We start from the raw sequence: 72,089 nt of genomic DNA, 5'->3' as shown, positions 1-72,089 counted from the left end.
ATTAGCCACATGTCATCGTCAGGGTCCTCACCTCTTTGAGACTCAATCTGCTCATATGTAGCATATATGGGTATTAGCATCTATTTCACAAAATTCCTGTAGTACTTAAATATGGAAACATAAATAAAAAATTCTTTGCCAGAGGAAAATTCCAAGAGATTTTCAACAGTCATTTCCTGTTTTCATCCCGCCATGTTTGATTCAACTTGGATCTCCTTGCCGATCCCAAGGTTCCTCTCCCCAGGCTCTCCCAGATCTTCTCTATCGCTCCCTACATCTAGTATGACATTAGTGACCAGGAAACCCCAACATCCACGCTGCCCAGCCAATCCATGTATTCCTCACACTTTCCCTGAGCTTTCATGACCTGTATGGATTCATTTTTGCATAAGACCCTTGTCACTGGGAAATGACCCCTGCACACACACACACACACACATGCACACACACGCACACAAGGTCAAATGTTCCTTTTGGAACCGGAAGATAATTTAGAGGTAATTCTATCCACTCCCTTAGACAGATGGGGGGAAATGAGACATAGGGAGGGGATGCGAGCTGTTGAAGGGTTTGAGGGAGCAAACTCAGGTCCCAGACTTCCTGTGTATTGTCCTCAGAGCATGGACTTTGTATTCAGAAAGGCCAAGGTTCTAAATCCAGTTCTGCTGTTTACTACGTGGTGGTCACCAAGCTGTGTGTATCCCTCAGCCTGTTTTCCCGTCTATGAAATCAGCATAACCTTCTTTGATGTGGGTACAAAATATGATTATGCTCTTTGGAATACTCCCAAATGATTAGGAGAATGTTGTTCTCTGTCTTCATCATCCTTCCTGCTATGATAACTTCAGGGCATCAAAGTGAGTTTACTCAGTCCAAGAAGTCACTTCTGGTTATCATCACTTCCAAGGGAGGGAATGTAGATGGTAGGCCACGTACAGTCTTTTTGCCTATTGCAATGACCACATGGTGTCTAACCCAGTAAGTCTGGTTGCCCACACTTTCTTGCCTGTCCCTGTTGAATCACCACTGAAACTTGATCCTGAAAAGTTGGGCACTGTCCCCATCTCCTACAGATGAGACTTGGGAATCTACAGATGCTTTTGGAGCTTAGATCTGAAGGAAGCGTCTCTTTTCTGCAGTGTTAGGTTATTCATGCAGTGGCACTCTGCCATGGATCTTAGCTTCAAAGTTACAGCTCTTTAGTGGCACATTTTCCCTGATTTTTGTGCTCCTATGTGATTCATCTTCCGAAGGCATGGCTATAGTCTCAGGATGGCTGGGTTTGGAGGGTTTCTAATCACAAAAACATCTAGGACCCTGAACCATTTCTAACTCCTGACCTCCTAGCACCAAATGTTGAAGAGATGTGGTGTGTATTCTTCTTTATCATTCCAATATAAATGGCATATTCCCAAGTAAAAATCCCATTATCTCAAACTGAGATGATACCTTCTTTCTAGTGAAACTGTGGAAGTGAATGATGTGGGCATCTGATGAATGTAGGAGCTTGTTTTTAACTTCTGCCACTCAAGATGAAGGGAGACTTATGTAAAGAGATTTATTTAGATGAAATGTAGGGAAATAAATTAAAAGACAAGTTTGTTACCTATAAGAAGACAAAGTGAGAGGGCTGGGTTGAAGGATACATGAGAAAGTACAATTTTCTGAGTATAGCTTTGTCATGTTTTGACATTCTAAAGCCTTTCAGTGGTTTATATATTTTAAAAAAAGAAATCAAATCAATAAGAGTGGAAAGAAGACAACAAAGAAAATGGAAACTAATGAAATTAATTATATTTCAGATGCAGACCCTAGACATACTTAATGGTAAACAGAAAAGCATTTATTCTAATTACTAATGGTGACAGTATTTAGTTTTATACCTATAATCTGGGATAGGATGGAATATGTTTTGGTGTGTGTGTATGGGGGGGCAGTATACAATCATAATTCTTGCTTGTAAATACGTCTTTGATATGTAGTCAACCCATTTCAAACTTCCACCTGCCTCACATTGTCAGGCTCCTGCAACGAAGAGCACTGCTTTCCCGTCCCTCTATCATTCCAGGGTCAGCTATTAAACCAGACAAGTAGGAACTGCCCGCATAACCAAGCTGCTGCCGCCAAGTCGCTTCAGTTATGTCCGACTCTTAGCGACCCCATGGACTGCAGCCCACCAGGCTTCTCTGTCCATGGGATTCTCCAGGCAAGAGTACTGGAGTGGGGTGCCATCGCCTTCTCTCACATAACCAAGAGTTCAGTGCAATTATTCAAACTATCCAATCCTAAGCCTACTCAGCTGCTGACCGTGTTTCACTTGTTTTTCCTGTGAAAACCACAGTAAAGACTCTGCTCATGTTCTTCTCTCATTCTTTTTGTCTCCTGACCAATCCTGGTGCTTCTCCATGTGGTCCTGCATTGGTGTGATGTGACATTTTCCTTTGGAATTATTAATATAATTAACAAGTTACTGTTTCAATGGTAGTCATTTCCTGATCTGTCATATTCATCATATCTGAAATAAAAACAAATTTCTGAGTACCTTTAAAAACAGTGTCCTGAAGGCAAAACAGAGGCATTAAAGTAAATATAGCTTATGATTTCTTTCATAGGAAGATAACTAGTAACAGTTGAGCATCAGCTGGAGTGAAGGAAGACTCAGGCAAGACGCGATTAAGAAAATGTTGTAATCATCAAAGAGAATAATAGGGGCGCTGGGAGAGAAGTAGGGTGGAAGAGCTTCTGAACAGCGACACTGTGTTGCTATAAATTTTTGCTTTCTTGTGTGTTACTTTTACAGTTCTTCAGTCTTCTTTGCTGTCAGCTACCTTTTCTTGTTGTTGAAGGGCATGCCTCTAGGAAGATTACTATCTTCTCTAGTTTGATATTTCTAATTGGGCATGGGCTGAGATGCCCAGAACAGGAGCAGGCTTGCCAATTTCCTGTTCGAGCCATGTTGCAGACTTTTCACTTCTTTAAAAAACCATGTGAATTGATCCACCACATGTGGTGCAGAACCTCATTAAGAACTTACTAACAGAAGCCCAAGTATAATGATAAAAATTAGCCTTGGACAAAAATAATAGCCTACCTGCTGAGTCCAAAGACATTCTAGCATCAGTTTCCAGTAGAGAAAAGGAGAGAAACGGGAGATGGAGAAGTTAAAAGAGGCATGTATTTGACAGGGAGATGACCTTCTGTAAAGCAAACTGAATGCTTCAGTTCACATAATTCTACCTGCTGTTTGAGCTTCAATTTCCTTTCCTAAGGTGAGATTTGGAAAACTTTTATTGTGATGTCAGATGTAACTTAAGGATACTTAGGGGCTCAAAGCCCCTTTTGTGATATGCACTGATTCCATTGTGAGCACTCTCTTCAGTTATGTTCAGCTAGAAAGTTTTCCCTAGTAGACTGAACCCAACTGGGAGGCAAGACATCAGAGATGGCCCACCTAAGAATCTATTTACAGAATAAGGAAGAAATTCACATGAGAAATAGCCAAGAAAAAGACAAAAGTATATATGATAGACCAGGCAGATGCATAATGAAAGTGATAAATTGTGAGGTAGGACAAGAAAGTTAGGATAAAATGTGAAATATACACTGGACTGTGCCAGTGAGCAGCGAGCCTGTAAACAAAGCATGCATCATATGTTTGTCTTTTAATAAGGATAAAAATCATTCTGTTTATTTTGTTCTACTATTTAGAAGCCTTGGTATCAGGCCTTTTCTGTACATTATGTCTGATTCTGAAAGCAATTGTTGTCCTCTTTCCAACAGAAGAGGATACTAAATGGCAGAGAATTAGATTAAATTGCCTGAGTTCACACCAGTAATTGAAGGAATGAAAGATTCAGGGCACAGTTGCTTTTAACTTTGCTCTTGATTTCTAGAAGTTTTGTGTGGTGCCTCTTTTTCACTGCAGAAATGGATGTGGCTACTCAAAGACAGTACATTGGCCTGGAATGGAGGAAATCAATAGAAAAATAGTTCCATTGTACTCCTAGAGGCATTTGCATATAGCTTTGTTGGCTAGTCAGATTTTCTACCTTAAAAACATGATGGAACAGCACAGAATTAAATATTCAAAAGAGTTAGGAAAGAGTCAAGTGAGATTTGAATAGAGTTGGTGAGCTGCGCTGGACACAAAGCAAGCGGAACTTAAATTGGGCCATAATGGAAAGTGAGATCCAGTTTAGAAGTATACGGAGGTAATCCTGGAGACAGAGCCCTTTATAACAGGAAGGAAAACTTTTCTCTCAAGGTCAGGAAATGTTTTCTCCTTCTTATGCTAAATCTATTCTGTATATTTCCTTTCTAACTAACACTGATTTACCTGCTGCCCGCTGGCACACAAAAGGAGGCCCTAATCTGATTGATTCAAGTTCCAGACTGCACTTGACAACTTTTTATGACTGGCAAAGCTAACACTGTAGCTGTGTTACAGTCCTTCACTCTTCACCCATTCCCTTCTACTTTTTGTGATCCCATACAACATCGTGGGATAGTGGCCTTGTGGGCCTTAGTAGGCCCACAGATCCCTCTGGCCCCAACTCACACAACTAAAATTCTTGCTCTGGCCTCTGATGTCTTCCTATCATATTGCAACGTAACACTGGCCATTCAGGCCCAATGGCCAGGCCAGTTCCATGAATATGAACAGTGGCAGGACTTGTTTATTGCTTCCCTAATAACATTCAATCCCCATTTTCATTTTCAATGAGGACACAGACTATAGGCAGAGATGTATCCTCCACCTTAAATCCACAGGGCCTCCAAGGGCCACCAAGGAGGAAAGCCCTATCTCCAGGTCCAGGGAGTAAAAAATGTTTTTTTTAAACCCTGGATAGACTAAACTAGTCTTTCTTAGACTGTGGTGCATAGACAAGCTGCCTTATTATTGCCTGGGAACCAGAAAATCTGGAGCCTTACCAGTTCATGTTTTAGTAGTTTCTTTAGAAGATCCTGATACATGCATGGTTTAAGAACTACTAGTCTAAATGGATGATGTTGACCACATTATTCTCACAGGTAATTGGATCAAGTTGGTGGTTTTCAGCTAGGTGTGATAGTCTCCCCTGCCTCCCTGGGGACGTCTGGAACGTGTGGACAAGTTGGATAGTCACGTTATTTCCTGAGTAACATCTGCTTTATTCCCAGGCTGACTGCTCTGCTGGTCCTGCTGATCAGTGGTTCCCAGTGAACTGTTGTTGACCCAGCAATATCGGCATCGCCTGTGGTCTTGGCAGAAATATATTTTCCAGCCCTGCCTGGACCCGGTGAAACAGAAACTCTGGAGCGGGGCCCAGAAAGCTGTGTTTTCACAAGCCCCCTGAGTGTTTCTGGTCAGCGGCTGATTTTGCATGTTCTGTGACATTTTGCTTTTTGAACTTATTGTGGCAAATCTTCATGTTTCTGCATGTTTTGGTTATTAGAGTCAATGCTATATTAGCAGTTAAATATTTTTTCATCTTTAACTTTCTTGCAATGTTTGGTGACTGAGGTTGTCTTTTCATAATTTTAAATAAAGAGCTGGGTGAACTGGCAAAGGCAGCTGACACTAGCCATCTTTGGGATGTGTAGGTCTGTTTTCCTCAATAGATAACTGTGGGCTGTTTGTCAGGTATTGGGGCAGATGGACAGTCAGGACTCACCTCAGGTTGTGGGCCAAGAGGTGGCAGAGTGGGGACTTGGCGAGAAAGCTATGTGGTCTTGAGTTTATTTCCTCCTGGGAAGGACAGCTTTTCTTGGGTTCCCCTCTCTGTCTGTTGTGGAAGGCCACAGACATCATAACAATGTCCTGTTTCCCTCCCAGGTTCAAACCCTGTCCAGCCAGGCACTCAGCTTCCTTGGGGAAAGTGCGGACTTGCAGCACAGAAGCAAAGGCCACTGCCTCGCTGTCTTGCTTTCACGTGTGCTCAGCCATGTCTGACTCTTTGCAACCCCATGGACTGTAGCCTGCCAGGCTTCTCTGTCCTTGGATTTTCCAAGCAACAATATTCTTGTTGTTCAGTCGCTCAGTCGTGTCTGACTCTTTTTGACCCACTAGACTGCAGCACACCAGGCTTCCCTGTCCCTCACCATCTCCTGGAGCTTGCTGAAACTCACGTCCGCTGAGTCGGTGATGCCATCCAACCATCTCATCCTCTGTCATCCCCTTCTCCTCCTGCCTTCAATCTCTCCCAGCATCAGGGTCTTTTCTCATGAGTTGGCTTTTCGCATGAGGTGGCCAAAGTATTGGAGTTTCAACTTCAGCATCAGTCCCTCCAATGAACACCCAGGACTGATCTCCTTTAGGATGGACTGGTTGGATCTCCTTGCAGTCCAAGGGATTCTCAAGAGTCTTCTCCAACACCACAGTTCAAAAGCATCAATTCTTCTGTGCTCAGCCTTCTTTATGATTCAACTCTCACATCCATACATGACCACTGGAAAAACCATAGCTTGGAGTATATGGACCTTTGTTGGCAAAGTAATGGATCTCCTTTTTAATATGCTGTCCAGTTTTGTCATAGACTCTCTTTCAAGGAGTAATCATCTTTTAATTTCATGACTGTAGTCAACATCTGCAGTGATTTTGGAGCCCAAGAAAATAAAATGTCACTGTTTTCATTGTTTCCCCATCTATTTGTCAAGAAGTGATGGGGCCAGATGCCATGATCTTTGTTTTTTGAATGTGGACCTTTAAGCCAGCTTTTTCACTCTCCTCTTTCATGTTCATCAGGAGGCTCTTTAATTCCTCTTCGTTTTCTACCATTAGGATGGTGCCATCTGCATATCTGAGGTTATTGATATTTCTGCTGGCAATCTTATTTCCAGCTTGTGCTTCATCCAGCCCAGCACTTCACATTATATATTCTGCATGTAAGTTAAGTTAAGCAAGGTGACAGTATACAATCTTGACATATTCCTTTCCCTATTTTTGGACCAGTCCATTGTTCTATGCCTGGCTCTAACTGTTTTTTCTTGACCTGCATGCAGGTTTTGCAGGAGGCAAGTGAGGTGGGCTGGCCTTCCCATCTCTTGAAGAATTTCCCACAGTTTTTTGTGGTCCACACAGTCAAAGACTTCAGCATAGTCAATGAAGCAGAAGTAGATGTTTTTCTGGAGTTCTCTTGCTTTTTCTAAGATCTAATGAATGTTGGCAGTTTTGATCTCTGTTTCCTCTGCCTTGTCTAAATCCAGCTTGTCCACCTGGGGGGTTTTACTTTTAATTGGATAGGAATATTAGTAGATAATTTTTCATTCCACAATGTCTGGCTCTAGGTGAGTGATCACACTATCATGGTTATCTGGCTCATTAATATCTTTCTACACAGTTTTCCTGTGTGTTCTTGCCACGTCTTCTTTGTCTCTTCTGCTTCTGTTAGGTCCATACTGTTTCTGTCCTTTATTGTGCCCATCTTGCATGAAATGGTCCCTTGGTATCTCTGACTTTCTTGAAGACATCTCTAGTCTTTCCCAGGCTATTGTTTTCCTCTATTTCTTTGCATTGTTTACTTAGGGAGGCTTTTTTATTTCTCCTTGCTCTTCTTTGAAACTCTGCATTCAGAAGGGTATATCTTTCCTTTTTTCCCTTGCTGTACACTTCTCTTATTTTCTCAGCTATTTGTAAGGTCTCCACAGACAACCATTTTGCTTTTTTGCATTTCTTTTTCTTGGGGAGTGGGTTGCTATTTCCTACTCCAGAGTATCTTCCTGACCCAGGGATCAAACCCATGTCTTGTGCATCTTCTAGATTGGTAGGCAGATTCTTTATCACTGAGCTACCTGTGACTCCCTTTCCTCAAGTATTTACAGGGGCTGCTGTGAGGTCAGACTGGTTTTGCTGTTTCTGATGCAAATCTTCAAAGTGATATTTCCAAACCTTACATGCATTCAAATCATCTTGTTAAAATGTAGAATCTGATTTAGGAGGTAGGGTGGGGCCCACGTTTCTGCATTTTCATCAAGCTCCCACGTGTTGCAGATGAAAGTGAACCCCACTTTCAGTAGCGAGGCTTTAGCTTTAATTTAGTGCTTTGACTACTGTACCAGTGCATCTTTATGTTTGAATCTATTCATTTTAAGCTTCTAACTCCTCCACGTCTGCTTCTAATGACTAAGCATGTAGTTTTCCCTCTCTGTGTGCATTCAGCTTGGGTTTCTTCTGTTCTTATCAACGTGATGGCTTTTCCTTTCTCTCATCAGTTGTTCTTGTCAATCTCCCACACGCTGATGAGCAAAGCTTTCTTGTTTCCCAGGACTGTTTTCACGCTAGTACTGAAAGCATACACTGTATAGGAGATGTTCAATACAATTAATTCTGACTTCCTTATAAAAAATTGGATTTTGATGCACTCCTCCCTTTATGGATTTGATGTGCACTATTGCCTAACCTGCTAAGGCATGCTCTGGTCTTCTCAAGAATTATTCTCTTGATTTACCTTAATTAAGTCTCTGTTTGATATCTGGGTTAACTATCTTTATTCTGTCCCAGTTTTCAGGGCTTCATGATATTGAATCAGTTCTCTGGACCTATCAACACCCTCACCTTGGTCCCTTGAATAACTTGCCACTTCACACAATATCAGTTGAGAAAAAGGTAGTTAAATATAGCCATCATCCTAGGAGTAATTACTGAGTACCAGCTATACTGCTCAGAATCTGGATCCTGTGACATGTCCCAGTTCTAAGTGTTGGCCTCCAAGAAAGATCCTGTCCCCAAAGGGCAGCATCGAAGTTACAGTTTGATGAAACTAGCAGAGCATGAGTAGCTCTCTTCTTTGCACTGGAACTACTTTGATATTTTCTTTCCTGAGGATGCTTTATGAATGCAGACATGTGAATATTAAAAAAAAAAAAAAAAAAGCCTGAAGGCTGATGGTGGAAAATTAGCAAGGCTCTAAGGAAGAAAGTGAAGAAAGAATTTTCAAAACTTTGTAGGCTGAGATCTCAGCAAGTAGCAAATCCCCTTGAGGAAGGACTTCATCTTCAAGCCATATCTAATTGCCTCTTTGTCATCCTCTGATTAAAGCCAGCAGTAACTGGACCATATAGGGGTTTTATATATAAACAAGGTTTAGATACTGGCTTGGCAGAACTGTGTGGTTTTTCAAAGGCTAATAAGGTTGAACTTGGCATCATTTATCACTAATCTGTAGCTTTGTTTTTGGCTCCCATTTCATGTTCTGCCACGTTTGATTTATTGTTCTCTTGCTCCAGATGACACTGATGATGTTGAAAGAGGCAGGTGGGGGAGGGGGGGTGGAGGACTGTGGTTAATAAATGTGGTTCTAGCAGTCTGGTGTGTATCTGACCTTTATCTTTCAAACAACCTGTGTAAATCCAGACCAGTCAATGAACCCAGATAGATGACTGTGTTAAGGGAGACAATTAAATGAGGTGAGCAAATTCCAATACAAGGAAAAATTGATGTGGTGGTCCAGTCCATAGCAACAAGTTCTGAGGTTTGTCCTAAGTGGCTTCCTTGGATGATATTGAGTGACTAGGATTGGTTGCTAATGATAATGGATGACCAATTTTCTCATAGGAAAGGATGATGACTATTGGATCTCAGAGGTTATTTTCAGAAGAAAGGACATAGTGTTATTGCCACGAACATAAAAAAAATATGTTATGGACATCCTCTACCTAAAATGGGGTGCTGAATACAAATCCACCTATGTGCCATGCGCCAGATGGCTCGTGGAGAAAAATTTAATTCTTATTTTTTTCCCAAGGAAATTGCTCCCCCCACTACTGCATTTATCTTTGCTTGCTCTTGTCTGTTTTTCCTAGAACTTCTTCCTTGCATTGCTTTTGGCAGCTCTCTGTTTCAGCTTTAGCATGTTCTGTGGATTGAATACAGATGACACATTCTGTCTCAGGTCGTAAAGAAACCATCCCTGCCAGAGCCAGTTACCCTTTTTATGACAGAGATAGGTTTAGACAAGGCACAAATGGACATGTAGAAGACAGCACCTACTGATTATAGCTTTGTCTGCACCCATTTGCCCACTGGCCTCTGTTCTTAGCCTATTAAAATATGTCTCAGATTATTATTTTACAAAAGGTATAGACCTTTATTAATTAAGGCAGCACTCACTGCTGGATCCTTAAATCTCAGTGACACTATAGCTGTATATTTCTCTCATGCAAAGTCTAAATAGAGGTGGTAGAGGAAGAGGAAGATCCTTACAATGATGCAGGACCCAGACTAACAGAAGATCTTCAATTTCAGTGTGTGGTTTCTAGGATTATCTGGTCTTTCATAGGTGTCAACAGTGAGGGGAGCAGAAAGAATAGAGCCTGCTGTAGGAGGACTTAACAAGACTGAAGGACAGATGAAGTTACCTAAATTCAGGTGAAGCTAGAGATTTAGTTGAATTCTGTGCTCAGAAAGAGTAAGAAATCATTTAGAGAACAGTTAGCCAGCTGTTGGCATATGCCTGCTCAAGTAAAAGTGATCTGGATTGAAATGCAGAAGGATTGAGTCCCACCTAGTTCTAGTTTTGCCACTAATTTAATTCATAATCTCCTCATTTAGTTAACCTTCCCAGATACTGAATTTCATATCAACAGTAAGCTAAAACATATGATCACTAAGAAAGCTTCTAGTGTTAATGGATTATAAATTGGTATTAACAGTGAAAAGAAAGGAAGATTTATGAATAGAAATAGACCATTTATTTTTAGTTGCTGTTGGTTACTCTATCTTTATCTTATATTTAAAATTGATCCTGATTGCTGCTTTATACCTACTACAGCATTTCAAAACTCCATGTATGTATTAGTCATGCCTATGACTTCGGGTTCTATAGGGTCTAAGCACAGCTTAGTTTATCTACGTTTGCTCGTCTATTTCTTTCCATCTGGGCTAAGCTCCTGAATTACATCTACAAAAACTGAAAATGGTCTTCAGAATGTGAGAATTCTGTAACCTGAGATGGGGAGCACCAGTAGCTACTACAGATGGTCCTTGATTTATGTTTTGTTTTTTTTTTTTTGGTGATAGTGTGAAAGCGATAAGCAGTGGAAACCATAGTTAAAATTTTGGATTTAAATTTTTCCCCAGGATAAGGATAGCGTGAAACGTTCTCATGTTGCTAGATAGCAGTATGAGCTGCAGATCCCAGTAAGCCTTGTGATTACAAGGGTAAACAATCAATGCACACAGTTACAATTGTTCTGAACCCAAATGAGCAGTGTTTCACATTCAGTACAGTATTTAATGAGTTCATGATCTGAGCCACAGTCAGCTCCTGGTCTTGTTTTTGCTGACTGTAAAGAGCGTCTCCATCTTTGGCTGCAAAGAATATAATCAATCTGCTTTTGATATTGACCATCTGGAGATGTCCATGTGTGGAGTGTTCTCTTGTGTTGTTGGAAGAGGGTGCTTGCTATGACCAGAGTGTTCTCCTGGCAAAATTCTGTTAGCCTTTGCTCTGCTTCACTCCGAACTCAAAGGCCAAATTTGCCTGTTACTCCAGGTATTTCTTGACTCCCCTACTTTTGCATTCCAGTCCCCTATAATGGAAAGGACATTTTTTTTTTTGTTTGGTGATAGTTCTAGAAGGTCTTGTAGGTCTTCATAGATATGTTCAACTTCCGCTTCTTCAGTATTACTGGTCTGGGCATAGACTTGGATTACTGTAATATTGAATGGTTTGCCTTAGAAATGAACAGAGATCATTCTGTTGTTTAAATTGAAGAAAGTAGGGAAAACCACTAGATGATTCAGATATAATCTAAGTCAAATCCCTTACGATTGCACAGTGGAAGTGGCAAATAGATTCAAGGGATTAGATCTAATAGACAGAGTGCATGAAGAATTAGGGACCGAGGTTTGTGACATTGTACAGGAGGCAGGGATCAAGACCATCCCCAAGAAAAAGAAATGCAAAAAGGCAAAATGGTTGCCTGACAAGGCCTTACAAATAGCTGTGAATAGAGAGGAAACAAAAGGCAAAGGAGAAAAGGAAAGATATACTCATTTGAATGCAGAGTTCCAAAGAATAGCAAGGAGAGATAAGAAAGCCTTCCTCAGGGATCAATGCAAAGAGACAGAGGGAAACAATAGAATGGGAAAGACTAGAGATCTCTTCAAGAAAATTAGAGATACCAAGGGAACATTTCATGCAAAGAAGGGAACAATAAAGGATAGAATGGTACAGATTTAACAGAAACAAAAGATATTAAGATGAGGTGGCAGGAATATACAGAAGAACTATACAAAAAAGATCTCCACTACCCAGATAATCATGATAGTGTGATCACTCACCTAGAGCCAGACATCCTGGAGTGTGAAGTCAAGTGGGCCTTAGGAAGCATCACTACAAATAAAGCTAGTGGAGGTGATGGAATTCCAGCTCAGCTATTTCAAATCCTAAAAGACAATGCTGTGAAAGTGCAGCACTCAATATGTCAGCAAATCTGGAAAACTCAGCAGTGGCCATAGGACTGGAAAAGGTCAGTTTTCATTCCAATCCCAAAGAAAGGCAATGCCAAAGAATGCTCTAACTACCACACAATTGTACTCATCTCACATGCTGGTAAAGTAATGTTCAAAATTCTCCAAGCCAGACTTCAACAATACATGAACCGTGAACTTCCAGATGTTCAAGCTGCATTTAGAAAAGGCAGAGGAACCAGAGATCAAATTGCCAACATCTGATGGATCATCAAAAAAGCAAGAGAGTTCCAGAAAAACATCTATTCTGCTTTATTGACTATGCCAAACCCTTTGACTGTGTGGATCACAATAAACTGTGGAAAATTCTTGAGATGGGAATACCAGAGCATCTGATCTGTCTCTTGAGAAACCTGTATGCAGGTCAGGAAGCAACAGTTTGAACTGGACATGGAACAACACACTGGTTCCAAATAGGAAAAGGAGTATGTCAAGGTTGTATACTATCACCCTGCTTATTTAACTTATACGCAGAGTACATCTTGTGAAATGCCAGGCTGGATGAAGCGTAAACTAGAATCATGATTGCTGGGAGGAATATCACTAACCTCAGATTTGCAGATGATACCATCCTCATGACAGAAAATGAAGAAGAACTAAAGAGTCTCTTGATGAAAGTGAAAGAGGACTGTCTTTTCACCTTGCTTATAGTTTCCATTGTTGTGCAAAAGCTTTTAAGTTTCATTAGGTCCCATTTGTTTATTTTTGCTTTTGTTTCTAATATTCTGGGATGTGGGTCATAGAGGATCCTGCTGTGATTTATGTCGGAGAGGGTTTTGCCTATGTTCTCCTCTAGGAGTTTTATAGTTTCTGGTCTTACGTTTAGATCTTTAATCTATTTTGAGTTTATTTTTGTGTATGGTGTTAGAAAGTGCTCTAGTTTCATTCTTTTACAGGTGGTTGACCAGTTTTCCCAGCACCACTTGTTAAAGAGGTTGTCTTTTTTCCATTGTATATCCTTGCCTCCTTTGTCGAAGATAAGGTGTCCATAGGTTCATGGATTTATCTCTGGGCTTTCTATTCTGTTCCACTGATCTATATTTCTGTCTTTGTGCCAGTACCATACTGTCTTGATGACTGTGGCTTTGTGGTAGAGTCTGAAGTCAGGCAGGTTGATTCCTCCAGTTCCATTCTTTTTTCTCAAGATTACTTTGGCTATTCGAGGTTTTTTGTATTTCCATACAAATTGAGAAATTATTTGTTCTAGTTCTGTGAAAAATACCGTTGGTAGCTTGATAGGGATTGCATTGAATCTATAGATTGCTTTGGGTAGTATAGCCATTTTGACAATATTGATTCTTCCAATCCATGAACACGGTATATTTCTCCATCTGTTTGTGTCCTCTTTTATTTCTTTCATCAGTGATTTATAGTTTTCTATGTATAAGTCTTTTGTTTCTTTAGGTAGATATACTCCTAAGTATTTTATTCTTTTTGTTGCAATGGTGAATGGTATTGTTTCCTTAATTTCTCTTTCTGTTTTCTCATTGTTAGTGTATAAGAATGCAAGAGATTTCTGTGTGTAAATTTTAGGGTTAGGGTTAGGGTTAGAGGGTTAGGGTTAGGGTAAAAAAAAAAAAAAGAAAGTGAAAAAGGAGAGTCAAAAATTTGCCTTAAAACTCATCATTCAGAAAACTAAGATCATGGCATCTGGTCCCATCACTTAACAGGAAATAGATGGAGAAACAGTGGAGGCAGTGAGAGACTTTATTTCGGGGGGCTCCAAAATCACTGCAGGTGGTGACCGCAGCCATTAAATTAAAAGATGCTTGCTCCTGGGAAGAAAAGTTATGATCAACCTAGGCAGCATATTAAAAAGCAGAGACATTACTTTGCCAACAAGGGTCTGAAAGGTTGTTGTTGAACCACAAAAGATGCCAGGATTCTTGGCCTCTTAAGGAGAAGAATTCAATCCAGGCCCAGAGAAGAGGCTTGATCGCTCAGAGTTTTTGTGTAATAAAGTTTTATTAAGGTATAAGAAAGATAGAAAAGCTTCTGACATAGACATCAGAAGTGGGCAGAAAGAGTGCTCCCTTGCTAGTGTTAGCAGTGGTTATATGCTTTTTAATCAGTTATTACAACGAATCAAAAGAATGTTTGGAGGTTGTAAAGATATTACTAGACCCATTCCCATAATTTACATTTTTAAGATAACTGGATTAGCCAGAAGGCTTCCAGGAAGGAGAAACGGTTCTTAAGCAGGATACAGTGTTGCTATGTAACCCTTAGAATGGAGTTTAAACCAAGTTGTTTTTTATGTGATCATTATTCCAGGCTTAAAGACAAAAACATTTTATGTGACCAAGACTAAGGAATGTAGAGAAAAAAAAAAAAAAGAATTCCAGACCTCTATCTCCTCTTCGAGAACCCCAGACCCCTCTCTCCTTGGGGACTCCCAGACTTCTTATCAACTTGCCTAGGATTTGACTCTTTCTGGTCTGTCTAGTCAAGGCTATGGTTTTTCCAGTGGTCGTGTATGGATGTGAGAGTTGGACCACAAAGAAAGCTGAGCACTGAAGAATTGATGCTTTTGATCTGTGGTTTTGGAGAAGACTCTTGAGAGTCTCTTGGACTGCAAGGAGATCCAACCAGTCCATTCTAAAGGAAATCAGTCCTGAATATTCATTGGAAGGACTGATGCTGAAGCTGAAACTCCAATAGTTTGGCCACCTGATGCGAAGAACTGACTCATTTGAGAAGACCCTGATGCTGGGAATGATTGAAGGCAGGAGGAGAAGGGGACGACAGAGGATGAGATGATTGGATGGCATCACTGACTTGATGAACATGATTTTGAGTAAATTTTGGGAGTTGGTGATGGACAGGGAGGCCTGCCATGCTGCAGTCCATGGAGTCGGAAAGAGTCAGACATGAGTGAGAAACTGAACTGAACAGTATTTAATAAATTACTCGAGGTAATCAACATGAATAGACTTTGTGTTAGATGATTTTGCCCAACTGTAGGCTAATGTAAGTATTTTGAGCATGTTTAAGATGGAATCATGGCGATGAAACTAGTCAGTTTTAAAGAAAATCAACCCTGAATGTTCATCGGAAAGACTGATGCTGAAGCTGAAGCTGCAATACTTTAGCCGCCTCAGGAGAAGATCTGATTCACTGGAGAAATATCCCGATGCTGGGAAAGGCTGAAGGCAAAAGGAGAAGGAGGTAGCAGAGCGTGAGATGGTGATGCAGCGTAACTACCTCAATGGACACAAACTCCAGCAAACTCCGGGACAGGGTGGAGGACGGAGGGGCCCGGCAGGCTGCAGTCAACCGAGTTGCAAGAAGTCGGACAGAACCCAGTGAGTGAGCAACGAGGACAGCGAGGCAGAACCGGAAACGGCGCAGTGCTGCTGATCCTGCTCGCAGTGGCGGGGTCGCACTGTATCTCACCGTGTGCACTGCTCATCGACGCAAGGTGAGCAAGGCTCGAGCAGGCGAGCTGGAGGAAGGCTCAGGAGCCATGGGCATGTTTATTCTCTGCTGCCTGCCCAGCGGCCATAGCGGCAGACAGACCGCGCTCTCCCCTCTCGTGGCTGACCCGACACACAGCCGCCAGGCAGCGGCGACACTGCCGCTCTCTACGTGGAGCTCACGCAGGCACGCGCACGGAGTACCGTCTGGGTCCCTCGTGGTGGGCATGCGCAGTGCCATAAGTGAGCTCAGCTGTTACATGATCATTATTCACAAAATGTGGGCAAGAGCAAGAGGCCATGGGGCAAGACAGCCGGACTGTGCCATCCTGGCTAATCTGCTCTTTCCCTATGGCGACCTGCTCCGGTATCCTGCCTGGAGAAGTCCGTGCGCAGAGGAGCCTGGCTGGCTACAGTCTGCAGGGTGTCCAAAGAGTCAGTCCAGGCTGAGCGACTGCGTGACCAGCGCACTTGAAAGGCAGAGCAGGCTAAGCCGCAAGGTTTCATAGGTCAGCTGTGTTGAATGTTTTTTACCTTAAGATATTTTCAATTCACAGTGTGGTTATTGTGACATACTCTCATCATAAATCAAGGATGATCTGTAATTTAAATAATTTATAGTGGGAAAAACCCAAACTGCTCTCTCCAGGAATATCAAATGCATATTCTTCTGAAAAAAATATAGAAAATTTAATTCATAATATGTAGTTACTATCCTTCCTTGCTTCTAACAACTCTAACACCCAGCAGCTTTTTAAATGTAACATCACTCGATTATGACTGTCCCTTCTGCCACTCCTGCCATAAATTCTCTCCATAAAAACAGCTCTTCAGTATGCATCCTGTCCACACCACTGCCATGAGTTGCCAAATATTCAATTGCCTGATCAAGTGAATATCCCACAAACTTTTATATTCAGTAAACTAATCACAAAATTGTCATTAATGTATTATCATTAATTAATTCTAGAAATATTCTGTGTAATTTTCTGCTTTGGGCATGAAGCCCTTACCAAGATCAATCTTACCCACCTGCCATAAAAAAAAAAAAAAAAAAAAAAGAAAATTGGCAAGTGATTCATAACTGTGATCCCAGAAAGAAAGGAGACCAGTATGGCCAGCCAGCCCTCAGAATGCCCCAGCTTTATACTGAAGGCATTTTTCTGGACCACAGCTTAGGGAGGGCAACTTAAGCAGAAGAGAAGACTCTTGCCAAATTGATCAGATAGAGAGAAAAGTCTAGTAAAGTTGAGTTGGATGACATTCATGGAGAAGAATATCAAAGAAAAGAGATATAATCAAGAAAGTCTTCAAAAATTTTCATAGATGGTAGTCTTGACTATTTGGCTTAATGCTACAATGCACATGAATTAAGTAGAACTTCCAGGAAGTAAAAACAAATAACACTTTATGAAGAGTTACAAAGTAAGTGCTGCCTGGAATTCACATAGAGTTGGGAGATGTTTGAATTCTTCCTGTGTAAGAATCTCATCCTGTATAAGGATGAGAACTACAGTAAGGACACTGGATCAATAGGAATGAAAAATGTCACCTATTAATGGCTAAAACAGTATTAAAGGGTACACTGCATTCAACTTACCAAGAATTAAAAATGACCTAATCCATAAATATTAATAATTTAACTCCCTGCTAAGCAAACTTCAACACTCTTTAAAATGATGTGATTAATCCCAAATACCCAGTAATATAACTCAACACATTGTCCAGCACCCAGTACAAATAATTAGATATTCAAAGAGACAGCAAGTGGTGACTCACAACAAGGTCAAATTCAATCACGAGAAACAGATCCATAAATGGGAGAGGGATGAAACTAGCAGATGAACAACTTAAAACATTTATTATAAGTATTTTAACATATTTATAGATTTTGTAAGACATAGTTTTTGGAAAAGTTTAAAGGTCATAGTAAATAAAAGGAAGTTTCAGAGATTCCTCATATACTTCCTGGTCCCACACACATATAGCCTCCACCATTATCAATATCCCCCAAAGAGTGGTACATTTTTTACAACTGATAAAACTACATTGACACATTATAATCACTCAAGTTTGTGGCTTAAGTAATGGTCAATTTCCACTGTTGCACATTTTAGGGTCTGCACAAATATATAATGTATCTATCATTATGATACAATACAATATATTTCATGCCCTGAAAATCCTATGTGCTCCACATGTTAACGCCTCTCTTCCCATCAAACCATTGATCTTTTTACTTACTCTATAGTTTTACCTTTTGGAGAATATCCTACAGTTGAAGTCATACAGTATTTAAACTTCTCACATTGGCTGCTCTTGCTTAGTAATATGCATTTATGATTCCTCCACTTCTTAAGTCTGTTAACTCTTATTTTAATAACTGAATAATAGTCCATTGTCTGAATGTACCACAATTTGTTTATCTACCTACTGAAGGACTTTATTTTTAAAATTTAGCAATTATGAAAAAATGACTATGCCAAAGCCTTTGACTGTGTGGATCACAATAAACTGTGGAAAATTCTGAAAGAGATGGGCATACCAGACCACCTGACCTGCCTCTTGAGAAACCTATATGCAGGCGAGGAAGCAACAGTTAGAACTGGACATGGACCAACAGACTGGTTCCAAATAGGAAAAGGAGTACGTCAAGGCTGTATATTGTCACCCTGCTTATTTAACTTATATGCAGAGTACATCATGAGAAACACTGGACTGGAAGAAGCACAAGCTGGAATCAAAATTGCTGGAAGAAATATCAATAACCTCAGATATGCAGGTGACACCACCCTTATGGCAGAAAGTGAAGAGGAACTAAAAAGCCTCTTGATGAAAGTGAAAGAGGAGAGTGAAAAAGTTGGCTTAAAGCTCAACATTCAGAAAACTAAGATCATGGCATCTGGTTCCATCACCTCATGGGAAATAGATGGGGAAACAGTGGAAGCAGTGTCAGACTTTACTTTTGGGGGGCTCCAAAATCACTGCAGATGGTGATTGCAGCCATGAAATTAAAAGACACTTACTCCTTGGAAGGAAAGTTATGACCAACCTAGACAGCATATTAAAAAGCAGAGACATTACTTTGCCAACAAAGGTCTGTCTAGTCAAGGCTGTGGTTTTTCCAGTGGTCATGTTTGGATGTGAGAGTTGGACTGTGAAGAAAGCCGAGCACTGAAGAATTGATGCTTTTGAACTGTGGTGTTGGAGAAGACTCTTGAGAGTCCCTTGGACTGCAAGGAGATCCAACCAGTCCATCCTAAAGGAGATCAGTTCTGGGTATTCATTGGAAGGACTGATGCTGAAGCTGAAACTCCAGTACTTTGGCCACCTGATCCGGAGACCTGACTCATTGGGAAAGACCCTGATGCTGGGAGGGACTGAGGGCAGGAGGAGAAGGGGATGACAGAGGATGAGATAGTTGGATGGCATCACTGACTCGATGGACATGAGTTTGGGTAAACTCCGGGAGTTGGTGATGGACAGGGAGGCCTGGCGTGCTGAGATTCATGGGGTTGCAAAGAGTCGGACACGACTGAGCGACTTTCATGTTCTAAACCATGCCTTTGTGTGATGTGGACATAAGTTTTTTAATTCCTTTGTGTAAATACCAAAGAACATGACTGCTGGGTCAAATGGCAAGAGCATGTTATATGTTTATAGGAATTTATACATTTAAGTTATTGAATTCATTGGCATATATTTATTCAAAGTTCTCTCTTTTGATCCTTTTTATTTCTATGGTATCAACTGTAATATCTTCTTTTACATTTATGATTTTGAGTCTTCTCATATTTTTTTCTTTGTCAGTCTACCTAAAGTTTTCTTAACTTTGTTTATCTTTTAAAAACTCTTAGTTTTGTTGATCTTTTCTATTACATTTCTAGTCTCTGTTCATTTATTCCTTCTCTGATCATTCTTATCTCCTGTCTTCTTCTAACTTTAGGCTCTTTATTCTTCATTTTCTAGTCCCTTGAGTTGTAAAATTATGTTATTTATTTGAGAACTTTCTTTTATTCTTAACATAGGCACTTATCACTATAAACTTTGCTCTTAGACCTCTTTTGCCACATACCTTAAGGTTTTTTTTTTTGGTACATGTCTTTCCGTTTTCATTTCTTTCAAGGTATTTCTTTTATTTCCTTTTTATGACTTTTATACCCACTGGTTATTCAGAAGTGTGTTGTTCAATCTTCACATATCTGTGAATATTCCATGTTTTCTCTGGTTATTAATTTCTAGTTCAATATCATTGTATTTCAAAGAGATATTTGATATAATTGTAATATCTTAAAATTTGTTAGTGGTGTTAAGAGAGTGTTATGATTTCATTCTTTTAATGAAGCTGTTCAATTTTACCAGCACCACTTAATGAAGAGTCCCCCTTGTCTCCATTGTATATTCTTGCCTCCTTTGTCAGAGATTAGTTGGCCAAAGGTATGTGGGTTTATCTCTGGGCTTTCTATTCTCATGCATTGATCTGAATTTCTGTTTTTGTGCCTGTGTCACACATTTTGGTGACTGTAGCTTTGTAATACACTCTGAAGTCAAGGAGCCTGATTCCTCTGGCTCTGTTTTTCTTTCTCAGGATTGCTTTGGCTAGTCAGGATCTTTTGTGTCTCCATACAAATTTAATTATTTTTTGTTATAATTCCATGAAAAATGCCATTAGTAATTTGATAGAGATTGTATTGAATCTGTAGATTGCTTTGGGTACAGTATGCTTTTTCATGAGATTGATTCTTTCAATCCAAGAACATCATGTATTTCTCCATCTGTTTCTGTCACCTTGATTTCTTTCATCAGTATCTTTGAACAGATATTTTGTCTCCTTAAGTAGGTTTATTACCATGTATTTTATTCTTTTTAAGGCAATAGTAAATGGGATTATTTCCTTCTTTTTCTGATCAACCTTTCTTTGTTAGTTAATAGGAATGAAAGATATTTCTGTGTATTAATTTTGTGTCCTGCAACTTTGTCAAATTTATTGATGAATTCTGCTAGCTTTATGGCAGCATCTTTAGAAATTTCTATGTATAGTATCATGTCATCCACAAGCAGAGATGGTTTTACTTCTTTTCCAATTTGGATTCCTTTTATTTCTTTTTCATCTCTGATTGCTATGGCTAGAACTTTCAAAACTATGTTGAATTAAAGTTGCAAGAGTGGACATCCTTGTTCCTGATCTTAGAGGAAATGCTTTCAGGTTTTCACTACTGAGAACAATGTTAGCTGTGAGCATGTCATATATGGCCTTTGTTATGTTGAGGTAGGTTCCCTCTAAGCCCACTTTCTGGAGAACTTTAATCATAAATGGATGTTGAATTTTGTTGAAGGCTTTTCCTGCAACTATTGAGATGGTCATATGGCTTTATTCTTTAATTTGTATTTATGGTATATCACATAGATTGACTTGCTTATATTAAGACTCCTTGCATCCCTGGGGTAAATCTCACTTGATCATGGTATGAGATCCTTTTAATGTGTTCTTAGATTGGGATTGCTAGTATTTTGTGGAGGACTTTTATATCTGTGTTCATCAATGATATTAACCTGTAAATTTCTCTAACACAATAAACAAAAATTAGCTCAAGATGGATTAAAGCCCTAAACATAAGGCTGGATAAAGCTTGCAAAAACACAGGCAGAACATTCTCTGACATAAAGTGCAGCAATGTCTTTTTTGATCCACCTCTTCGAGTAAAGGAAATAAAAACAGAAATAAACAAATGGGACCTCATTAAGCGTAAATCTTTTACATAACAAAGGAAAATGTAAACAAAACAGAAAGACAACCCATAGAATGAGAGAAAATATTTACAAATGATGTGACTGACAAAGGATTAATCTCTAAAATATACAAATAGCTCATGTTTGGTTAATATCCAAATAAAAAATGGGTGGAGAGTCTAAATAGGTATTTCTCCAAAGACGACATAAAGCTGGCCAAAAATCACATGAAAAGATGTTCAACACTGCTAATTATTAGAGAAATGAAAATCAAAACTACAGTGAGTATCTCCTCACATTGGTCAGAATGTGCATCATCAAAAAATTTATAAACAATAAATACTGGAAAGCGTGTGGAGAGGAGGGAACCCTCCTGTAATGTGGGTGGGAATGTAAATTGGTACGATCATTATGGAAAACAGTATGGAGGTTCCTAAAAAACACTAAATATGGAAGTACCGTATGATCTAGCAGTCTCTGGAGAAAACCATGTTCCAAAAATATACATACACCTCAATTTTTATTGCAGCAGTTCTTTTTTTTTTTTTTACAACATCCAGGATATGAAAGCAACCTAAATGTTCATTGACAGAGGAGTGGATAAAGAAGATATGGTATCATATATACAATGGACTATTACTTAGCCATAAAAAGAATAAAATTGTGCCATTTATAGCAACATGGATGGACCTAGAGATTGTCAGACTGGGGGAAGTAAGTCAGAAATAGAAAGACAAATACATTGCATCACTTTATACCTAAAAATGATACAAATTAACCTATTTACAAAACTGGAATAGAGTCTCAAATGTGGTGAATAAACTTACAATTATGGGGAGGGAAGGAAGGAAGGATAAATTAGGAGATTGGTAATGAAATTATACATACTACTATATATAAAGTAGATAACTAATAAAGACCTACTGTATAGCACAGGGAACTCTACTCAATACTTTGTAATGATCTCTGTGGGAAAATAATTTTAAAAGAGTAGCTATGTGTATATGCATAAAGGATTCACTTTTCTGTACAGCAGGAAGTAATGCAAAACTTAAAATCAGCTATATTTCAATTAAAAACAAGAAATATAAGCATAAATTTAAAAATTTAAGACTTTTCTTGTGGCCTAATATATAATCTATCTCAAAGAGCTTTCTGTGTATGAGTGAGAAAGTGTGTGGTTTGTTGTCATTGGATGGATATTCTCTATATATGTTAGGCCCATTTGTTCTAAAATGTAGTTCGGGTCCAGTGTTTTCTTACTGACTTTCTGTTTGGATGATCCGTTCACTGTTGAAAGTGGGGTCTTGAAATCTTCTACTACCTTTGTGCTGCTGTTTTTTGGTTTTTGTTTTTTTTTTCCTTTTCAGTTCAGTTCAGTTACTCAGTTGTGTCCGACTCTTTGCGACCCCATGAATCGCAGCACGCCAGGCCTTCCTGTCCATCACCAACTCCCTGAGTCCACCCAAACCCATGTTCATCGAGTTGGTGATGTCATCCAATAATCTCTTCCTCTGCTGTCCCCTTCTCCTCCTGCCCTCAATCTTTCCCAGCATCAGGGTCTTTTCCAATGAGTCAACTCTTCTCATCAGGCGGCCAAAATATTGGAGCTTCAGCTTCAGCATTAGTCCTTCCAGTGAACATTCAGGACTGATTTCCATCAGGATGGACTGGTTGGATCTCCTTGCAGTCCAAGGGACTCTCAAGAGTCTTCTCCAACACCACAATTCAAAAGCATCAATTCTTCGGCACTCAGTATTCTTATGGTTCAGTTCTCACATCCCTACATGACTACTGGAAAAATCATAGCTTTGACTATTTGAACCCTTGTTGGCAAAGTATTTTCTCTGCTGTTTAATATGCTGTATAGGTTTGTCTAGCTTTTCTTCCAAGGAGCAAGCAAGCATATTTTAACGTCATGGCTGCAGTTACCATCTGCAGTGGTTTTGGAGCCCAAGAAAATAAAGTCTGTCACCATTTCTATTGTTTCCTCATTTATTTGCCATGAAGTGATGGGACCAGATGCCATGATCTTTGTTTTTGGAATGTTGAGTTTTAAGCCAACTTTTTCACTCTCCTCTTTCACCTTCATTAAGAGGCTCTTTAGCTCCTCTTCGCTTTCTTCTTTTAGGGTGGTGTCATCTGCATATCTGAGGCTATTGATATTTCTCCCAACAATCTTGATTCCAGCTTGTGCTGGATGAACGAGACCAGCATTTTTCATAGTGTACTCTGCATGTAGGTTAAATAAGCAAGGTGGCAATATACAGCCTTGACTTACTCCTTTCCCAATTTGGAATCAATCCACTATTCCAAGTCTGGTTATAACTATTGATTCTTGACCTTCATACAGGTTTCTCAGGAAGCAGGTAAGGTGGTCTGGTATTCCCATCTCTTGAAGGATTTTCCACAGTTTGTTATGATCCACACAGTCAAAGGCTTTAGTGTAGTCAATGAAGCAGAAGTTGATGTTTCACTGGAATTCTCATGTTTTTTCTATGATGCAACCAATATTGGCAATTTGATCTCCTGGTTTAGCCTTTTCTAAATCCAGCTTGAACATCTGGAAGCAATCTAACTGCCTATCAACAAATGAATAAACAGATTGTGGTAATTCCATAACAATGAATATTCCTCAGTAATAATGCAGAATTAACTCTCCAATACACATAACAACATGATGAATCTTATACACAAACAGTAAATGAAGCGGATAAAAGGGGGTACACATAGTAAGATACATTTATATGTGTACCTAGGAAATCCAAATCTGAATTTTAATGACAGAATGCAGGTCAGTGGTTGGTTGGGGCTGGGAAGAGTGGGATAGACTGGGAAATGGCATAAGAATGTTAATTTAGAGGTAATGAAAATGTTTTATGTCTTGTTTATTGTGGTGGTTATGCATATGTGTCAAAATTCACCAAACTGCATTATTAAAATTTATGCATCTTATTGTACATAAATTATGTTTCAATAACATTTATTAGAAATTAAGGGTAACCATTTTAGGAATAGGAATAAAATGTTCAATTTTCTGTATTACTGTAGGGGGGGGAAGAAAAAATAAATTAAAGCAAATCTTTTCAGTAGAGAACAGAAAAAAAAAACAGTTATTAAAATGAAGTTTGGATTTAGAGACTTACTCAGATTCTGCATTTACCACTTCCTAACTCAGATAAATTACTTAATCCATCAACTCAAATTCCTCCTCTGATTTCATGAGTTTAATAATTACACTTACCTCAAAGGGATAAGGACTTCCCTGGTGGCTCATGTGGTAAAGAATCTGCCTGCAATGCAGGAGACTTGGGTTCGGGAGGATCCTCTGAAGAAGGGAATGGCTACCCACACCAGTATTCTTGCCTGAAGAATCCCGTAGAGCCTGATGATCTACTACAGTCCATAGGCTTGCAAAGAGGTGGACACGGCTGGGTGACTAACACTGTCACTTTTTCTTTCAAAGTGTTGATTTAAAGATTAAATAAAATTATGAACATAAAATGCTTAACAATGGGTGGAATATAAAGAAAGTATTCAGGGACTTCCCTGGTGGTCCAGTGGCTAAGGCTTTACACTCCTAATTCAACGGGCCCAAGTTTGATCCCTGATCGGGGAGCTACATACTGCAATTGAGGGCTCCCCTGCTACAACTAAAGATGCCACATGCCGCAGTGAAGATCAAAGATCCTGCAACTAAGATCTGGCACAACCAAATAAATAAATCTAAATATTTTAAAAGAGAAAGTATTCAATAGATTGTAAACACTTTTATCAGTATCATAACATTGAGAATAATATTTTGTAAGTTAATCTTCTGATTATCTCCTAGTGCCATATTGTATTCTTTTTAATGCTTAACTCAGTTTACTACTCTGCATTTATTTGCATGCTAGTTTGCTATTTCAGTCTCTAGGGGTGATGTGAGTTGCCAGGCAGAAACCATGCCTACTTTGCTCATGTTTGCACCCTAGCACTAGCTCCGCCCTGGTCCATGGTAGAGACTCATGGTCCCTTTATGAATGCTAGAGCCTTTCTTAATTATCCATAGTGTTTATCTCTGCTAAAATCTTGCACATGTTACAAATGGAAGTTCTTATAGAATTGGATTACTCTATGTAACCCTCACTTTTACAGGTAGGGAAACTGGGAAAGTTTATACCATTGTCTCTCATCATACAGCTAAATAGGGACAGAGTCAGAGCAGGAACCTGAACTGCTGAACTTATGGTATAAAGAGCTTATGATATACAGTGAACTTTCAACTGACCCAGAAAGTATTCTTTTCAGCGCTGAAACTCCACCTCCTCCCATTTTAATATCTGAACTGTGGAAGTTGTATGTGCTGGGATATGTCCAAATTCAATATTTTTATCTCCCAAACTTTAAGTTGGCCACAGTGCTGAGCAAAGTGCTATTTACACAGATGTTATATGTCTATAGATGCTCCTTCAGTGTTGATGGATGCATAAAAGCATGATGGACTCGTTTTGTTTATATTGGCAAATATACTTTTAGGGGCTTTTTGATTTGCTTTTGAAGTTTAGACCTCTGCAAAATCATCTTCTGTACCTCTGACAAACAAATGCTTGTTTTAAAAGCACTTAACTAGGACTTTCCTGGTGGTCCATAGTTAAGACTCATGCTGCCAATGTAGGGGGTCCAGGTTCGGCCCCTGGTCAGGGAATTAGACCCCACATAGCAGAGTGGGAACGGCAGATCCCGAGTGCCACACCACGGCTTGGTGTGTGCTCCTGCTCAGCAGTCTGTCTCCTTGCGACCCTGTGGACTATCGCCTGCAAGGCTGCTTTTTCCGTGGGATGTTCCGGGCAAGAATGCTGGAGTGGATTGACACTTCCTCCTCAGCCCAGGGATTGAGGCATCTCCTGCAATGGCAGGCAGATTCTTCACCACTGAGCAACCTGGGCAACCCTAAGACCTGACACAGCCACGTGAATGAATGAATAGTTAAAACCAAGTGTGTGCTCATTCACTCAGCTTGTCCAGCTCTTTGTGACCCCATGGACTGTAGTCCACCAGGTTCCTCTGTCCATGGGGTTTCTTAGGCAAGAGTACTGGAGTGGCTTGCCACTTCCTCCTCCAGTGGGTCTTCCCTACCCGGGGATCAAACTTGCATCTCCAGCATCTCCTGTGTTGGCAGGTGGATTTTTTTTTTTAACCACTGAGCCACTTGAGAAACACATTAATAAAAAAATAAAAAAACAACTTTTAGTTGAGTTTCACTTTCTCCCTTCCAAAAGGAACAGCAGTTGTTGCACACTTATATGTGTGCTTAATTAACTTTTATTTTACCTTCCTCTGAATTCTTTACATATACCTGGTGGCAGTTTTGGCTTTCACAGAGGCCAATGTCATCATTGGGAATTAGCTTTTTTTTTTTTTTTAACACTTGGACCCAGCGTAACAGGGTAATTAGAGTCCGTGTAAAGCAGAAATGTGTACTTTCCCCTCCCCTCCAGAGATTATCCAATGAGATGGACTCTCCTCCTGCACAAAGACCAGGGCTTGGCAGGTCAGTAGACGCTGTCACTGCTGTCCTCTTTTCCCAGTGTAAAGATCTAGGTCTCCTGAGAGAGTAATGATTAAGAGCCTCAGGAAAGTGCAGGCAGGAGTTAGGAGCTCTGCAGTTCAGAGGGGACATCAAAATAAACTGATTTTATTTAAATAAACTGAATTACCCTAACAAGCTGTTTTTCAATTTCAACAGCACTAGAAATTTTATCTTCTAAGCTCTACACAAGGTATTGCCTTCTGCCCCCGGAATGAAATATTAGCAATAGAAGCAGTCTTCTAGTTAGTCTCCATTCAACCCCAAACTTTAATAGAAATAACCTGTCGGCTTTGATTGAGTGTGATATCACTAGAGGAGCCTTGAATTGAAACTGGGGGATAAAGAAAATTGCACAGTGTGTGAAGCCAGTTTGACTAAAATGGAAAATTTATTTCAGTCCTATCTGGCTGTCAAAGGGCCACTTCTAATACCTTCACAAAGTAATTTACCTTCACAGCAAAAAATAAAAAATAGAAACTGAAAATGCAAAAAAAAAAAAAATCCAAGCTAAACCAAGTGAAAAAAAACAAAACCCCTCTCTCTTCTTTGCAAAGTTTGATGTCTTGTATTGCTTTGTCTCTCTAGGGGCTGGGAATGAGCACAGCACACTGAAGTATCCTAGTAGTTCAGCTCCCCTTTGTCATTAAGAACACGCAGTTTGTTTGGATTTTAAGTCTTTTAAGAAAAAAAAAAAAATCCCCAAATAGAAACTCCTAAATAAACCTGTCAAATACTTGAATGGATGCACATTTCATACCAGCTTCAAGATTTTGAGAGAAGGCAAACTAGAGTTTACTATGGACATGCAGCAGTTGGCAGAGGACATGAATTCTTTGAAGACTTCTGGGCCACATGCCAGAGGTGCTATGGTCCCCAGGGAGCATTTTACATCTGAGACTGGAAATCTCACAGCATATTCCTTGGGGAAATTGGTTGAAATTGATTTGCTAAAGGAAAATGAAATTTTGAGGCCAGTCACATGTGAATACGTGAATGCTGAGAGCTCTGATGTTCATGTAATGGGAGCTGAGGGTCTGAGTGGGAGTGATGGGCCATCTGGATCATGTCACAGAAGCATTTTTTAAAAAGACATTTTCTTTATTGGCCCACTGAACCTCTTTGGGAGTTCTATTTCAATGTTGGTTTAAAAAAAACATGCATAAAATATGATGAAAAATGTAGATGTGCTCTCAGAGCCATCCTTCACAAACAGGCTGTGTTTGCCTAATAAAAATAGTGTCTACCCAGAGTAAACAGGGAATCAGAGAAAACAAATCCTATTGTTTGGGAAGCGGAGGGAAAGGTCATGAATTCTATTTATTAGCAGACAGTTTCTTGGAAAGAGTGCTGTTTGGTCAGTGAAAGAGACCAGAGGCTACATATATACTTAGCCATATATGGGTGATCAGTCAGTTAGGCAGACAGACAGACAGACACACACACACATACACAAAGAGACAATGAACAAAAAGCAGCCATGGTCATTCTTGCCTCTTCTTACTCCACAAAACAAAATATAGACCCCAAGAAACAAAATATCATCAGGGGATATATCTCTCAAGTCTTTCCTCAGTGTACCCCTATAAAAAATATATGAATAAATAAAAAGTTGAGGGCAGGTATTATAACATTATCCACTTTACAGATGTGGAAGCTGATGCTCTGATGCTTGTCGCTGCTGTTCGGTCGCTGAATTGTGTCCCACTCTTTGTGACCCCATGGGCGGCAGCATGCTGGGCTTCTCTTCCTTCACCGTCTCCTTGAGTTGGCTCAGACTCACGCCCACTGAGCCAGTGATGCTATCTAACCATCTCATCCTCTGTTGCCCTCTTTTTCTTTTGCCTTCAATCTTTCCCAGTAACAGGGTCTTTTCCAATGAGTCAGTGCTTCATACCAGGTAGCCAAAGTATTGGAGTTTTGGCTTCACCATCAGTCCTTCTAATGAGCATTCAGGGTTGATTTCCTTTAGGATTGACTGGTTTTGTCTCCTTGTTGTCCAAGAGACTCCCAACAGTCTTCTCCATCACTGCAGTTTGAAAGTATCAACCCTTCAGCACTCAGCCTTCTTTATGGTCCAACTCTCACATCTGTATATGACCACTGGAAAAACCACAGCTCTGACTATATGGATCTTTGTCGAGAAAGTCATGTCTCTGTTTTTTAATATGCTATCTAGGTGTGTCATAGCTTTCCTTCTAAGGAGCAAGCATCTTTTAATTTCATGGTTGCAGTCACCATCCTCAGTGATTTTGGAGCTCAAGAAAATAAAATGTTTTACTGTTTCCATTTCCACCCCATCTATTTGCCATGAAGTGATGGGACAAGATGCCATGATCTTTGTTTTTTGAATATTAAGCTTTAAGCAAGCTTTTTCACTTTCCTCTTTCACCTTCATCAGGAGGCTCTTTAGTTCCTCTTTGAATTCTGCCATTAGGGTGGTGTCATCTGCATATCTGAGGTTGTTGATATTTCTCCCAGCAATCTTGATTCCAGCTTATGATTCATCCTGCTCAGAATTTTTCACGATGTAATCTGCATAAAAGTTCATTAGACAAGGTGATAATATACAGCCCTTTGCCATGCTCCTTTCCCAAATTCAAACCAATCCATTGTTCCATGTCTGGTTCTAACTGTTGATTCTTGACTTGCATACAGGTATCTCAAGAGGCAGGTAATGTGGCCTGGTATTCCCATCTCTTTAAGAATTCTCCACAACTTGTGATCCATGTAGTCAAAGGCTTTGAAGCAGAAATATATGCTTTTCTGGGATTCTATTGCTTGTTCAATGATCCAACAGATGTTGTCAATTTCATCTCTGGTTCCTCTGCCTTTTCTAAATCCAGCTTATACACGTGGAAGTTCTTGGTTCATGTACTGTTGATGCCTAGCTTGAACAATTTTGAGCATTTCCTTGCTCACATGTGAAATGAGTGCAATTGTGCAATGGTTTGAACATTCTTTGGCATCGGCCTACTTTGAGATTGGAATGGAAACTGATATTTTCCTGTCCTGTGGCCATTGCTGTTTGCTGGCATATTTAGTGCAGCTGGTTAGCAGCATCATCTTTTAGAATTTGAAATAACTCATCTGGAACTCCATCACCTCACTAGCTTTGTTTGTAGTAATGCTTCCTAAGGCCCACTTGACTTCACACTCCAGGATGTCTGGCTGGACATCTGGTGTGAATAACCACACCATCATGGTTTTCCAGGTCATCCCTGATTCGTTTACTCTGTGGCCCATTCTATTGGTCTATGGACATCTAGCCCTTCTACCCTTGGTGTCTCCTTCTAGTAGATATTCAGCTATTTTCTCATCAAATATCCTCCAGGAGTCAAGGTGTTATCCATCAGGGCTCTTGGCTTTCCCCAAGCAGCAGACATTGATAAGAGGCCAGCAAAGATTCAGGGAAGGTTTGGGGTTCCTGCTATAGCAGGGGGAAGTGAGAACAAGAAACATTTTCCCTTGTTTGCTTGCTCCCTGAGGGTGGAGGGGGATGAGCTGGCTCCTTATAAGGATTGAAGGCAGGGGTGTGTATAGGGATCAGGCTAGAGGAGGGTGGTATGTGTGGTTTGTCCACCCCTTTACTGGTGTTGTATGCAGGGGGCATGCACAATACTCTGCTTTTGTTCCCTGCTCTTCAGAAATGACAACTGGCACTTTTGGTCTCTTTTCATCTTATTGTCCAGAATTTGCTCCAACTGCATATGCATACAGTTATTTTTAGTCTCCTATAATTTCTTTATATTTTGTTGCTGGAGGAGAATTTTGTCCAGGTGCAAGCACTGCAGCAAATGGTCCCAGATCTCAGCCTGTCTCAAAGTGTTCTGCACAGAATTATCACAAACCTATCCTTTCAGTTTTCAGGATATTTTCTAATCACTTTTCACCTCCTTGTCAAAACCCATATGCCTAATCCTCCATTTCACAAGACCGTGTTTTCCAGTTTCCAATCAGTTCAGTTCAGTCACTCAGTCGTGTCCGACTCTTTGCGACTCCATGAATCACAGCACGCCAGGCCTCCCTGTCCATCACCAACTCCCGAAGTCTACCCAAACCCATGTCCTTTGAGTCGGTGATGCCATCCAGCCATCTCATCCTCTGTCGTCCCCTTCTCCTCCTGCCCCCAATCTTTCCCAGCATCAGGGTCTTTTCCAATGAGTCAACTCGTCGCATGAGGTGGCCAAAGTATTGGAGTTTCAACTTCAACATCAGTCCTTCCAATGAACACCCAGGACTGATCTCCTTTAGGATGGACTGGTTGGATCTCCTTGCAGTCCAAGGGACTCTCAAGAGTCTTCTCCAACACCACAGTTCAAAAGCATCAATTCTTCAGTGCTCAGCTTTCTTTATAGTCCAACTGTCACATTGATGCATGACCACTGGGAAAACCATAGCCTTGACTAGACAGACCTTTTTTGGCAAAGTAATGTCTCTGCTTTTTAATACACTATCTAGGTTGGTCATAACTTTCCTTCCCAGGAGTTAGCGTTTTTAATTTCATGGCTGCAATCACCATCTGCAGTGATTTTGGAGCCCAGAAAAATAAAGTCAGCCACTGTTTCCGTTTCCCCATCTATTTGCCATGAAGTGATGGGACCAGATGCTATGATCTTAGTTTCCTGAATGTTGAGCTTTAAGCCAACTTTTTCACTCTCCTCTTTCACTTACATCAAGAGGCTTTTTATTTATTTTATTTTTAAGAGGATTTTTAGTTCTTCATTTTCTGCCATAAGGGTGGTGTCATCTGCATATCTGAGGTTATTGATATTTCTCCCAGCAATCTTGATTCCAGCTTGTGCTTCCTCCAGCCTAGCGTTTCTCATGATGTACTCTGCATGTAAGTTAAATAAGTAGGGTGACAATACACAGCCTTGATGTACTCCTGTTCCTATTTGGAACCAGTCTGCAGTTTCCAATATCAGATAAAATTTTCATATTTTATATTTTGAGCTAATGTACCAAATGCCTGATAACAATATGTCATAATTATACTCTAAATTCATTTTTCAGAATTCTCCTTTAATTATATCAGAATGCTTTAGTCATCAATATCTCTATTGTCCCCTGCTTCATTGGCTCTCAGGATACAATTAAAGTTTCTGACTTGTTCTCACATCATTGTTGTCCAGCCAGCACACAGTCCTTCGCCTTCTTCCCACCACTCTTTTTTCCATGTCAATCCCAGTTTTGATGTCTTGCACGCTAAGACACACTAGCCAACATGGAACACTGCACACATTCTCTCAATCTTCAAACGTTTAGCTATCCAAAGTAATTTCATGTATATTTTTCATTTCGTTCTTATAGAACCAGTGTTCTGGTTTACTGTTATGAGTTTTACAGATAAGACTATCGAGAACTTGGAGTTCCCTGGTGGTGCAGTGTTTAGGACTCAGAGCTTTCACTAAGATCCCACAAGCTACACAGCATGGCTAGAAAAATTAAAAAGAGAGATAACAAGAATTTAAGAGGTTTGAAAAGGCGAATTCCCCGGGAAGTTTAAGCTTTCTGGGTCTTCACTTGTGCAAGTTTCTGCCAGTGTTTCTGGGAGTCATTCCAGTTATGGATATGAAACTAGACAACCCCCAGGAAGCATTTCTATTTGAGCATTTCTAGTATTCAAGAGAAAAAGGGATCAGACTGCCCACGTCTCCAGAAATATGTTATGATTTATACTTTTTAATTCTTCATAATCACTCTTATAATTCAATTTACAACTGCATTCTTTTGACTTAATGATGACACATTGAAACAGTATATACCCTAAGTACACAAAATCTGGATCTAACCCTGAGTTATTAAACTAGACCCAAACAATGAGGTGGGAGGGGCTTGAGCTCAATCCCACCAATTCTGGGTCCTTTCTGTGCCCCAGATTTGGTGTTGCTGTTACCTGTGATGGCGCAGGTGAGTAGGGATGGCCTCCCCAAAGTCTTCTCAAGGACGAAGCAATGTTAGTGTGCTCCTTTGTTTCTCACACACCACTTTGTAATACTTTTTGCTATTTATAGCAAAATTGCTCACTACTTTGTTATGCCTTTGTTGTCTCATTTCTCCAGTTAAACTGAAAGAGATCTTGTATCAAGGAATGTACCCTGTCTATCTTCACCTTTATGAAAGCAGTTGTCATGGCATGAACTTAGTGAATAGTGGCTAAGCTTCTCAGAGTATAGAAAGCCTTTTCTATACAACAGGTGTCCTGCTGGGGATCTTCACAGGCCTCTAATTTTAGACTTGTATGCAAAGCTTATGATCTAAGATGACAGGAGAACCTAAGGACCCTGCAAGATGGTAGAAGGCAGAGTCACGCGTCTGTGTCTTTGTTTCAATACTGACTTCTGATCAGAAGTTGTTCCTAACTCCTGCTATTCATTCATTTATTCATTCAACAAATATGTGTCAGGCATTAACCTAGATTCTAGGGACAAAACTAAAAATTATATTATCTCTTTTTTCTCAAGGAACTAAGCCAAAAAAGTAAGAATTTATGAATTTATTATCAGTGATGATATGCTTTCTGTAGATTATGCAAGCAGTCAGGATTATTCTATGCTGCTCATGAAGTGAGACTGATCCCAGATAAACAGGCCAGTTATTTGTACTTGGCCATGTGAACTTATTTTAAGGAATACTTTTATCCAGAAAATGTGTCTGTAGAGGGAATCTTGCCTTCTTTTTCTAGTAGGTTTCAATGTAAAATCTGACACCTTTTCTGATGGGAAACATCCTTTCAGCTGAAACTTTTATGGCTGTGCAGTGCGAATAGCAAAGCAGAGTGGTGAGTTGTGTTTATCTGCTTTGTATGCTCAAAATTATAGGTCATTTACTTCAGCAACATTTGGGGAAACTTCTCACTTAAGAATGCACTTCTTCCTGAGGACATTTTTCTATTCTCTTCACCTCAAGTTTTTTGCCCCTGACAAGGGATTTCTAACCCTTCTAGCTTGTTTTTTCTCCAGTTATCTGTGGGATACAGAGCTAGGACTGAAGAAATAATCCTAAACATTTGCCAGGTGTCCTGCAGTATGTCTAGTACAACATTTAATTAAATGAAACTTTTTCATTCTTTTAAAAAGATTTCTTTTTGAAATTTGGAAAATTAAATATTTTTAAAACAATAGCTGGAATAGCCCCCATTGGTAGCTCTTTTATGGAAAAGAAAAGGACTAATAGAGCTGCCATGCCTCATACTTCTTTAGCGCTTCTCCTAAAACGTGGTCTACGCTAGAAACAGAGTAAGTGATGCTATTGTTTCTTGTAGTGCTCACCACACCTGGCGCGGCTCGCCTCTCACATTGACTGATGTGGCTGAGCTGATCCCACATCTCTGCGTGAGCACGTTGAAGATATGCCAGGGGGCTGTGGACAGTCAGTGAATGTCGGAAGACTGAGTCGCCATGTACCTTGTACCTTTATGTGCCTCCAAGCTGTGCCAAGGGGTTGTGGATGGTCAGTGAATGTAGGAGGAAGGAAAGAATGAATCGCCATGCACCTTGATTTTCATAAAACTAGATATTAACAGTTTTACTAAAACTATTACAATGTACACAAGCTTTGTTTTCAAGGAGTGTACAAGCTATATGGTGTCTAAACTTCTCTGTTCTGTCCAACTCGTTCTGACTTGCCCTGAAGAAAAATCTCAGAAGTCACTTTTCCCTGAAAGCTTTCCTGACATTTGAGTAAATGGCAGTCCTTGCCTGTTACTGAAGCCCCAGGTTACTGTGTTCATTCCTCCCCCATACACACCTGTGTGGGGTGTTTTCAGGCCCGTGAGGGTGAACATCTATGTACTTAGTGAACTTGTACAAAGCTTGTCAGCTCACAGTCCTTCACCCCTACTGGGTCAGTGGAGAATACCAAGGATGGATTCAGGAGACCCTTTAGAACACTGTTCCCCCATCCTAGCCTCCAAAACATTCACCCCAGCCTACAGTATATTTGGTTCCTGGAAAGGGAATTACTATTATATGACCTAAATTTAGCCTTTTCCTAAGTACAAGAAAAAAAAAAAAAAGAATTATGCTTCCATGTAACACCATCACTTATATAAACTGAATTTCTCTTGCTTAAGGAAGTGAATGTTTCTGAAATATCATTGATTTTTGGAGCTCTCTGGCTTATGTCCTGTAGCTGTATAATAAAGACCCACATTCCATCTTTGGCCCCTTTGTTTGTCTTTAGAGGTCTGGGAAGCCTGGTGTGCTGCAGTCCATGGGGTCGCAAGGATTGGACATGACTGAGCAACTGAACTGAAGAGGCCTGGAGCATGGCTTACAGCAGTCCAGTGTATCCATCCTCCCAGAGTCTGGTGGCCAGGATCCTGGCATGAACAGACACTTCCTTGTCCAGGCATGTCTTCCTGCTCCAGGCATCATGTGGCTCTGTGGCCCTGCCTACTCTCTGCTGTCTCCCCACAGAACTGGAAAACTGCTTTTTTCTGCCTTGGGTGTCACACTTGGCCCCTGGGCCCTGGAACAATGCTGTGTTTTTTTGTGTCCCGCAGATTTCCTCATGAAAAAGACTTCTTAAGTTTTCACTGACAGCCCTCCATCTCGGAACTCAGGCCTTGCGAGTGGAGCTGCCTGGTGGGATGGGAGCCATGGGGTCCCCTTCCCAGTCCCATCCGTCTCTCAGGTGCTCATGCAGTTAAGTCACTTCTACCTTGAGGCCTCTTTCTGTCTCACAAAATGATGCTTGAAGACCAGAGGTGGCCCATTTTCTGAAAGGGCCACATTTTGAATCTCAGGTTCTCTAAATTTGGGACAAAATGTCTACATTTCTGCAGCGGCAATCCATCAGGAATGAAGTAAGAGGTTAAAATACAACATGGTCCGCATGTGGGGTGAGCATTAGACTACAGGTGACTGCTCTGTTGTATGACATTGAGGCAGGCAGGTCAGCACTATCTGCAGAGAGAGCAAGACAGCAGTGTGCAATCAGAAGGACGCAGGGTTGGGGACAGCCCCAGAGTCAGGTACCAGCCTGACCTCGTTTCAGCTCTGTGAACATGGGCAAATATTGTAACACTTTCAACTTCTTAACTCTTATCTAAATATGACATTTTTCAAGGAACTAGAACAACTTATAATTCATATAGAACCACAAAAATCCTGAATTTCCAAAGCAATCTTGGGAGAAAAGAACAAAGCTGGAGGTATCACCCTCTAAGATTCTAAACTATGCTGTAGAACAATCTGGTGCTGGCGCAAAGCAGACACATAGATCAATGGAGCCGAATAGAGAGCCCAGAAATAAACCCATGCGCCAATGGTCAATTAATCTGTGACAAAGGAAACAAGAGCATATCATGGAGAAAAAGACAGTCTCTTCTTCAAAACTGGACAGCTACATGTAAAAGAATGGGATTAGAACATTTCTTTATACCATAAAAACAAAATAAAAAGCAGCTCAAATGGATTAAAGACATAAATGTAAGACCTGAAGCCATAAAATTCATAGAGGAAAACATAGGCAGAATCCAGACATAAATTGTAGCAATATTTTTAATCCATTTCCTAAAATGAAAATAAAAGCAAAAATAAAGAAATAGGATGTAATTAAGCTTAAAAGCTTTTGCTTAGCAAAGGAAACCATCAAAAAAAAAAAAAATTAAAAGCCAATCTATGGACTGGGAGAAAATATTTGCAACTGACATAACTGACAAGGGGTTAATATCCAACATATATAAACAGTTCATGAAAATCGATATCAATAAAACAAATAACCCAATCAAAAATGGGCAGAAGACCTAAATAGACAGTTTTCCTAAGAAGACATATAGATGGCCAACAGATACATAAAAAGTTTCATATTACTAATTATTTGAGAAATGCAGATCAAAACAACAACAAGGTACCATTCCACACTTGTCAGAATGGCCATCATCCAAAAGTCTACAAAAAGCAAATGCTGATGGGGATGGTTGTGGAAAGGGAACCTTCCTATACTATTGGTAAGAATATAAATGTGTGTAGCCACTATGGAAAAAAGTATGGAGGTTCTTAAGAAAAACTAAAAATAGAGCTACCATATTATTCTGCAATCTCACCCCTTGGGATATATCCAGAAAAAAATGAAAATGGTAATTTGAAAAGGTGCATGTGCTCCAATATTCCTAGCAGCATTATTTCCATAGCCAAGAAATGGAAGCAAACCAAGTGCTCATCAACAGTCATATGGATAGAGAAACTGTGGTATGTAAATACACATAAATATGGCATGTCAGTCAGCCATAAAAAAGAGTAAAATCCTTCATTTGCAGCAACTTGGATGGACCTAGAGAATATTATGCTTAGTGAAATAAGAAAAATACTAAATGACATCACTTATTTGTGGAGTCTAAAAGAATAAAAGAAATGGATGTATATAGCAAAGCAGAAATAGACTTGCAGGTATAGAAAACCAACTAGAGGTTCGTAGTGTGATGTGGGATGGAGGAGGGGCAAGATAAGGGTAAGGGCAAGCGAGCCTAAGTACCATGCATGAAACAGGTAAGTAACAATGACATACTTATTGCACAGGAAACTATAGCCATTATCTTGGAATAATTTTTAATGAAGTATAATTTATAAAAATGAGTCACTATGCTATACACCTGAAACTAATGTAATATTGTAAATCAACCAAGCTTCAATAAAAACAAATAAACTGGAAACAATAAAATAAGATGAAGATAATAATACTCAGCTTCTGGCATTGTAAGGATTACAAATATGAAACTACAGTGCATAGCACATAGTAGATACTCAACTATATTGTGACTTCCTTTCCATTCATTTTGAAAGAACGTATAATCCAGTGAATGTAAAACAATGCAATACTTAACTTTTACCAACTAATCTACATGAAGCGTTAGATAAACATTTCCCTGCTTTAAAGACCCCACCTAAACAGAAGGCAGGAGAAAGCAACCCCTCAGTAAGGGAACACTCTAATAAAAGCATTGACTTACTGGTGAGCTATGAGCCAGGAGAGGACCTGGGGAGTTCTTGATATCTCTGCTTATCCACAAAGTCATCAGAACAATTTTCCAAAGAGTTATGATTGATGTTCAGGCCTCCCATAGCAGCAAAAAGCTGTTTTAGGGCTGTCATCCCTCCCTATCACTTGCTGCAAAATGTTCAGAAGCAAACAGTGCCACGAGCAACGGTTCTACTCATGTGTCCTGGCCCTGATGAGGGCCGATTGGGCCCCACATACTATAATAACTACCTGGGCGCTCATTTGTGACTCATGTGGAAAGTAGGGAAAAAAGAGCTTTTCACAAATGTGGTAAAATACCTTGGGAAGCCCCAAGAGGAGGCATCAAAAGATACTGTTTGCAGGGGCTGATGAATAAGAAAGAAACCCTTCTGTGCTTGATGGTATGTCATGCTACTGTTTATGTTCTGAGAACCGTACAGTGACTTTTCCCTTTATGAAATCAAATCACTTGTTTGATCATTTATTACATTCTACTTAATGAAAGGGAATAATCCCCTAAATGCTATAAAAATCTCTCAATTTTAGCTAAATTTCTCCTAGACTAATTTATTTTCCTTGCTCTTTTAGCAGATATTTTTGTATTAAAGTGTCAGCCTCCTATAAACCTCCTTGGGCACCCAAGAAAGATAAACACGGGAAGCTGAGAGGTATTGATTGCTTCTGGGTGTCACGGGGCTCAGTGCTGGACACTGCAGGGAAATGGATCTATGTCAGGAAGGTTGCATTGTGATCGCTGATGGCAGTGAAAGGCCAGCTTTTTCTGTGAGAGAATATTGAGCATGAATATAATAAAGAAATGAGAAAGACAGAAGGTAAGGAGAGAAAAATAAACTGCGATACATTTTCCTGAGGCCAAGTTTCTGGTTTGCCTTGAGCAGGGCATGTAAATTTCCTCTCATTTCATATCAAATTAGGATGACATTGTATTTGAAATATTTTATAAGTATTAGAAATACTGTGTGCAGATTGTAGGTAAAAAATCTAGGTCTTTTAAACTATTCATAACAAGGTAAGTTTCACCCGCACAGGGTGATGTCAAAAGCACTCCAGGAGGGCAGGACTGTTGACTTTGCCTGTGAGACTTGCAGTAGCCATATTACATTGAATTTAAAACCAAAGACCATTAATCACGTCTTGCTGTTGTACTGTCACTTCAGTCAAGTCTGACTCTTTGAGACCCTATGAACTGTAGCCTGCCAGAGTCCTCTGTCCCTGAAATTCTCCAGGCAAGAATACTGGAATGGGTTGCTGTGTCTTCTTCCAGGGACTCTTCCCAGCCCAGGGGTCAAGCTTGCGTCTTTGAAGCCTCCTGCATTGGCAGGCAGGTTCTTTGCCACCACCACCTCCTGGGCTTGGACTCTTTGGGAGAGACAATCAGCCATAGGCCCTACATCTCCTTGAACCCTCCTAGCTGAGTAGGTCCCACATGCAAAGCACCAACCGCTCTCTACTGAGCCCTTTTCCAGGGTAATAGTTTCTGCTAACAACCTTAGGGGAGGAAGTCAAGTCTCTGCTGGAAACAAAGCAGTTTTGCTTGCTTCTCATTATAAGACGATGGATTCCCAAGCCCTGTTTTTCAGCTGTGATGCAAACCTACCACATGCATAGCACCCATCTGAGAACAAAGCAGTTTTGCTTGCTTCTCATTATAAGACGATGGATTCCCAAGCCCTGTTTTTCAGCTGTGATGCAAACCTACCACGTGCATAGCACCCGTCTGAGAACGTGATGGGGCTCAGGGTTAAGGAGAAACCATTTAAACTATTCTGCTGGCTGTGCTGTGAGTCACAAACTTTTTTGTCTCTGATTCAAGACTATTGTGTCCTCTGTCAGCACCCTCAATACAGCAAGCTAGCTTATTAGCTCATAAGTTGGACAAAATCAAATCACAGACCAGATAGTGTCCTAGGTCAAGTTGTTTTGCTTCTCAAATTCTTGGTTTGCCCATTTGTAGACCACAGATAATTTTAATGCTGTTGAAAGATGGGTGTGAGCATTTAATAAGATATTAAGTTTCATGGGCCTGGTGTAGGTCCTGAGCCACTGTTGAATGATTGGACTGTCTCCAAGGATGTTTTTGGACCATTGATAGGCATGATCAGAACCACACAGCTATCAGAGCATTGATTACTACTTTTTTCCACCATGTATCAGACTCATCTTGCCATTGGACACTAAGCAGCTTGAGAAAAGGGTCTGTGTTGCACATGTCTTCTGTGACCCTGGTTGTGCTCTGCGCAGTGTCAGGAAGATCCTGACCACCCAGCAAACAAATACTCAAGCACTGTTGGATGGGCATATACCTTTGCCCTTCAAGTCAGGCTCTAAGTTTCCTGTACTTCATCCATAACACAGAACTGGTAGATAAAACCTGTGTCACATGCCTCAGCTTTTGTAGGAAGACAGTGATAATCCATATATTTGTGAAATTATAAATGTTTGAAATAATAAAATAACTAAGTATATTTATTGAATGCTCTTTGCATATCAGCTACTAAGTCCACATATTTCATTTTAGCCTCCCAATAACTTTTAAAATATTTGTATAATTATTTTTCAGATTAGGACACCAAGGCTCAGCAAGGTTGAGTATATTTCCCAAAGTTACAGAACTACCAAGTGAGATAGACAGGATTTGAATCCAGGGTGCTCAGACTCTAGGGTTGTATTGTCTAACAAAGTATCTGCTAGTCATATATGGCTTCTTCAATTAAAATTAATCAAAGTGAAATAAAAATATTATTATACATTTTTCATAAGCATAAAAGCCAATCTATGAGAAGCAAGGAATTTCCCCCAATTTAGAGTGTTAGCAAGTGAAAGGACCAGGTCCAAACACAGGGCCGCTGATGCCAAACTGGCTGTGAGCTTCTCTCTGTGGGCTCTTAGCTCCCCCGTCCCTGAGATGTCCGGCTGCTTCGGTCTGTTTCTGACACTCAGCCACATTCAGATGAGCGGCTGAAGCTCTAGGCCCAGAAGAGCCCCAGGGACTTGCCTTCCTATCTAATTAATCCCACTCTTTGTGAATGGAGAGCAGAGAACACGCTGCCTCATGAATAACTGATGGCCAACAAATGTTAGTTGAGGTGAACTATCATTCTTTTCATTAACTGCTGTGGTTATGGTTCTGAAACAGAGATGTTATGGAGACAAACACAAATCTGGAATCTCTACATGAGAACGCTCTCTCATAGCTGACACATTTACAAGTGTGAGACCGAAATAATTTCTCCTGGGTTGTGTAAGTGCCCAGTGAAAGGGGAGGAGAAGGAATATTACAGAAAGCAAGAAACGCCAGAACAGTGAACACTAGTTTTGAGCCGAGAGCAGACAGGTCAGCCTCAGAAAGTGGAGACTGACTCCAGCCTTGACATGTCACTGAACTAGGTATGCAGGCTTTTCAGCAAGGCAGCACTCTGCCCCCCTTTCTATTCTATTTCCTCAAAACTAAACATATTGAAGCCCCCCCCTCAGGTGGTGCTAGGGGTAAAGAGCCTGCCTGCCAATGCTGGAGACAGAAGAGAATGAGAGTTCCATCCTTGGATGGGGAAGAGCCCCTGGAGGAGGCCTGGTAAGCCACTCCAGTATTCTTGCCTGGAGAACCCCATGGACGGAGGAGCCTGGTGGGCTACAGTCCACGGCGCAAGCTGTGATCCATAGGCTCGCAAAGAGTCAGACACGACTGAAGCAGCTTAGCACGCATGCATGCCAGCATGTTGAAAGGCCTATAGCGCTTTTACTTCCTTACACACATTTGGCACTTCCTGCTCACTTAAGTGCTTTTGCCCCTATATGCTCTGCAATAATACGCTCACCATGTGGTTAATACCTAGATTTTCCTTGAGAATTATCTCTTAAACCATGCATAATCTCTATAAGGCTCATTAGTCACCCTCTTTCTGGTTACCCAAGCATCCTAGGCTTACCTCTAAAACTGCACATTTGATTTGTTTATACTTCTTTCTCCTTGGATCAGTTAACAGTCACATCTCAAAACTTAGTGGCTTAAAACCATAATCATTTGTTATTGATCATGAATCTAATTCAGAGCAGTAGTCTGCTGACCTGAGCTAGTTTGGGTTGACCTATTAGGGAACAATCACGTGTTTGAGGTTAGTTTGTGTGCAACCTGGGGTCTGGCTGACTTAAGGTTAGTCTTTCTTACATGGCTGTTGGTTTGGGGATGGAAGAACTGGGCCAGATGTCTCCCCAAAATTCAGCTTGCTAGCCTGGGCTTATTTATATGGCAGCTGATGGAGCTTAAAAAGCAAGAGCAGATGTCCTCAAGGTGTGCTGAGCCCTGAAAATGCCACAGTGCCATTTCTGCCATCTGCCATTGGTCGAGAAGGACCAAGGCTCCACCACACACGAAGGGTGGGAGTTGCTGCACATCTTGCAAAGAGGTGAAAAACGAGGTCATTTTTTTGGTGAAAGATGTATCATACTTCCTTGGTATCTTTCTCATGGATAGAAACTAAGTTTCACCCATACACAGAACCTATCAGGAATTAGTTCAGTTCAGTCTCTCAGTCATGTCCAACTCTTTGCAACCCCATGAATTGCAGCATGCCAGGCCTCCCTGTCCATCACAAACTCCCAGAGTTTACTCAAACTCATGCCCATCGAGTCGGTGATGCCATCCAGTCATCCTCTGTCGTTCCCCTTCTCCTCCTGCCCCCAATCCCTCCAAGCATCAGGGTCATTTCCAGTGAGTCAACTCTTCACATCAGGTGGCCAAAGTATTGGAGTTTTAGCTTCAGCATCAGTCCTTCCAATGAACACCCAGGACTTATCTCCTTCAGGATGGAGTGGTTGGATCTCCTTGCAGTCCAAGGGACTCTCAAGAGTTTTCTCCAACACCACAGTTCAAAAGCATCAATTTTTCAGTGCTCCACTTTCTTCACAGTCCAATTCTCACATCCATACATGACCACTGGAAAAACCATAACCTTGACAAGATGGACCTTTTTTGGCAAAGTAATGTCTCTGCTTTTTAATATGCTATCTAGGTTGGTCATAACTTTCCTTCCAAGGAGTAAGCATCTTTTAATTTCATGGCTGCAGTCACCATCTGCAGTGATTTTAGAGCCCCCAAAAATAAAGTCTGACACTGTTTCCACTGTTTATGATGAATACTGATGAGTGGAAAATAAGTGAGATAAGCCACATTTGTTGGTTCTCACTACAGAGAGCAGGTACCCTAGTGAAGATTCCTGATTCTACACTGCCAGACCAAACCTGCTGTCTTCCTCCCTTCCCATGTGTTTCATCTCCTTCTCACTGACATCAGCACTGTCTCCCTGACATGCACACACAGAAATATTTGTGAGGAGGAAGGGCTCAAACAACACTCCTGGTAAGTGCACTCTCTTCCTTACTGCGTAGATACTGACTAGTAATTTCTTGTCTGCTCTCTCTAAAGGTTACCTGGGCTGAACAGGTGTGAAATTTGAGTCATGTCCCCTCAACCAAACTTATCCTTTTCATATTTCCTCTAAGCCCCTTTCTTCTCTACCCTCCTTTCTGAAGCTTTCACTAAAGATCAGAGTTTAGGGACACATTTCAGGAAGTAGCATGCTGCAAACATGAAATGAAAACAGGCAGGAGACAGGAGTCAAAAACAGGGTGAAAGGCTAGTATGCCCCCATCAAGGTCAATTTATAATCTATCAAACTCTCTCACACCAAGACTCACCTCTAGTTGTCTCTGAGATGAACTCCATTTTATTCTTGCACAGAGTTTCATTACCTTGGGGAGAGAGAGAGGGAGGTTATGTTAAAAAATTTCTCCAAAGCATACTCTATGGAAGTACTAAAATAAAATGTAGGGGAAAATTTTTCATAGTCTAAAATTTTGGGGAAACAGACATCCTCCATGTGCCAGAAAGTAGACTCAAATTTGGTTCCGTAACAAGGGCACCCTGAGAGAGCCAGTTATAAGCCATATCACTTTTATGATCCAGCCTTGAAAGTCAGGTGGTACCACTTCTGTCACATTCTGCTCATCAAAGTGGCCACAAAACTTGCTGTGGTTAAAGGGGAAAACCAATTGATGAACAATAGTGGTGTTTTAGAGGAGTGTGTGGGACTGGAAATATTGCTGTGATCCTTTTTTTTTTTTTTTTTTTAATGCAGTCTGCTATAGTAATTATGTGAAGAGAACTCTAAAGATATGGACTTAATAAGAGTAAGAATTTGAGTAGGAAAGTAGAAGGGGAAATGTTCAGAAATGAAATTGGAAAACATAAGATTCTCATTGGTCCATATAAGTCATCAGAGAATGCATTATGCCCGCAGATTATATGCCATAATGAAACAGCCCAATATTTGGAACTTATAAAATCAGAAAAGTGAAAATATCTTTCATAATATCCACATAAGAATTCTTTCATGCTCACTCAGATGTTTCACTATACTATATTTCACTGGAAATTAAAATAAGTGGCACTTGGAGATACTACTTAGAAGCTTAAATTCAACTGATAACTGTGAAGTGGCTGGGAAAGTGGGTCTATGCCACATATGCTGTGTTATGAAGAGGTTGATAACACATGTATTATATTTGATAGGGTCTATTGAATATTAACATACAATAACTTCAGAAATATTGCATAATATAAACTCCAAGTTTCAGCAACCTTTAACAATAAATAAGCATGGTTAACCCAGGACTTCCAACTTTCAAGAACTTTTCTCTTAGGAATGTCTTCATGTTTCATAGGTTATTATTCAAAACACAGATATTACTGGGAATGTCCAGCACCTGTGGAGGTTTTTATTTTCTACCAACCAGCTTTGTTTAAGGACCAGAAGTGCCATGCTGGATATCAGGGGCTACTTTGGAAATGAACTCTTTTGTTCAGAGTCACCAATGATGAGCAGATCCCCATTTAGCCTTCTGGAGAAGCTGGGGAGAAAACACGTCCCTCCTACTTTCTATTGGGTTCCATTGGTCTCACATTTTAACAAGGTGTTTAGTGAAATAGTGACTCCTGAGGCATTCATCTATGGAGCTATGTGGCACATATAGTCACCTGACAGAAAAATATTTCACATAAAAATTTCTCTTCATAGCCTTCTCTTTCTGCCAAGATGGAGCACCCCATTCCTTGAAGGCCCTCTATCTTATAGCTGAAGAGCCTAGACGTAACAGAATGATCCAGCCGGGAATGTCTCTGAAATGTAGAAGGAAGATGGACTGCCCCCTTGACATGTCCGTCGGAACAGCACGGTGGCGGGTCCGGGTCTTCTTATTCCTCCAGGTAGAGGGTGCTAGCGAGGCTCCCCTGGTGGCTCAACTGGTAGAGAATCCACCTGCAATGCAGGAGGTCCCAGTTCAATTCCTGGCTTGAGAAGTTCCACCGGAGAAGGGATAGGCTACTTACTCCAGTGTTCTTGGGTTTGCCTGGTGGCTTAGACAGGCCACAAAGAATCTGCCTACAATGTGGGAGACCTGGGTTTGATCTCTGGGTTGGGATGATCCCCTGGAGGAGGGCATGGCAACCCACTCCGATATTCTTGCCTGGAGAATCCTCAAGGACAGAGGAGCCTGGTGAGCTACAGTACATGGGGTCGCAAAGAGTTGGGTGTGACTGAGTGACTAAGAACAAAGCAAGGTGCTGAGGAAGCCTCAGATGCAGGATAACCAATAGTCACAGAAAAATGAAGTGACATGAAGTCTGTTTCCCTAGGAAAAGTGCAAACAAGTGTGGCCTAGCAACAGATTACTCCAGTCAAACACTAGTGGAAACGACGTAGTCTTCAGCCCTGGCAAGTTTAGCAGGGGTGAACAAAAAGCTGATCTTCCACACCACCTTCTTGTGCTCCTTGGAAACAAGCAGAAAGCTCCCATCTGTACTCTGGGTATTGTCAGACAGGCTGAGCAGGGAGCTGACCTTCCATCGCTCTTCTGCCAAGAGCAAGGGGCACACAGCAAAGTGTCAGTAAGGCTGAGTAGGGGATCCTCCTGTTCCCACCACAGCTGAGGCAGGCAGTGTTCTGACTGCCACCCAGCAGCAGAGCCTTAATGAGGTGGCGCGAGATGAAGCTGATTATCAACAGGGTTCATCCTCCCTGTTTCTGCCTCACTGGGACAGGAGGGCCCAGTGAGAAGCTAAGAAAACACAGCCACCCTGATCTCATGCCACCTCAAAAAGAATGTCTACTAAAGAAAAAATAACAAATAGAATCCAGAGTTTCATATTAGACTATCTAGAAAGCCCAGAATATAACTATAAACAACTCAAACCAAGAACAAGGAAAATCTACAACCACAAACACCAGGATGAATTATAAGGCTGGAATTATCTGACAAAGGTTTTAAAGCAGACATTGTAAAACTGTTTCAGCATATAATTATGCATTTTTTTAAAAACAAAGATATTAGAAGTAAAAAGTATAAAAATCAATCAATCAATAAGAAATAACCCCCATTCCAAAACAAACAAACAAACAAACAAACATGAACTTACTGAATGAGTTCAACTGTAGACTGGAGATGACAAATGATAAAATCAGAACACTTGAAGACAGATTAATATAATTTTTCTAATTTGGGCAACACAGAGAAAATAGACTGAAAAACTAAACAGAGCTTCAGGAACCTGAAAGATGAAAGACCTGACATTTGTATAATCAAATTTCAAGGATATGGGACAGAAATTGAGGCTGAAAAAGTTCTCAAAAAATAATTACAGAAATATCAAATTTGGCAGAAGACAAAACTCTACCGATTCAAGAAGGTGAACAAATTGCAAAAAAGATCAACTTAAAGAAGTCAAGGCTAAAACATATCATAATTAAACTTGGGCAATCTAAAGCCAAAGAGAAAATCTTGAAAGTGTCAAGAGTGAAAAGATACATTACTTATAGGGAAACACCAATTTGAATAACAGTGGATTTCTCATTTGTAACAATGGAAGCCAGAAGGAAATAAAACATTTTTTTAAAGTATAGTTGATCCTTGAACAACACACATCTGGACTGAATGGGGCTACTTACATTTTTTTTTTCTTTTCATTAAATGTGGACTACAGTACACATGATCCACAGTTAGCTGAATTCACAGTTGCAGAACTGCAGACACAGAGGGCCAGCTGTAAAGTTATATACGTTTTTGATGGTGGAAGGGTTGACACCCCAATTCCCATGCAGTCTAGTAAAGGTCAGTTGTACCAAAGGAAAAAGAACTGCAAACCATGAATTCTCGATTCAGCAAAAAGTATCTTGCACGAATGAAAGGGAAATAAACATATTCTCAAATGAAGGAAAATTTGGAGAGTAAGTTGTTAGTACACATATCTGTAAAACATTGCTAAAGAAGGATCTCTAAACAAAAGAAAATGTAACAGAAGAAGGCTTGAAACTTCGGAAAGGAAAAGTTTGAAACAGATGAATGCAGGAATAAATGCACTAGCCTATCTTAATCATGATTTTATTACATCATATTTGATGGTTGAAACAAAAATTATAAAACCATCACATACGGTGCATGCGTGCATGTTAAGTCACTTCAGTAGTGTCTGACTCTGTGTCCTATGTACTGTAGCCTTCCAGGCCCTCTGCCCATGGGATGCTCCAGGCAAGAATACTGGAGTGGGTTGCCATGCCTTCCTGCAAGGGATTGTCCTAGCCCAGGGATCAAACCCATGTCTGCTGTCTCCTGTGTTGGCAGGAAGGTTCTTTTCCAATAGTGCCACCCAACGGGAAAACCTTGCTACAATCCATGGGGTCACAAAGAGATGGAAACCAGTCAGCGGCTTTCACTTACAGCCACTAGAAAGCCAAACAGTGATAAGAAAAAGAAGCGAGCCACCGCTAAAAACACTATAACTGCATCAAGTGATTATTCAGAACAAATCTGTAAAATTGATAAAATTCTGATAAGACTGCAAAAGCAAAAAGAAAAATAATAATGCGTTTCCCCAATATCAGGAATTAAATAGAAGATGTAGGGGATATCTCAGTAAACCCTGCAGTCAGGAAGGAGATAATTAGGAGATACTTGTAAACCACTTTACATTCATATATGTGACTATTTAGAAAAAAGCTAATCACAAATCAACAAGATGAAATACTTGAATACTACTTGAGTAGTATTTTAATCATTAAAGGATTTGAATTTGTAATTTAAAGGCTCCCCCAAAAGAAATTCTAGGCCCATCTGGTTTTATTATAAAATTCCAATTATACAATGTAGAGCTCTACAATTCTGCCAAATATTAAAGAATTAAATATGTGGAATTGATTAATTAAATTAATTAATGGGATCTTCCCAGGCCAGGGATCAAACCTGTGTTGATCTATCTATCTATCCATGACCTGCGTTTTATACTATGTCTTCCAGAAAAAAAATGAAGAAAAAATTTCCAACTAATTTTATAAAATATTAAGCTGATAACAAAACCGGAGAAAGATGTTAAGAAAGAAAACTACAGACCATCTCTTTCATGAAATTAAACATAAAAATCATTGATAAAATATTATCAAATCTTACCTTACAAAAAAAAACCTCAAAGTGGATCAAAACTTAAAACATAAAATATAAAGTTCCAAATATTTTACCAAAAACCCATAAAAGGACATCTGCAGGGTCTTCAGGATCAGGTTAAGCAAAGAATTCTCAAGATGATACCAAAAGCAAGGCAATTTGAAAAAATTGATCTCATCAAAATATAAACATTTGCCCTGAGAAAAACCTCTTGAAGATGATGAAAAGAGAAGCCGTGGACTGGCAGAAGTATCTGTAAGCATATATCTGAAAAGGTATCCACACTTTCCAAAGTTCACTTTACACAGCAGTACTCTTAGCAAAGATCTGCATGAGCATTTGTTTTTACCAACTGAAAGAAATTCCAAGAAAAATTTTGGATTTGCAAAAAAAGGCTAACAGGGAGAATAGCGTTCAGCATTTGTTCTGCAGGGAACAGTTAAAGAGGAAGTTTGCATCTCGAGGAGCAGCAGGAGTGGCTCTCCTCCGCTCCTTCCAAGGACTGTACTCAACACCTCAGGATCAAACTAATGCAAGCTTCTGCCACTGTGGGCATCTGTGCTTTATCTTGATTTATTTCGTGAATCCCTTGGTAAGATATGTCCTAGGTTAAATGCTTCTCTTTATTCCATTTTGGCTAAGAAAGGTTTCATAGGAGCACTCTACTTTCAGTAGGGGAAATCTGTAATATTTTGAATATGTCATAACTCATGGAAACAAAACAAAGAGCAAAAACAGGCTATTAAGTTTTGGACTGGATAAATGGCATGAAGAGATATTTTACGAAAAAGGTTATATAGATACTATATAAGATCAGCAACAAAAATACATATTAAAGCCACAATGAAATATGATTGTACACCTGTCAGAATGACTTAAATGAAAAAAAAAATAGTGATCACACCAAATGCTAGTGAGAATATGGTGAAACTGGGTTGTTCAAACATTACTGTTGAGAATATTAAATGGAACAGCCACCCTGGAAGACATCTTGCCAACTTCTTATAATACTAACCATGCAACTACCACATGACTAAGTACTCTTGTTCACCCATCCCAGAGAAATAAAAACTTATGTTCAGGGGCTTTCCTGGTGGTCTAGTGCTTAAGAAGCTACCTGCCAATGTGAGGACACAGGTTCGATCCCTGGTCTAGGAAGATCCCACATGCCACAGAGCAGCAAAGCCCATGTTCCACAACTTCTGAGCTAGCGTTCTAGAATCTGTTCTCCTCAGCAAGAGATGACACTGCAAATGAGAAGCTCGTATACCGCAATGATGCATAGCCCCTTCTCACCATGGCTAGGGAAAGCCCAGCACTGCAATGAGGACCCAACAAAACTGGAAATAAACACAGAAATAAATCTTAAGAAGAAAAGGAAGCATGTTTACACAACTGAATGCGTGAGTGCTAAGTCGCTTCAGTCATGTCCCATTCTTTGTGACCCTGTGGACTGTAGCCTGACAGGCTAGTCTGTCCATGGGATTCTTCAGGCATCCCTGGAGTGGGCTGTCATTTCCTTCTCCAGGGGATCTTCCCAACCCCGGAATTGAACCTGCGTTTCCTGTGTCTCCTGCACTGGCAGGTGGATTCTTTACCACTAGGTCCATGAATGTTTAGAGTGACCTTATTCTTAATAGATAAAAAACAACTCAGAGGTTCTTAACAGGTGGATGGTTAAACGAACTGTGGAATGCTGCCGCTGCCGCTGCTGCTAAGTCGCTTCGGTCGTGTCTGACTCTGCGACCCCATAGACGGCAGCCCACCAGGCTCCCGTCCCTGGGATTCCCCAGGCAAGAACACTGGAGTGGGCTGCCATTTCCTTCTCCAATGCAGGAAAGTGAAAAGTGAAAGTGAAGTCGCTCAGTCGCTACTCAATAATAAAAGGAACAAATTATTGACACACGCAACTTTTGATAAAACTCCAGAGAATTTCATTGAGTCACAAAAAGTCTACCCCTAAAAGCTACATATTGTTTGATTCTGTTTATATAACATGAAATAAAAAAAAATAGAGAAAAGTAGAATACACTAGTGTTCTTTTTTCTTTTTTTTTTAAAGTCACTCAGTCGTGTCCAACTCTTTGTGACCTCATTCTATATAGTCCATGGAATTTTCCAGGCCAGAATACTGGAATGGGTAGCCGTTCCCTTCTCCAGGGGATTTTCCCAGCCCAGGGATCAAACCCTGGTCTCCAGCATTGCAGGTGGATTCTTTACCAGCTGGGCCACAAGAGATGCCCAAGAATACTGGAGTGGGTAGCCTATCCCTTCTCTACTGAATCTTTCCTACCCAGGAATCGAACTGGTGTCTCCTGCATTGCAGACAGATTGTTTACCAACTGAGCTATCAGGGAAGCCCATATACTATACTAGTGTTTGCCAGGTATTAAAGGAGGGAGTGAGAATCAAGGGTAAGTGGATGTAGTTATAATAGGGGAACACGAGAGCTTTTTCTGTTGATGAAAATGTTCTATATTTTGACTATATCAATGTTAATATCTTGCTTGATTTTGTATTATACTTTTGTAAGACATTACCACTAAGGGTGGGTAGGAAAACGGACATATTGAATTTGTCTGTATGATTTCCTATAGATAAATGTCCAGTATAATTATCTCAAAACGCAAAGTTCAATTAGAGTAAACACTTGTCCCTTTTTAATCACTGAGGCTTCGTGACTAGGTCTACTTGGGGTATGAGCGTCCGCCTTGACGTCCGTGCATCGTTCCGACACCTTGTCGCTGCTCTGCACGTCACCTTGTGAGGTGCCCAGCTCATAGTGTGGTACACGTGTCTTCCCTCCTGCAGCGGCGCCGTCTCCGCCACTTTCTATGAGTTGGCTCCTAAGTGACCAAGCCATTTGTGTGCCAGACATACCAACTTGGGCCTAAACTCAGCAGCCGTTACTGGGATTCCACTCTTGCACAGAATGTAAGCCATGGGGAGTGCCTGGAAGGCCATTTCCTGTAGCGATTTAGTTTTATAGAGCAGAGGGACTTAAATCCTGAAAGAATCAAGTTAGAAGCTGAAAGGTCTCATGTTGAACCCAGTTCTTTCTCTGACACTTGAGAACTTTTTGCAATATGTAATTCTTTCTCCACTGTCAACTCTGATTTTCTAAAACAGTATTTAATGGGGTGTATGCAAGATGGGGGAGTAGCAAGACACTGAACTCACCTCTTCTCACAGGCACACCAAAACTAGCTAAATACAGAGCCACTGTCTATGGAAATGAGCTGGAAGTAACAGAAATGATTCTCCACAACTTAGGATATAATGAAGAAGCGACAGTGAGATGAGTGGGAAGGATGAAGCCCCTGGCTTCAATTCAGTTCGGTCGCTCAGTCGTGTCTGACTCTTTGTGACCCCATGAATCGCAGCACGCCAGGCCTCCCTGTCCATCACAAACTCCCGGAGTTTACTCAAACTCATGTCCATCGAGTCGGTGATGTCATCCAGCCATCTCATCCTCTGTCGTCCCCTTCTCCTCCTGTCTCCAATCCCTCCCAGCATCAGGGTCTTTTCCAATGAGTCAACTCTTCGCATGAGGTGGCCAAAGTACTGGAGTTTCAGCTTCAGCATCAGTCCTTCCAATGAACACCCCTGGCTTAGTGACCTACAAATGGGAGGGAGATGACAGTCATACAGGTTCTCCCCAAGGAGAAAGGGGAACAAGCTCCACCCAGGGCTCCTCCATCTGGAGGTCTTTCTTCCTGCACTTGGAGTATGAGCCCTCGGAATGTCTGGTTTTGAAAACCAGCAAGGCTAACCTAAGGGCGTGCCGGAGAATGGCATGTTCAAAACCTCACAGACTCTGAGTCCTGGTACAAAGGCAGTAGATTGAAAGATGTCTGAGTCAGACCCACTTGCTGATCTCGATGGCCTTTTGGAGAGGGAGGAGGCAGGCCCTAAGGACGGCGATGCTGGTCACAGGCACTTTGGGGAGCTCGTTTTACTGCAATGACATCAGCACTTGGAAGCACCATTTTGGAACTGGCTTTCTCGCCTGTTAATCCTGGGGACTTACAATCTTCCAGTGGGCTGGCAGCAGCCGCATGCTTCCTGCGCTGTGCTACCAGTCATGAAGGGACAAGGTCCTGTCTACTGGCAGGTCCAGAGTCACCAAACATCACCAAGCTGTACAGTCAACCGCATGAAAGCCTGCCTGGGCTTTGAGTGGGCTCACAGCCACCGCACAAAGCAGGATCTCAGGCCAACCTGGCTTGCAGCCCACTTCAGCTACCAGCACCCCCACAGGAGCTGTTACCACAACAGAAAGGCACGGCAGCCCATGTAGGGGGAACCCTTACCAGAGAGGAGAGAGCTGCTGGACTGCATGTGATGTCTCCCACAAAACCACTTCCCCAAGAGCAGGAAGCACAACCGATCTAGTTAGAGAAACAAAAAAGGGTAGGCAAAGTGAAGAGATAGAAGAACATGCTCCAAATGAAGGTATAAACAAAACCTCAGAAAAAGAACTAAATGAAGTGGATATAAACAATAAAACTGACACAGAGTTCAAATGATAATATAGATGCCCACTGAACACAGGAGAAAAACTGGATGAACACAGTGAGGTTTTCAAAGAATACAGTAAACAAAAATATGCTAGAAAATACCAACAATTTAGATGATACAGAATGATGAATCAGTGAATTGGAACACGGAGAAATGAAAATCATACAACCTGAATAGAAAGAAACAAGAATTAAGAAAATTGAGAATGATTCAAAAGATCTCTGGGACAACATCAAGCCTACTAACATTAGCATTATAGGGGTCCCAGAAGGATAAGAGAGAGGAAAAAACACAGAGAATTATTGGAAGAAATGATAGCTGAAAAATTACCGAACCTGGGTAAAAGCAGATCACAAACAGGAAATACAGATTGTCTTGAACAAAATGAGTCCAAAGAGATCCACATCCAAACACATTGTAATTATAATGTCAAACATTAATGATAAAGAGTGAATCTTAAAAGAAGCTAGAGAAAATCAACTGTATAGAAGAGAACTCCCTTAAGACTATAAGATGATTTTTCTGCAGAAAGTTTGCAGTCCATAAGAGAGTTGACTGTCAGTGTGATCAAAGGGAATAAACCTACAACCAAACAGCTAAAAGAGTTCAACATCACAAAACTGGTTTTATAAGACATGTTAAAAGGACTTCTCTAAGCAGAAAATATCACAGTCAGAAACATTAAAACTATTAAAAGAAAAAAATCTCATTGGTGAAGGCAAATACATAGTAAATGACCTAGAAGCTAGTAAAAAGCTTAAGAGACAAAAGTAGTAAAATCATCTATATCCACAATAAGCAGATAAAGAATACACACAAAAATTGTGAAATATCACATCAAAAACATTAAATGTGAAATGGAGTTATAAAAATTGTAGGGTGTTAGAATGTATTTAAATTTGAGATCATCAGCTTACATATATAATGTTTACCATAAACCAAAAACCTGATAGATACCCACACACAAAATAAGAGGAAGATAACCAAACCCAACCTAAATATAGTCATCAATCCACAAGGGAAGTGAGCAAAAGTAGAAGAAAGAAATGGAAAAGAATTATAGAAAAGCCCCAACAATTAACAAAATGGAAATAAATACATAGCTATCATTATTTAGCTTAAATGTTAATGGAATAAATGCATCAATCACAAGACACAGAATGGCTGAATGAAGAAAAAAAAATGATCCATGTATATGCTGCCTATAAGAGATTCACTTCATATTTAAATCACACAGATAGGCTCTCAGTTCAGTTCAGTTCAGCTGTGTCCAACTCTTTGAGACCCCATGAATCACAGCATGTCAGGCCTCCCTGTCCATCACCAACTCCCAGAGTTTACTCAAACACATGTCCATTGAGTCGGTGATGCCATCAAGCCATCTTATCCTCTGTCGTCCCCTTCTCCTCCTGCCCCCATTCTCTCCCAGAATCAGGATCTTTTCCAATGAGTCAGCTCTTTGCATAAGGTGGCCAAAGTATTGGAGGTTCAGCTTCAGCATCAGTCCTTCCAATGAACACCCAGGACTGACCTCCTTTAGGATGGACTGGTTGGATCTCCTTGCAGTCCAAGGGACTCTCAAGAGTCTTCTCCAACACCACAGTTCAAAAGCATCAATTCTTTGGCACTCAGCTTTCTTCACAGTCCAACACTCACATCCATATATGACCACTGGAAAAACCATAGCCTTGACTAGACAGACCTTTTTTGGCAAAGTAATGTCTCTGCTTTTTAATATGCTATCTAGGTTGGTCATAACTTTCCTTCCAAGGAGTAAGCATTTTTAATTTCATGGCTGCAATCACCATCTGCAGTGATTTTGGAGCCCAAAAAAATAAATTCTGACACTATTTCCACTGTTTCCCCATCTATTTCCCATGAAGTGATGGGACTGGATGTCGATGATCTTAGTTTTCTGTATGTTGTGCTTCAAGCCAACTTTTTCACTCTTCTCCTTCACTTTCATCAAGAGGGGTTTTTAGTTCCTCTTCACTTTCTGCCATAAGTTATTGATATTTCTCCTGGCAATCTTGATTCTAGTTTGTGCTTCTTCCAGCCCAGCATTTCTCATGATGTACTCTGCATATAAGCTAAATAAGCAGGGTGACAGTATACAGCCTTGACGTACTCCTTTTCCTATTTGGAACCAGTGTGTTGTTCCATGTCCAGTTCTAACTGTTGCTTCCTGACCTGCATACAGGTTTCTCAAGAGACAGGTCAGATGCTCTGGTATTCCCATATCTTTCAGAATTTTCCACAGTCGATTGTGATCCACACAGTCAAAGGCTTTGGCATAGTCAATAAAGCAGAAATAGATGTTTTCCTGGAACTCTCTTGCTTTTCCTATGATCCAGTGGATGTTGGCAATTTGATCTCTGGTTCCTCTGCCTTTTCTAAAACCAGCTTGAACGTCTGGAAGTTCATGGTTCATGTATTGCTGAAGCCTGGCTTGGAGAATTTTGAGCATTAGTTTTCTAGCATGTGAGATGAGTGAAATTGTGCGGTAGTTTAAGCATTCTTTGGCATTGCCTTTCTTTGGGATTGGAATGAAAACTGACCTATTCCAGTCCCATGGCCACTGCTGAGTTTTCCAGATTTGCTGGCATATTGAGGTCAGCACGTTCACAGCATCATCCTCCAGGGTTTGAAGCAGCTCAGCGGGAATCCCATCAGCTCCCCTAGCTTCCCTGGCGGCTCAGATGGTAAAGCGTCTGCCAGCAGCGCAAGAGACCCGGGTCGATCCCTGGGTCAGGAAGATCCCCTGGAGAAGGAAATGGCAACCCACTCCAGTATTCTTGCCTGGAAAATCCCATGAATGGAGGAGCCTGGTGGGCTACAGTGAATGGGGTTGCAAAGAGTCAGGCATGACTGAGTGACGTAGACTCTAGGTGTGTGTATAACACACTGGTGATAGAAACTGAAGACAGGATAAACAGGTGAAAAAACATACTGTGTTCTTGAATTGGAAGAATTGATATTGTTAAAATGATTATACTATTCAAGGCAATCTACAGGTTCAATGCAATTCCTATCAAAACATCAAAGGTGTTTTTTTTCTTTTTCCACAGAACTAGGAAAAATAATTTTAAAATTTGTATAGAAACACATAAGACCCCCAATATCCTAAAAGAACAAGGCAGGAGATATCATACTCTGTGATTTTGAACTATTGTACAAAGCTATAGTGATTTATTGAGGTACAGTTCACATACAGTAAAATCTACATTTTCAAGAATAGTTCTATGAAATTGACAAACGATCAGAGTAGAATGTTGGTGGACAGAACAATCCTGTAGGCCCTCTCTTGAGCCGGATTCTTTTTTTATTTTTAATTGAAGGATAATTGCTTTACAATATTGTGTTGATTTCTGCCAAACATCAACAGAATCAGAAGAAGGAGAAACACGCTGAGACACATACTAATCAAATTAACAAAGAGTAAACACAAAGAAAGAATGTTCCCTAAATGTTTGTGCTATTTGCAATGGAACAACTAGAGACACAATATAATTTGAAATTTAATCTGCATTAGTAACTGCTCTTCATGACATTCTCTAGTACTGTAGCCAAGCATCAGAAATTTTTGCTATTGTCATAGAGTAAATATCTTAGGCTTTGCAGGGCATGCAGACTCTGTCACAAATACTCAGCTCTGCCATTCCAGTAGGAAAGCAACGATAGACAAAACATAAATGGATGAGCCTGGTTATGTTCCAATTAAACTTATTTATACAAACAAGTAGCAGGCTGAATTTGGTCAATAGCCATCATCTATCAAAACTTGTTCTGCACTGGGGTGAGGAAATTTTCTGTAAAGAGCAAGTTACTAAATATTTTAAGCTTTGCATGCCACATAAAGTCTGTGTAGCAGGGTCTTCTTTGTTTTTGTTTAAAACTCTTTGAAAATGTAAAATTAAATCTTAGCTTTCAGGCCAAATTTGCCCCAGTTGCCTTCGTTTGGTGATCCTTTATGCAGACAATCAATATAACAGTCAGCCAAGGTTTGTTTTGTAGCATTTGTCTATTTCTCTGGCCTAAATAGCTTCATGTCTGATTTTAAACTATTAATGTGATACCCCTGAATCCAGAATTGGGAAGAGATGTACTATTGGACACAATAACACATGTATTTCTATTGATATTAGACATATAAATAATGTTAAGAGCATATACAAGAGTCAGGGGCACTAAAATCACTATGAAATGATGAACTTATAAAATCTTACTGAAGTATAATTTATTTACAAAGTTGTCTTTGATTTATTTTGTATAGCAAAGTGACTCGGTCACACACACACACACACACACACACACACACACACACACACATTTTCCATATTCTTTTCCATTATAGTCTACCACAGGATATTGGATACAGTTCCCAGTACTACTCAGATCCTTGATGTTATGAAATGTTGAGTTTTTCAGTATTTATTGCCATTAGTTTAAAAATTATATAATTATAATTAACACTATTAGAATTATATTTATAATATATATTAATAAATATAAACTTAATTCCAAGTAAACTCATTAATAATAATATAAATTATATGCTTTCAAAAAAGTGTTATTTGTTCAGCCAAGTTTGTGATCCGATAGACTGTAGCCCAACAGATTCCTCTGTCTATGGAACTCTCCAGGCAAGAATACTGGTGTGGGTAGCCATTTCCTTCTCCAGGGATCTTCCCAACCCAGGGACCAAACCCAGGTCTCCTGTATTGCGACTCTGGTGGCTTAGATGATAAAGAATCTGTCTGCAAGGCGGGAGACATGGATTAGCTCCCTGGGTCAGGAATATCCCCTGGAGAAGGAAATGGCAACCCGTTCTGGGTATTCTTGCCTGGAAATTCCCATGGACAGAGGAGCTTGGCAGGCTACAGTCTATGGGGTCACAAAGGTTAGTCAGGCACGACGGAGCTACTAATACACATAGACATATTCAATAGAACTTAAATTCCATTATAATTATAAGCTGGAGGTGACCTTGCTGGTGGATAGATTCTTACAACCATAATGACCGTTGTCCCAGGACTATATCAGATAGAGCGTAGTGGGACAAAGTGGAGGGAAAGAGCAATTAGAGGAGTGGTTCCTGAGGGCCAGTTCACTAAGGTATAAATCTAAAGTGGGGTCAGAGAACCCAAGACATCAGAGCGATAGTCATCATGTCTGGACAGATAAAAGGCAAATAGTCTGGGAAATCATAGAAGTGGAGAACAAATGCATTGCTAGGCAATGACTTCCCAGCATGTTTCCAGGAAATGGGTACTTATCACATGTATCCAGTTCTGTTAAAGGCTCAGCAAATACTTCTCCTTATTGTTTTAAATAGGTAGAGAATGACAGTCTGGAACTGAAGACCACAGTGTTTGTTTCACTGTATTGGAAAGCAAACTGCAGCTCCTAATGAGACTCTCAGCTCTGGAACCCCAAAGGGCCAAGCCCACTAGGCTCCTCTATGGGTTGAACAGCCCAGCTACCCAGGATGCAAATGAGTAAGGAACATGTGCTCAGACTCAAATTAACAGGGGTTCATTCTGCTCCAGCTCCAAGCAGAGAACTGCAGCTCTGCCTGGCAGTAGCATGCATTGTAGCTCCAAGCTACACACCCACGGTAATACCTTCTCATAGCAGCATCAGGAAACTCGGCTTAGTGAATAGGAGTGAATGTCAGACAGAGCCAAACAGAGTCTATCTCCAGTTCCTAATGTTCCTCTTTATTCACTCATCATCTCTGACAAACTGCATCTGAAAGGAAAGAATTAACCCCTAGCAAATCCTGCAAACAACTGTGTGTGGGGAAGAGTGTTCCTTTACACAGCAGCCAGTGAGAGTGTCACTCTGAGGGTAGGGGCTAGAGGAGAAGGGCCAGGCAGCCCTGACGAGAAAGGGACTGCTCCATGGAAACAGTAATCTACTGTTGTTGCAAATCTGGACCAGGGAGTCAGCTTAGGTGTGCAGTGATAATGAAACTTCTGGCCCAGGGAAAAGAAATGAGCTGCAAGCGGACAGAAAAGGTGCTATTAGAGACAAAAAGTTAAAGCAGATGGCTGACAACCTGGAGAGAGCTGAGATGGTAAATGTAGGGTCGTCGTGTACCAGTGATGAGCTTTGGAGGAACATGTGGACAGGCCTCTTTTCAAAGAGTGCCTAGTGATGCCTCAAAGGCTGGAAGCAGGTTTCTTTGTATGGATAATGATTGTCACCTGCTATATTAGTAGACAAAGGATGCTGCAGCCATCAGTCCATCAGCCACTGCAGCCACGCTGACTGCATGTGCTGAGGAGATCCAGGGTGAGAAAGCACAGGCTACCGGCCCCAGACAGCTAAGGTGCCTACCAAAGGAATGAGTGAGCTAGTGAGCTAGTCTTGCATCATTCCATACACAGAAAGTGTGTGGACTTCATTCACTTGAGATATCTGCTTTTCTTTAACAGTAATCTTTGATGTTCCAACCACCTGGTTTTTATTGCTAAAGCTCCTCTATATCCTAGCTCCGCCCTTATCTCCTCAGAGTAGCCCCTCAGAGCAATCGGAGAGGCTGGCTCCTGGACTTAAGTCCTCAGCAAGACTACAGAGAAAACATAATTCTCAACTTTTAGGTGGTCCATTTTTGTCAGTGGACACTTGCATTGGCGATTACCTTAAGTAATACTAATAAAACTTTAGGAGACTGGAGTTTTCCTGGAAAACAAATCAAATCCACATGAGCAATCCAGACATTAGATAGACATTTTCATCCTTTTTTCTATAGGATTGTAATAGAGGTACTTAAAGGTGGATGGGAGAGGGTATCATTGCTTCAAAGTAAAAGCTTTATCCGGTGAGTTCTGTAGAATAAGCCAAGAGATACAGCATCTCTGCCTCTGAATATGCAGGCCTGGGCACCCCTTTCTGCTACAAAACCACTCCAACACCTACCCTTCTTGCCCGTCTCAGCATAAATGATTAAACAGAGAATCTGGAAAACATAGCAGCAGTCTCCAGATTAATTTCCACAGGCATTCAGTAGCTGGAGACTGTTCATTCTATCACCTACATTTTATTCCTACTTGATACCTTTGAGTCAACCAGATTCCACTTCCTTCTCAAGGACTTGCTTCTCAGCAAAACACTCACTAACTCTTCAACCCATCCTCCCAATTAATGCCAGAATGACCTCACACGAACCTTTGACCACTTGCTTGTCATCTTTAAGTATAAACTTAAATTCCTGGTATGGTTCACAAGGCACTTTGTCATCTGATTTCTGCCAAGGTACCTCCTCAGTTTTATCCCTCTCCCCCATTTTCTCTTCTCTCACACCACCTCCAGCTCAGTTTACATTTCAAAAATAGCAAATTGCCTTAGATTTAGGTGGATTTGCACATGCTGATAAAGAGCCTGCCTGCAAATGCAGGAGACAAGAGAAGTGGGTTTGATCCCTGGGTCAGGGAGATCACTTGGAGGAGGGCATGGCAACCCACTCCAGTATTCTTGCCTGGAGAATTCCATGGACAGAGGAGCTGGTGGGCGACAGTCCATAGGATTGCAAAGAGTCAGACTCAACTTAGCGTGCATGCATGCCGTACATGCTGACCTTTTTTGTTTTAAATAGCCTTCCTTCGTTTTTCTCTCTCCTCTTGAATTGGATTCCTGAACTTGGCAGCTCAGCACCAACACTCTTTCACCCCATCTAACTCAATCAAAGGCTCTTAAAACAGGCCATGCCTCCTTTCTAAGAAAAAAACAAAAATAAAAACACATATTGTCTCAATACACATGAATCCTAGCCTGAAAAGATACTTACAAGGGATGCTTTCCTAGGGAGTAGTTAGGAGAATTTTTTTTTACGGCAAACCCAACAAATTTCATCTAAGTGAATGAAAATAAAGGTGTTTTCATTTCAAAATTATAAATATAAAATCTGAAGCATGGAATCATGCAAATACTAACTTCTTGTAGATGATTATATCTTGAAAGAAGTATGGCCAAAGATTAAAAAAGAAAAAGGGAAGGTTGTTTTGAAGATTTTATTTAGTATAAAGTGAGACATTTTTAAAAATTCTTGAATAATGGAATTATATACTATACACTTTTTATGCTTTCTTTATATGTTTTTCACATAGTAAAACTGAATATTTTAAATTGTGTGTGTGTTTTTTTTAAGGTGTAGAAGTTTTTATATACTTTGGTATCAATCCTTTATATGATTTTCAAATTGTTTTCTCCCATTCCAAGGCTGCCATTTCATTCTGCGTTCTTTGATATACAAAAGTTTTAAATTTTGATGAAGTCCAACTTATTTATTTTTTATTGTATTGAAGACTTTCCCTTATATTTTCTTCTCAGTATTTTGTAGTTTTAGCTCTTAGACCCATTTTGAGTTAATTCTTTTTATACTGTAAGATAAGGGTCCAACTTTGTTACTTTTCATGTGAATATCCAGTTTTTCCAACATCATTTGTGGAAAACACTGTTCTGTCCTTGGATATTCTTGGCATCCTTATAAAAAACCATTTGACCACATGTGCAAGCATTTACATCTTGTTCTTTACTCTATTTCATTGGTCTATGTGTCTGTCTTTTTGCCAGTACAATAATGTTTTGATTACTATAGCTTTGTACTGTTTTAAAGATTTTTCTTTCTTTCTTTCTTTCTTTTTTTTAGATTTTTATTTCTTAAAGGAGGCATATTTGTGATATTATCTCTGGAATAACCAATTTGGACAAATCATTTTTGGTCAGCTACATAAATTGCACTATTCTAAACCCTGGGACTAGAGGTTCAGCTAGAGGAAACGAGTGAGTTCACTAAATGAAGCAATCAGTTTATAGACACAGAGTGGAAACCAAACTTGAGCTGTGTAGGCTACTCCTTGGCTCTGCTACCATTAAATGAATGAGACCTTCTGTTATCAGGCATTGATCTGACCATCAGTTAGAAGATCTATATTTTCTGGGACAGCATGCATGTGGTTTATGCATTGCATGGCATAACGTGTCAGAGACATCAAAGGCACTGCGCAAAACAAAAGGCAGAGATTGCCCGTGCTGCCCTGAAGAGGGGAGGTGTCAATCACCCCAAGAGTCCTCATCACTAGAGCGGCATAGCTTTCCTGGTGAGAGGGACAAACACCAAGACCAGCCTGTCATTCCAAGCCCAGGAGACTTCCTCAAGAAGCTAAGGTGAAGGGGTCTTTCATATCAACTTTCCTGAAGGCAAGATTTCTATGCAAAATTTAGTTATAAATCTTGATCAGGTCTACAATCTCATCACAGCTTTCTTTGACTGCATTTGGAGTAAAAGGACAAATTATAAGCTTGTAAGGGGCTCTGTCCTATGTTCCTCTATATGCCTTTGTTACGGGAAAAAGTTCAGAATACTTTGTTGAGTAGCTTCCTGTCCAATGTTTGTATCTACAAATACAACCTGATTCCCTAAGGTGGGGTGTGGGTGGGGGGAATTATTACATAGCTGTCAGAATTTTCAGGAATTATTTGATGATTTTTCCTGAGGATCTTCCAAATAATGCCAATCAATGTAAATTTTCTATATTCTTGACTTTCTAAATGTCTGAGTATATCATCACTGAGTCTGGAAATGTCAGCACTGGCAGGATCTAATTTAATGTATGTATATATTGTTGAGACCAGAAGACCAGAGATCAGAGAGAGGAGACCCAACTTCCTCTAAGTCACCTACCCTGTGGGCAGTTGAACCAGCGCTAAACACAGGCTCTCTGACCAGCCAGCTGTTTCTCCCTCCACTTCTTGCCACCACCCCTAAAGTTTAATTCATAGGTGTCACCAGCAGGAAATATGAGTAGCACCTTCACATACAAATTCTGAAGATTGGTTGTGTTTAAAAGTCTTCAGTATGCCTTGCATTTGATGCAAGCTTAGAAATTGCCTACAGATTAACAGAGTAGCTGAGCCACCTAATTAACTGATTTTAAGTGATTAAGCAACATAATTAAATATGTTGCTGTTATTGAAATTCTACCTCCCTCCTGAGACTCCAGTGTCCCCTAATAATAGGAAGGATGCTAACCTGTACACTCTAGAAGGCATAAGAAGATGTTTTAATAGCTATAGCTATTGTATAAATGTGCTACATAGAGTACACAAGCACTGTATACGTAACTACAATGTAAAGTCACCTTTTCTTTGTTTTTCTTGGGTCTTTTATCCCTTCCATTCTGAACTCTTTTTTCTCAGCTCCCTCTCTCTCATCTTTCCTTTTAGGATTTTTAAATAACTCAGCTGGAATTCCATCACCTCCTAGCTGTGTTCACGGTAATGCTTCCTAAGGCCCACTTCACACTCCAGTATGTCTGGCTCTGGGTGAGTGACCACACCATTGTGGTTATCTGAGTCAGTAAGACCTGTTTTGTACAGTTCTTCTGTATAGATCTTTCCTTCCTTAATCCTTCTGTCTTCCTTTCAAAATCAGTGCCTTCAGAACACTCCTGTAGCAGCTTGCACAAAGTCACATTCATCTACTTTTACTCTCTCTGACCCCACACTTCTGACCATAGTCCCCGCAGGCTGTCCCAGCTCAGCAGGGCTCATCTCTCCAGTTTTTCACTTCCACTGACCAACTGTACATAAGTATGTCTGGACGGTACCCTTGACATTATGGGGGTACGCCGACACAACGAAATACAACAAAGCAACTCAGATCTTAACGTGATCTTGTAAAGCTTCCCTAAAAAATGTGCTTTATCATAGGTATTAATATGTAGGTGTCTAAGGGGGCTTGGGAGGGGATATTCTGGAGAAAGGCCTCAAGGAACTCCTCAGAGCCCACTGTCTGGGTCAACCCTACTCTGCCTGTGCATGGACCACCTACGAGTGAATGGAAAGGGGAAAGTCAGAGGAGGCCCAGGTGGTGGTCACAATTTAAAAAGGTCTTAACCTTGTAAACTGATTCTCAACTTTAGCTTCATATTAGAGTTAGCTGGAGGATTTAACCAATACCAAAGCCCACGCCAGATCCCTGGCCAATTAAGTAAGAAACTCTGAGGGTAAAACCCAAGTGTCAGTACTTTTAAAGCTATGTTTACTCCTTGGAAGAAAAGTTGTGATCAACCTAGAAGGCATATTAAAAAGCAAAGACATAACTTTGTTAACAGAGGTCTGTCTAGTCAAGGCTATGGTTTTTCCAGTGGTCATGTATGGATGTGAGAGTTGGCTCAGAAAGCTGAGCACCGAAGAATTGATGCTTTTGAACTGTGGTGTTGGAGAAGACTCTTGAAAGTCCCTTGGACTGCAAGGAGATCCAACCAGTCCATCCTAAAGGAGATCAGTCCTGGGTGTTCATTGGAAGGACTGATGCTGAAGCTGAAACTCCAGTACTTTGGCCACCTCATGCAAAGAGCTGACTCGTTGGAAAAGACCCTGATGCTGGGAAAGATTGAGAGCAGGAGGAGAAGGGGACAACAGAGGATGAGATGGCTGGATGGCATCACCGACTCAATGGACATAGGTTTGGGTGGACTCCGGCAGTTGGTGATGGACAGGGAGGCCTGGCATGCTGCAGTTCATGGAGTCGCAAAGAGTCGGACACGACTGAGCGACTGAACTGAACTGGACTGAACTGGACTGGACTGAACTGGACTGGACTGAACTGAACTGAACTGGACTGAGGAGACTGCGGTAGCAGCTATGCTGTACTGTGCTCAGTTGCTTCTGTCGTGTCCAATTCTGCGAACTATGGGACTGCTGCCCGCCAGGCCCCTCTGTCCATGGGATTCTCCAGGCAAGAATACTGGAGTGGGTTGCCGTGCCCTCCTCCAGGTGATCTTCCTGACTCAGGAATCGAACCCATATCTCTGGCATCTCCTGCATTGCAGGCAGATTCTTTACCCACTGAGCCACCTGGGAAGCCCAGTGTCGAGTATAAATGGAAACTAGTGTTTGGAATTCACAATAGCAGAAAAGAAAGAGGAAGAGAAAAAGAAATATCAATAATGTAATTTCCAGGCACTGACCAAATTTTGGCCTCTAGGCTAAGTGCTTTTAAGGTGCACCTTACTTTATTTAGCATTTGTAAGAATTTTATGAAATCGGTAATAAAGCCTCATTTTGGAAATGAAGAAAGTGAGGATCAAAGTAGTCACATAAGTTAGGCAGGACCATACAACTGTCAAGTGGCAGAAGTCAGTAAACAACAACAGCCGTGACTAATGGGTCTACTAACATTTGATTCCAAAGTGATGCTATCTTGACTCCATTCTCCATAGCTTGTTTTTACCCCTTTCTTGTCAGTTTAGTGCTTTTGAATGTTCCTGAAGAAATTACCACAGACTGATAAAACTAGGAGACAGGCTGACAAAACTAGTCAGCTGCAGACAATGTGTAACAATTCAAAAAAAAAAAAAAAAGAAAGCTCAGAGGACAAAACCAAGAACAGACAGTGATGAGGACCATGGAGGATTATTCCAGGCTGGAATGTAATCAAGGTTCTCTCTGATTTTTCCAGGCTGGATTTCAAAGCTAGTTTTATTGTCAATTCCTTCAATTCCTCCTGCATTTGGACAGGAATATACATATCTATTATCTTAATCATTGCATATTAGGAGTATTTAGAAATGATAACTTGTCTTTTAGTTTCATAGGCCCATAGATGGTGAGGAATGACACTTAATAAGTTACATTTAGAATCCTCATCCATACCTAATTTAGGTGATGCACTTTTGAACTTTTGAGCTGAGGAGGTATAGATGAGATTTTGAATTTTAAATCTTTAATGGCATGAGATCCTTGGGAACATTGGGAGCTGTAGGTATATTTTTCATATTATACAGGCAGGCTTTACGGACACCACATGCAGAATGTGAGAAAGAATTCCATGGTGCTGTCATGATTCCTGTCCCCTGGTGTTTCTCTCAGGATTGTATCACATGGCAAAGGGAGTTTGCATATGTAATTACGGTTACTAATCAGTTAAAATTAAAATAACATTATCTGAGTCAGCTCAACCTAACCACATGAACCCTTTAAAAGGACAAATTTCTTCCCAATAAGAGGGGCTCTGATCAAGGGTGTTGCTGACCAAGGGTGGACTATGGAGTAAGGATTCAAGGGTGACCTGAAGGAACAGAAAACAGCTCCCAATCTGACAGATTTATGTGATTTTTTAGTCATAGAAAATTATCATACTTAAATTCATACAGCAGAAAGCATATTACAGATTTTTTTTTTTAAGTCACTGTAGCTGGTATATGGGGAAGCTGACTTGAGGATGGTAAAAGAAAAACATCTGGCAATCCAACTTCCCCTTGAAGCACAGGTGACTCTAGAGGAGTCTGGAGTTGGTGGTAAACTGAAGCTCATAAGTACAAAACCAAATCCCAATTTTAGATCAATGCTAACCAGCTTGACATTCTCCATGTTAACAACCTGGTAGAAGAGACATGCTCATTTCTACACCTCTATCCTATTTGTCTCAAGTCCCTCTGTTCTACACATGATGCTCAGCAAAGAGAGAGAAACCATAAGACCAGGGAAAATCAAGGAAAAATAATTCAGTCTCAAGAGAAAAACATTCAACACAACAGACTCAGAGGTGCCCAGAGAAGGAATTTTAAATAACTATGATTAATATGTTAAAGTGAAAGTGTTGGCCACTCAGTCAAGTCCAACTCTTTGTGACCCCATGGACTGTAGCCCACCAGGTTCCTCTGTCCACGGAATTCTCCATATAAGAATACTAGAGTGGGTAGCCATTCCCTTCTTCAGGGGATTTTCTCAACCCAAGGATTGAACCCAGTTTTCTCACATTGCAGGCAGAGTCTTTACCATCTGAGCCCACTAGAGATGCCCCAATGTTAAAAGTTCATTAATATAGCAGGGAATATGAATTCAAAGAAATCATGGGCTCTTTCCACCCTCTCTGTCTCCATGAGGGATGACACAGCAATCTCTAAAAACTCATCCCATTCTCAACTTTCCCATTGAATTATTTTGTACACTAGAGTGGGATATTGATCTAATAATAGTTGAGTTAGTATTTTACTTTCTTAGAAGATCATGTATAACTGGACAATGATCTAGATCATTACTGAAGTTTTACAAATTTAAACATCCTGTTACTCAAAGATACCTTGTCTACTCTGCGACAATGATTCTTAAATGTTCACTTGCTAAAGAGCCACCCCTTGGTAGACCGAATAATAGCCCCTCTCCAAAGATGTCCATATTCTTATCCCTAGAATCTGGAAATGTCACCTTATATGATAAAAGCAAAAAGTGTTAGTTGCTCAGTCATGTCTAACTCTTTGTGACTCCATAGACTGTAGCTCACCAGTTTTCTCTGTCCATGGAATCCTCCAGGCAAGAATACTGGAGTGGGTAGCCATTCTCTTCTCCAGGGGATCTTCCCAACCCAGGGATTGAACCCAGGGCTCCTGCATGCAGGCAGATTCTTTACTGTCTGAGTCACCAGGGGAGACCTCTATGATAAAAGGGACTTTGCAAATGTAATTGAAGTCAGACTCTTGAGATGGGGAGATTATTTTACAGTCACTAGGTGCTTTCATTATAATTATAGAGTTTTTATAAGAGGGGAACTAGAAATCAGAGAAGGAGTAGGAAATGGGACAAGAAAAGGAAGGAGTTGAAGTGATGGAAGGAAGGAACAATGAATGAGGACATGGAGGTGATCTCCAGAAGCTAGAAGAAAACTTGTTTTCTGATTGAGCTCACGAAATCCTCTGATATCTTGACTTCAGCCCATTGAAACTCATTTCCAGAACAGTAAGAGATGACATTTGAGCATGGACAGAGGGGTCTGGAGGTTACTGTCCACGGGGTTGCAGAGTCAAACACAACTGAAGCAACTTAGTGCGCATGCACACACAAGCTCTAAATTTGCAGCAACTTGTTACAGTAGCAATAGGAAGCTAACACACATGCAGAGCCTGGTAAAATAGAAACTGCAGAATAGCACCTCCAGAGATTCTGAATAAGCTATTCAGAAATCTGAGTTTTCATTAAGCACCTTGGTTATTGTGATGCTGTTGGTCTGTGAAATACATTTAAGAAACATTACACAGTTCTATAAAACACCAGGTATTTTTGTAAGCTAAGAGAATCCAGGTATTTTTTTCATTTAGCAATTTCTTTGTAGCATTAACTTGATACATGGTGAAATAATTTATTTTTTGAAATGTTATTTTATGTATTCTCCCCAAAAATGGAAATTATAGAGTTCAACATTATTATTAGTTCTACTCTTAACATTGACAAATTTAACAGGGTAAATATTTTTTCCTCTAGATGGACAGTTTTTAGTCTGACAATATTAATTTTTTAAACAACCTCATGCTTCTTTTCCATCTTATCTGAGAACATGCAAAAGGGAACAACTATAGACACTTTTAGTGTTTCCTAAAATTAATTGCATGTTAATTGTATAACACTAGGTACAGTTAAATTTTTCCAGTATTTTTTGTTGTTGTTGTTGTTGTTGTTTGTTTTGTTTTTTTACTTCATGAATTGTTCCTCCAGATGACTTTGTTTTTTTATCAGTCTTTTATCAAATATTGATACATTAAAAAATTTCCAGTTTAGTAATAATATCTTGTAGCAACACAAGAACCATTCCAGGATGGCCCGGTGAGTTCAGACAGCTTTCAGAAACTCTTGATGAGCTTTCTGAGGCTTTCCTAGGGCTCCAAAATGCTCTTTATTCTGAACAGTAGGACTTCATTAAAATGTTTCACATTTGTGTGGCAAAGACAGAGTACAGAGGAGCAAAGAGAAAATGAGCAGTTTTATTGGAGATGGAAAATTTGAGCCTTCTTAAGAGAGGGATCTGTGTGTGTGTGTGTGTGTGTGTGCGCATGTGCGCTACTTTTATTTCTGTGGGCATTAAGACAGACAGTCTCACTTGTCCACTCAGTGGCCTATCACATATTTTCCAAGACAGCAGCTATGGAGAAATTTAGATTGGAGACTTATAAGTGGGTTTCAGGCAATTTTCTATTTTTTATACACACAAATAGGGCTAGGTAGATGACCAATCACTAGCATCTATCCAAGGTACAGTAATTACAGAAATCTGATGGCTGCTCTGAACACGTAGGATCTATCTCTTCTGTAGCCTCTGCGCTACTTTGCTCAAATCTCCAAGTTCATACTGTATCACCCTGACCTGTGTGACTGTCCTTAGACTAAGATCCTGGAAAAGCAGTTGGAATTCATTTCCGACTTTGGATTATCAGTGCCTAAAGACCGGAGTGACCTGCTGTGATTAACTGTTAATGTCCCCTTTACTTTTGGGAGTCTGGGAGATGATGCTAAATAGTGTCACACAGGATGTTATGACTCTACTCAAGGACTGTACAGTTAAATTTCTGCTCAGATCTCAATCAGAAGTATTTTTTCAAAACAAAGACATTCTTTGTAATTTGCATCCCTAAAGTCAAATATTCTTCACTGATGCAGTGATTCAACACACAGACCCAAAACTCAGACTTACTGTTCAGTCGCTCAGTCATGTCTGACACTGTGACCCCATGAACCGGAGCACGCCAGGCTTCCCTGTCCTTCACCATCTCCTGCAGCTTGCTACAATTCATGTCATTGAGTCAGTGATGACATCCAACCATCTCATCCTCTGTCTTTCCCTTCTCCTCCTGCCTTCAGTCGTTCCCAGCATCAGGGTCTTTTCTAACGAGTCAGTTCTTCGCATCAGGTGGCCAAAGTATTGGAGCTTCAGTTTCAACATCAGTCATTTGAATGAATATTTAGGATTGATTTTGTTTAGGATTGACTGGTTTAACCTCCTTGCAGTCCAAGGGACTCTCAAGAGTCTTCTCTAACACCGCAGATCAAAAGCATCAATTCTTCAGTGTTCAGCCTTCTTTATGGTCCAACTCTCATATCTATACTCAGATGAGAGAGAGAATTAAAGAGCCAGGCAGGCAGTTGTAAGACAGCTCCAGCACCATAAAAAAACAAACAAACAAACAAACAAAACAGTCAACAATTTTTAGAGCATGATGGAAGATTCAAGGCCTCAGAAGTATCAGTGGATAGAGACTTGATTTGAAAATGAATTTTGAGCATTTGCATGTGCAAAGAACAGGCGCTTTCCTCAGAGAGAAGTAGCTGTTCTGATTCATGAATGCCGTTTTTCTGAATTGAATGAGGTGAGGTAACATAGGCAGTGGCACACAGGAGGATGAGGAGAACTGACAAACACTTAACGCCAATCAATCAAAAGCAATTCCCGCCGAGAATGCTGATGGGGGCCGGGGAACGCTCGCTTCCCTTTCTCCCGCCAACATGCTAGACTCTTCATCCCTTCATCAAAATCTCGCAGGGAGAAAGGCATTAAATATTCTGATTGATCAGAATCCAGGCAATTAATTGGACCCCACTGAGGGTCTGTGCGCTCCTGACAAGTCCTAAACTTCCTATTTTCACATCCATTGCTTAGGTATACGGAGAAGGCAATGGCACCCACTCCAGCACTCTTGCCTGGAAAATCCCGTGGACGGAGGAGCCTCGTAGGCTGCAGTCCATGGGGTCGCTAAGAGTCGGACACGACTGAGCGGCTTCACTTTCAACTTTCACTTTTCACTTTCATGCACTGGAGAAGGAAACGGCAGCCCACTCCAGTGTTCTTGCCTGGAGAACCCCAGGGACGGGGAGCCTGGTGGGCTGCCGTCTATGGGGTCGCACAGAGTCGGACACGACTGAAGCGACTTAGCAGCAGCATGTAGCAGCTTAGGTATAAAGGGCCCTCTTACGCTGTTGCTTCTTGAAAAGTACAAAGGGAAGGTCTTCAAAGGTCTTCAAAAGGTACTTCGGAAGTACAAAGGGGAGACCCTCCTGCTACATCTTTAATCTGCCTGCAATTTATAGGTAAAGCCAAGCTGGTGAGGCCCTCTCTTTAGGCAGTAACCCCTTAATTTGTTATTGTTTTCACAGTCTGCCTGTGTATTCATGGGGATTCTTGTTTCCAGATTTACATTTGAGGAGGAAGTAGAAAGTGCTACACGAACCCAAGACCTACAACATTTGACACAGTTTCCTAGACTACCAAAAGCCATTTTCCTCTATATTAACGGTATTTCCTATATTTTCCCCAGCTTTATCGAACTATAATTGGCACACAGCATTGTGTAAGTTTAAGGTATGTGGATTCGGGCGTTCAGACACGCATTAAGGCTTATTCTTTACCGTCTGAGCCACCAAGGAAGCCCAAGGTATACAACGCGGTGACTTGAAATATGCATGTGTCACAAAAGCATCGCTTTGGTAACATTCATCACCTCGCATTTTTACAGTGTGTGTGTACATGGGTGTTGTGAGAACACTCAAGATCTACCCATAGCAAATTTCAATTATATAATAAATATCACAACTGAGATCTCTATGCTAACTATTAGATTACCCAGATCTAAATATTCATGTTGCAAATGGCAGGATTTCCTTTTTATGAAGTTGAGTCATATTCCATTATATGTACACATATATAACACTTTTTCTCTCTCTTTTTTCACCATGCCAGGCAGGTTGCTGGATCTCAGTTTCCTGACCAGGGACTGGACCCAGGCCATGAGAGTGAAAGCCCAGAATCCTAACCACCGGGCTACCAGGGGATTCTTTATGTCACACTTTCTTTATTCAGCCCTCCACGAATGGGCATTTCGGTGGTTTCCATGTATGGCTATGGTGAATAATGCTTCAGTGAACACGGAATGTGTATATCTTTTCAAAATAGTACTTTGATTTCTCTTAGATATATACTCTAAGTGGAGTTGTTGAATCATATGGTAGCTCTATTTTTCATTTTGAGGCTGCTATACTGTTTTCCATAACGTTTGGCCAATTTATAGTTCCACCAATGGAACAAAATTTTCCCTTTTCTTCGCATCCTTTTTAATCTCTTCTCTTTTTCATAATAACCATTCTAACAGGTATTA

This window comes from Odocoileus virginianus, chromosome 13 (assembly GCF_023699985.2).
Source record: "Odocoileus virginianus isolate 20LAN1187 ecotype Illinois chromosome 13, Ovbor_1.2, whole genome shotgun sequence".
NCBI lineage: Eukaryota > Metazoa > Chordata > Mammalia > Artiodactyla > Cervidae > Odocoileus > Odocoileus virginianus.
The sequence above is the reverse complement of the archived record's forward strand: the minus strand, read 5'-3'. Positions refer to the sequence as shown.